Source organism: Eptatretus burgeri, chromosome 12 (genome assembly GCF_056783735.1).
Source record: "Eptatretus burgeri isolate ZD-2024b chromosome 12, Ebu_testis_v1, whole genome shotgun sequence".
NCBI classification, from domain to species: domain Eukaryota; kingdom Metazoa; phylum Chordata; class Myxini; order Myxiniformes; family Myxinidae; genus Eptatretus; species Eptatretus burgeri.
The window spans coordinates 38,517,372-38,578,871 of NC_140972.1; the positions used below are offsets into that span (position 1 = coordinate 38,517,372).

Sequence of the window (61,500 nt, forward strand, 5' to 3'; positions counted from 1 at the left end):
TGATCGTTCGCGGTCAAGTCGGCGAGTCAATGAGACGAACAAAGCTCGAACGTGTGCGTGATGACGTCATCGCGCATCGACTCAGCGCACTGTTGAATGAACTCTTTCTACTGTCTTGGCTGTGAACACTGTACGTTGATAAATACATGATAAATGGATGGTCTCCTCGGATGTACCATTTGAATACCTGGTATTAATAATAATAATAATAATAAAAATGATGATGCATGTATGATCGTTTTGGGGCAACTCGAACGGACATCGGATTGATGTGTACAGCTGGGGAACAAAAATAGAGGAAGAAGACACACGGTGAATGGATCGGGAAGTGACGTATTATTCTGACTTGTAATTGTGTTGTTGTTGTTGTTGTTGTGGTTTATCGGACGAATTTTTTTTTGTCAGACACGAGTGAATTGTCCCCGCGTCAATAAAGGCTTTTCCGCTTCCGGTATGATTCTGGATACGATAATATATGTTGATTTGCGGTTGTTGTTGTTGGTTGTGAAACGTCACTTCCGGCCGAACATAACATGGGTGTAGACTGCCAGATCTCAGGATACTAAACAGGTCGACACCCCATAGAAGCACAGAACGGAGCCCATCTAACTTCTGAGTGGAGCATGGTCGGGACTGGCTTTTATCTTCGAGCGGGGGGGGGCATGCATTGAATGTATGTATTTGTCTCTGTTGATTTGAATGTGTGAGGACATTAACTTGTGTTTGTGTGTGTGACTTTCAATTTATATTTTGTATGTGTGTGCATTAGTACACACGTCTATGTGTGAGATTGTAAATATGTAATTTGTATATGTATGTGAGAGTGTGAGAGTGTGAGAGAGTGTGAGGGTGAGAGGGTGAGAGGGTGAGAGGGTGAGAGGGTGAGAGGGTGAGAGGGTGAGAGGGTGAGAGGGTGAGAGGGTGAGAGGGTGAGAGGGTGAGAGGGTGAGAGGGTGAGAGGGTGAGAGGGTGAGAGGGTGAGCGGGTGAGAGGGTGAGAGGGTGAGAGGGTGAGCGGGCGAGAGGGTGAGAGTGTGTGAGAGTGTGAGTGGGTGAGAGTGGGAGAGTGGGTGGGTGTGAGAGTGTGAGAGAGTGAGAGAGTGAGAGAGTGAGAGAGTGAGAGAGTGAGAGAGTGAGAGGGTGAGAGAGTGAGAGGGTGAGAAAGTGAGAGAGTGAGAGAGTGAGAGAGTGAGAAAGTGAGGAGGCCGGGTGGGGTGAGCTAATCTATTTTTGGTGGGATGAATATATGATCGGCAACATGCAGCAAAGTTTAGATTAATAATTTAAATATGAAAATTAAACAAACACAAATATATTCCCACACACGATAAACAAGGTCAAACAACTGCAGAAATACAAAGATAACTTAACATTGTATTGTACATGTACATGGATAAACAGGGAGGTGAGTTCGAGTCTCGCTCTCGCCTCCCTGAAATTAAAATGAGGCTGAAATAAGCAGCACGTGGACTTGTCTCGTTCATTCCTTATTTGTCCTGGTTCGAAATGTCTGTGACTGTTAAATCACAACCAGCTCTGTGAATTTCTTCTTTATCATCTGGCTCTGAGTTGTCAGAAATCTTCTATTTTGTCATCTTCACATAATTTGTTCATTATCAACATGGAAAAGACCATTCCCATCTCTCATACATGGAGAACATAATGGAATACTCGGTTCAATGCACTCGCGCCATACGGCGGCTCTGCACGTGCACCGCACTGAATGGACTCAAAATGGCGTCAAATCGTTCGTTGTCGCTCCTCTCTCTATAAAGGGACTCTACCCTACCCTACCCCACGCCACCCACCGAGCCAACACCAGGCGACTAGTTCCGTTTTACCTTCGAGCAAGTAAAATTACCTTTGAGTTCGAGAATTCCACGAAGGAATCGTTGTTACAGTTGAAATAAAACAGATTGTTTTTAGTAAGGCCTTTTATGTTGTTAAAACATTCGCACTGTTTCGAAAATATATCACACAACTGATAAATACTCGTTTCCTGAACGGGGAAATAAATCGCTGCAAAAGAAGATTGTGAACAGCCGCCAACAACACCACATGGCCGTTATGAACTGCACAATGGTAAAAAGAAAATCACTGTGAGAAGAGATTGTGAACAGCTGCCAACAACACCGCATGGCCTTTATAAACTGCACAACAGTAAAATTACACTCAAGAGAAAAAAAAAGAGGCCCGCCAACCAGCAGAGAGACGAGAGGGGCGTTGTTGAAGGAGGGTGAGCAAATGGTCAACAGAATTTAAGACAGACTGTTGCTTTGCTCTGCTGAGTAGAATTGCCGACTTTTGAACACATAGTGGACCAGTTTACATCAGTCAAGGAAAGAATTTCAATTTGTTAATTGAAAGATTAATGATTTTTGTACTGATATTGTGGAAAAATATATTTGAAAGATTGATGAAAGTTGTTTGGACCAAAAGCACAATCTCAAATTGCCAAAGGCAAAGTTGCAGCTGTGCAGGACCCAAGTAACGTATTGAGGGACATGTGTTGTGAGGTGATGGTTTGTGGGCTATTTTGGATGTTCAAAGGTGTTCTATGTAAGAGGGAAATTATTTTTATTTTGGGAATGGCTGGCAGCTGGGGGGCATGGGTGCCTGATCTGTGTGCGAATCTAGCAGCCATGAGTACTTGACATTCAGATCCCCAAAGCTCAGTTATTTTATGAAGTCCAGGTGGATGGATATCTCCCTTTGTCCGATGTCTAATGGGGGTTAAGTGTGCGTGTGCTGTGAGTTGTTTTGTGGTTGGTTTCTTGTATTCACCAACAACGACAACATCCTCCCGAGCTTCCGTCCACCATCGGCCTTTCTGACGTGCATGCGTACCGGGCACCTGTGGGGGGAGTTCCATTGATAACCGACGCTACCCTCCGACCTGGGGTTTGCAGCAGCATCGAGTTGCAGGTTCGAGTTCCACCGAGCCAAATCATCAAGGGCCGTATGAGGCATGAAGGTCCAAGGAAGCTTCTCACCTCCAGCTCACCTTCCCTTCTGAGTTGGGGGTATCGATAAAGACCCGACGGGGTCCATTTCTTTTTGGAGTGTGTGTGTGGTATGGGCCAGTCCTTTGGGCAGCACCTGTATGGGTGTTTGTGCGTAAATTTCCATTTATTTTATAATGAAGAAAAAAGAGGGGGTGGAGAAGGTGTGCTGCCTGTTTGGCTGTTGGTTGCATCATTGGTTGAGGCATGGCTGTGCCACTGACGCGGGGCCTCCATTTACGGGCTGAGTCGGCCCTCTGGGGTTGGTTCAGTAGTAGGTGATAAGCCAAGATTAGATTATAATAATGGTAAAGTGTCCGTAAAAAAATATGGGAAAGTACATGAAGATTAATTTTTCTACTGTGCTAACAAGAGTGTGAAAAATTTGGGCGAATTGTACAAGCTCTGGTATTGATGGACAGGAGCAATATGGAGAAATTTTGAATTACAGGCAACTAACATTACGATCGAAAGATGTTTGCCAATGAATCCAGCCTCCCTACTGCCAACCGGTGACGAGGGAGGAAGCACATATGAGTGAACAAGTGCTGGTGGAAGAACCGAAGGCCAGACTGCCTTGCAGGAAGTAATTCCGCAATTTGGGATTCCAACACGATTGTCATCGGACCAAGGAGTGTCCTTCACGGCAAAATTAATGAGTAAAGGAGCCGATGGCTTGGCCATTACAACAATCAATGCCACAAGGGGGCTCTCGCCCCACAAAATAATAACAGGACGCCCTATGCAGTTTCCGGCCTCTGCTCCCCCGGATATGGCAAGATGGGGACTGGTCTTGCAGGAATGATGGAATGATTGTAAGATGCCAACTGTTACCATCAGGATTTTTTTACTCACAGGTGCAAGAAGCGCTACCGATACCAGCTGGAGTTTCTTTGCATGATCTTCAACCCACTGATCGGATTTGGGTGAAAGAGTTCCTGAAGAAAAACGCCCTACAACCAAAGTGGACGGAACCTTACACTGTACTTTTGACAACGCTCTCCGCCGTCAAAGTGGGAGGTAAGAGTGCACGAATACACCACTCGCACTGTAAAAAGGCACCCTACACCGCCACCAAACCAGGAAGGAGTCGGCCCGGCAAAACAAAGAGACGGAGTGGTGAGAGGCCCACGACAGGAGGACTCAGACACCCTGCCGAACGTGGAACCGGGAGGACCAGGGAACAGAGACCTTGGAGCACCGGGGCCGGCGGCAGAACCCTTGACGATCCAACATGCGTCTCCTGGCACTGACACTACTCCTTTGCAGCTGGGGCCTGTCACTAGGCAACGGACGAACACACTCAAGCCGAAGAGACCGTACACACCTCCGCAGTAAAGGAGGGAACGTAAAGGAACGAGGAGCAACACAGCAACGACATAGGAGGGAAGCGGATGAAGAAAGAACGGCAGAAGATAAATACGCAGCCTTTGGAAAAACATATAATCCAGAGCTAGATAACGTAAAGGTATTTTCAGAAGGACAGGGTAAGCCTTTTTCGTTCCTCATTCCCCGAAGGAATACGGGAGACCATGGGATAATCCCATAACTCATCCAACCACAACAACTCATAGAGTTGCCATGCATTCAAGCCAATGGAACTTATGATCTGGTGGAACAGAACGAAGAGATAAGAATAGTTAATTGGTCTTATTGGAAAACCCTCAAGGAGGATACAGCAATAGGGGAAATAGTCAGAGTAGCTTGGCAGGTAAGAGAAACAAGAAAAACAAAACACCGTGGACATGGCAGAAAAGCGGGATTCGCATGGGGTCAACACGCATCTTTAATTACTTGAATCCCACTGGTCCCCGATAATACCCATCTGGATTATACTTGTTCAATCAAGGGACATCATGAAAGCGCCACAATGTTCTTTGTGGTGCGCAGCAAGGAATCTCTGGTAAAATCTCCAAACACCTTTGTGGCTTTAGCTACCGAGAGAGTCAACATCCAAAATCGTAGTGACTGTTGGGTTTGTATGGTTCCGGGAGCTGGTATGGTCATGAATTGCGATAGAATAGATAAACTTTCGTTAGCCTTGGAATATGTAGCCAATGTATCCATGGCTTACAGTACGGAATTATCGGATATGTTAGTATCAATGCGTGCCATGGTAATGCAGAACAGAGAAGCTTTCGATATGCTTTTGGCGGAGCAAGGAGGAGTGTGCGGGATGATTGACGGAGAATGTTGCGTCTGGATTCCGGATCCTACTGACATAACTAACCAGGCGGTGGCCCGACTGCAAAAAGTTGCAAACGCCCTCACTCGCGGACGAACGGATCACGAAGAGGGCTATGAGTGGTGCAGATCCATATTTCAGGGCTGGGGAGGTTGGTTGCTGCACTTGATGGGGTCAGCTCTTCTAATCATTGTGGTGGTGATTTTTGGAGTATTTCTGATTAAGATTCTCATTTCCATTTGTCCAAAGAAATGCTGTGAAGCCTCACCCCTCAACCAGGCCATCATAATAATTAACAGCGAACTCAGGGAGGAAGACCCCCTGGACCTCCGTATGGGGCCACAATCAGACCCGACCCCTACCAGCTGAGGGGCCAACAAGGTGCTCTGGCGGAGGTAAGGGGCGCCCTGGGGAAGATTCTTCCAGGTATGACTGATTACTCAACGAACTTAAGTGAAAAGGTAAGCCAAACATGGACTCACGCATCTCACTGCACACGAAGATACAGGAAGTTGTAACAAGAAAGAAAGGAAATCTTCAAGTAACATGCTGATGGAGGTTTATGACAGATGTGGCAGTTTTTTGACTAGCATATGCATAATCGTGGAAAATGGACAATACCAGATAGTGAAGGCATGTGTGGAAAATACTTGTATGACCCTGATATGTAAATATGCATCTCATGAGCCTCTTTTGTCTTCTAGCGCAAGTTGAGAAAGGAGCTTACACCACGCCTTGAGTGCTCACAGTGCTGCTCACCCATTATTACATTTGCATATTGTCAATCAGTATTGTTGCAATTAGTGTCAAGCATAATTATCGAAATAAGCATTGTGGCAAGTGGTGTTTTAGCAGGGTTACCTCATGAATATTGTTGGAAGTAGTGTCAAGTAGACTTACCGAAATAATATTGTTGCTTTGAGTGTTTTGAAGAATTATCGAAATAATATTGTTACAATTAGTGTTTGTAGAATTACCAAAATCATATTGGGGCAATTAGCATGTTGTGAAATTACCAACACAATCATATGAATGAGGAAAATTTACGACAATTTGATGTGAGGCATGTGGCAGCAAGAAGGACAGATGCTAAACTGGGCCACCAGTCGTCGGGGTCTTCTCATTTGGAGGTTGTCATTGGCTGTTCACGGCATTTGCAAATACCGTTTGGGGGTGGTGGAGCCAAGGGATGGTCAACTCAGCTGTCAAATGGAGGCCCACCTATTCGGTGATCTTGGGGAAATGGCAAATTATGGTCAGATGTGACCAAGGAGGGATTGTGAGGAGTGCGATGTTATGGTCACATCCGATCCATACTTTATACATATATATTAGTTAGATGGCGGAAGTCGAACTCACTTTTAAAATACTCTGTAAAACTCTCTGTCTTTGAGTGGCACGGTGTCCCAGCAAGTCAATCCACCAGATGCCCTCTAAAGACGTAGTCTGTGTTATTTCAGTAAAAGCAACCCGAGGAAAACGTTACCTAGGTTCTCCGAAGCATTCCAATCTTGGGCCTTTGTTTAGGTTAAAATGGTCATCGCCTGAAAATGCTGTCAGGTAGTCCATCATTGGCACAGGCCTGCCCCCTAATGGTCAACCCACATTCCTTTGTCTGAGAAACGAATAGAGCTGGGTTCTTTTACCAAAGCCAGACCTGTTTTCCTCTTTGGATTTATGTGAACTTAAAAGGGATTTCTGTTTGTCCTGCAACCATCCCACAGTGATAACACTTTTGGACGTGGGAGATGGACGACTGTGAGGCCATAAAATAAGAGCTCTTGTCACACCAACTCAGGTGAGAATATAACCAGACAGAGATTGGAATTAGAGATAGATTGTTCTTGTCACACCAACTCGGTTGGAGTATAACCAGACATAGATTGGAATTAGAGATAGATTGTATATAAAGGAGAGTTTGTGACTGTAAAACTCAGTTTGGTTTAGGGAGCTCTCCATTGTCGGTTGGGCTGCCAACACCAACTCCGCTGGCTGGCGTGTGGTCCTTCAATAAAGCTGCATTTTGGTGAATCCTCTTCTGTTGACTCTCTTCATACTGGGCCAGAGAATGGAGTCTTCACATCAGTTATCAATTTTTTTTCAGAGTGGTTTCGAGAAGATGCTCAATTTTTTCGATTAATCCAATATGGCTGTCATAACATGTGACTTATGACATCAGAGTTATCATTTAAACATTCTCAATGGGGAGTCCCTCCGATGTTTCAATTGTTGCATCGATCCGACACGAGCGGTTGCAGAGAAAAACAAGCTCGAATAAGCGAAGATCCTCGTACTCTTAATGATGACGTCATAAAAACGAATATGACGCCATTGTGATGTGTCAGGTTTGCGATAAAAAATTATCTGTGCTCATGCCCGGCTTGATTCCCGCAAACAAAATTCAAACAGCTTGCCTAGTTTCGGAGATAATGGTATAAGCGATTTCCATTAGCGGCGATATTGTGACATTAAATTTTTTCTCGGAAGAATTTCCAAGATCGGAGATGGTCACTGCCTGCGCGTGGACGTTCTGCATATATATGGCAAGTTTCACGAAGATCCGATGAAAACTCTGGGTTGTGAAACAAAAAATGTCAAAAAATAGGAATGACGTCAAAGAAATTTATATGACGTCATAGTGATGTATCATATGTGCGGTATTTCATCTCTGCTAATGCCCTGTTCGATTTCCGCAAATAGGATTCGAAAAGCTAGCCAAGTTTCGGAGATAATTTTTTTGGCGATTTCCATGAGCGGAGATATTTTGACCTCATAACTTTTTTTCTCGGAGGAATTTTTCGAGGAGGAATTGATTTTCAAAATCGGAGATGGTTACTGTCTGCGCCCGGTATATATGTTGAGATCCAGGTGAGGTCCACAATGATTAAGATCAAGATTTGTTCCCACCGATCTTGGTAGAGAAGGTTTTATTACACATCAGACATATGCATATGGAGAAAACAGGCTTTGAACACAATAGTCCACCCAGCCTAATCCTCTGGTGAGCTGTCTTTCGGCACTGCCTTATATTCAGTTTACTGCGACCTCTGAATAACTGTGTGTCAAAGAGGATTTATTACCATTCATTAATTTATAGCATTCTCCTGTCAGTACTGCTGATAAGAGAGCACAGAAAGTGCAGAAACAACACCCTTGATTCCCTTAAAGAATTTTCAAAGGTAGCCTCCTACATGTTGTTGGGCCTTAGCAGTTCTGGGCAGTGGTCCAACAGATTCCATGCAGCCGAGCTGCCCGATCAGCAAGGCCATTTCAAACAGTCAACAAGACCAGCTGTGTTGTAACAATGCCAGCCCTTTGGCTGGAAAAACAAGTTCCTTGACAGTGCACAGATAAACATTGGGAAGATTTATCCTTTCCCCATTTCCAATTAACTCAAGAGTTTTAACCAAACACTAGTAGACATGTTTGGTTGCTGTTAGAGTACATACAATCTCTGACATTTCCCTCCTCTTGTTTCTTTGAAACATTTGCAAAAGAAACTACAAATGAAGAAAAGGAGCATCCGCAGGCTGGCAGGTCAGCAGATAGCAACCCCCAGTGGGTGGGCCATCCTTATGTTTAGCTCCAGATGGTCCAAGACGGTCGGGAGTTCCACCTGCGCCCCCTCGCCCAAAAGGGGGTTCCTACCCACTTTCCAACCAGTCCACTAACACCCCAAGTCCTCAACAAGGGAAATCGGGAAATATCGCAACATGTAAACATAGAATATAAGGAAGCCAAGCACTCCCAAAAGCTGTTCGTACAAGAATTGCTCATGGCTAAACAAGAATGAAGTTATTCAGGAATATACGTTCCATTAAATATTTGATTACATATTGCCGCTTAATGAACTTCATGAACAACAAGTAAGGCAGTGTTAAAGTATTTAAATGTAATGTTCTTTATGAACAAAGCAAAAAGATATTTGATAAACTGCAAGCCAGAGTGTAATGAAGGCACAACTTGCCAGCAATTACCAACAAGGCAAATCAAATGGTATTTCTACCTCGCCCTTCAATTGGTGCAAGCAACGAAAGACATTCGTCCAATATGAGTTGAAGCAATTGTTCATTACTCGGAGGAAGCCTGAGTAATGGATCGGCGACTACTGCAAGGTTACAATATGTTTCATTGTTCGTGGGTTGGGGTGACATGGGTGGGGTACATAGTATTGGAATGGGGGGGGGAGGGGTAGGTGTAAGTGCAGGGAGGTTTGAGGATGGCAGCAGTCCAGCAGTGTTCACCGGAGCCATCACCGTCTGTACTAGCTGGGTACTGGGCTTTGTTGTCCATCCTGAAAAACACTTTCCAATGGCCTTTTGAGCAATTACCTTGAAAACCATCAGTAATATAAAGGCTGCCACGATGATTATCAGGATTGTTATAAAGAATCTTAAAACACTTCCTCCCCAACCCCCAAACAATCCCTTTAACCAGCTACTCATGTTATCATTACTGTAGTCTTTATATTTGCTCGCCTCTTTTCTTATGTGACCCGCGAGGTCATTAATGTTTTCTGAATTATCTGGGATGTACGTACAACACTCTTTGCCAACTACAGCACATATTCCCCCTTTCTCAGCTCGAATCATGTCTAAAGCTATTCTATTTTGCATTACAGTAATCCTTAATGCGACCAGCTCCGCGCTAATTTTTTCAAACCCATCAGCGGTATCGTTCCCCATTATTTCCAATGTTGATGCCATGCTGATAAGTTCTCTTCCTGCCACCCAGGCCCCATATCAGGGGAAAATTATCATTGCTGCATACGCCCCGCCTGATATAGCTCTCTTACGTCGTGTTTGATCTATCCCAGAGAATGGATCAGTGATCAAACGCATGTGTGGTACGACATAAGCAAGATAACATGAACCGCCCCATTTGTTTGGCAGCCATGGGTAGGCTCTATACCCACACACAAAATATGTGCCATTAGATGCAACCTTCGGATATGTTCCATTCTCTCCCTTCCTGTTGGCTGGTAAGTCATTTATCTCTTTTGATATATTACAAGTGGAGTTCCCTGCCTGAAATCTGGCATGAGGCTTTGTCCAAGTAAGGCAAATAAACCCCATATGCTTATATGTGATTCTGAAGTACGGAGGTCTTTTCTTTAAATTAAAAGGAGGGTACCACGCACCTGTAAAGTCTACACATGATGAGTTACCGGTTGTTTTAGTCAAATTAAAATTGTTGTACCAAGCAGCACCACAATAGTCTATTTCCTCAAATGGGATCACAGATAATGGCAAACCCGTTTGTGAGGAGTGCGGGAGATAAGCACACACCCAGCACTTAGTCTTATTACTCAATGTAGCATATTTGTGCGAAAAAAGTAAGAATGTATTTATCCCATGTACTCCCAACTCGTGTAAATGTTCAGTGTGATTCCCAATTGCTCTTTTCCCCCTCTGTTGGATGGGTTGGATTTTCCAGTTATCAATTTTCCCTTCCACTTCCCAGCTTCCCATCCAGAAGGCAATTATAGCAACTAGGATTTGCTGTAATGGGTTCATTCTTGCACAACCTCCTAATCTGTTGGGATGGCAAGTTTGCAGTGTGAACAGTGTATCCAAGCAGGCTTACCTTCACACTTTACGGCAGTTGGGGTGGTCAGCAATACCTGAAACGGTCCTTTCCACCTTGGTTCCAAGGCCGTTTTCCTTGTAAAGTGCTTTATCAGTACGTAGTCTCCTGGCTGGAAGGTGTGATACGGCCTTTCCACTGGCTCAGGTAAGGCCTCCTTCACTCTCGTGTGTATCGTCCTCGCGATCCTGGAGAGCTGTTTACAGAATGTCAGCATGTTTTCATCCATCATTGCAATACTCAATTTGTTTATGTTGGTGGGGGCAGTCACAGGAAGCCGCATCGGCCTTCCCATTAGTATTTCATGAGGGGATAACCCTGTCTTCCGGTTCACTGTGGATCGCATGCTCATTAGTACCAAGGGTAATGCATCTGGCCACTTCAACCCTGTTTCCGTTGTTAGTTTCGCCAGCTTGTTCTTTAGGATACCGTTCTGTCTTTCCACGGCGCCCGCTGACTGTGGGTGATAAACACAGTGAAATGCCTGTTTTATTCCCAGTGCTTTACACGCTGCCTGTGTTAATTCCCCCGTAAAGTGTCCCCCTTGATCATGTGATATTTTGTGAGGGATGCCAAATCGGCAGAAGAAGCTTTTTAACAAGTGCTTCACAACGGTGGCAGCATCTGCCTTTTTACATGGGTATGCCTCGACCCATTTAGTGAACATGTCGACCACTACCAAGACATTTCCATATCTGCATGATGGTGGCATATTTATAAAGTCTATTTGTAGGTGCACAAAAGGACCCCAGGGGACCGGGTGAGCTCCCGGCTGCCCTATCTTATCAATTTTGTGTTGGTTGTGTTGTTGACATACCTGACAAGTTTTACAGACCCCTTCTGCTATCTTCCCAATCCCTGGGGCATACCATGATTCTTGGACTTGTCTCACAGTCCCCCTCTTGCACACATGTCCATTCAAATGGGCCATGCGTGCAAGCCATGGAAGGATTTCAACAGGTGCTATTACCTTCCCCCTGTTTGACCAAAGTCCGTCGTCATCCGCTGCTCCTCCTGCTGCTTGCCACTTATCATGAACCTCCTGTGTTGCAGCAGCTTGAATTGCAATAATGTCTGACAAGCTGTATTGGTGCAGCTTGATTTGCTCTTTCGCCAATCGTGCTGGCATTATCAAAGGCAAAGGCAGACGAGCCGCCTCTTTTGCAGCTTTATCTGCTTTATCATTACCTTTGTCAATGTCAGTTGTCAGTTTCTGGTGTGCACGGCATTTAATAACTGTGACTTCCGCTGGCAGTGCAATGCTTGTCAACAGCTCGGACACCAAACTGCCATTCTTTATTGGTGTTCCTGCAGAGGTGAGAAACCCTCGCATTTTCCATATCGCACCTTTGTCATGTACAACACCAAAAGCAAAGTTAGAGTCAGTATATATGTTCACCGCAGAATCGGCAGACAGCTCGCAGGCCCTAATAAGGGCACACAATTCCGCCTGCTGGGCGGAGAAATGAGAAGGCAGACGGGACGCTTCCATTATTTTGTCAACTGTACACACAGCGTATCCTGCATGCCCCGAGCCATCTGGTCCTCGGTATGCCGAACCATCAACAAACAAGGTGAGGTCCGGTCGCTATAGTGGTTGATCCTTTAGATCCGGGCGTACAGTGGATACTTCCTGGATCGCCTCCGTGCAATCGTGTGGGTCGCCGTCGTCCTCCGTTGGCAGCAAAGAGGCTGGATTAAGAACGTTGCATCTTTCAATCTGTAGATTCGGTTGGTGTAGGAGAGTCGTCTCATACTGCATCAAACGTGTATTGGTTAAATGTTGTGTTTGTTTTTGTGTGAGCAAAGCCGCAACACAGTGGGGAACCCTTAAAACCAGAGGGTGCCCCATTACAATTTCTGCCGTGCATTTAACTGCATAACTGGCTGCAGCCACTGCTTGTAAACAGAGGTAGGCCTCGTTCGACCGGGTCCAGCCTTCTACTGAAATATGCGATTGGACGTTGGCGGTCACCGTGCGATTGTGTTAGCACAGCCTGTGCAAATCCCTTTGTTTCATGAGAGTAAAGGAAGAACGTTTTGTCATAATCTGGTAGCCCCAGAGCGGGAGCCACCGAAAGTGCTGCTTTCAATTTTGTAAAGCATTCCCCCATCTGCTCATTCCACACAATTTGATGTGGCTGGTTTTTCCCGACCACAACATACAGTTCCTTAGTTAGAATTGCATAATCAACAACCCATTGTCTACAGTAAGTTGCCATACCTAGGAATCGCATCATCTCCTTCTTTGTGCGAGGGCGGGGGACTTCCGTGATCGAAGTTATCCTCCCTTTGTCCAACTCCCTCTTTCCGTGGGAGATGTGGTGTCCCAGATACTTAACCCTTTCTTGGACCATTTGCAGTTTGTCCTTGTTTACCTTGTGGCCTTTTCTTGCTAACGCCCGTAGCAGCTGCAGCGTATCATTTGTACACGCTGCTTTATTTGGGGAGCAAATTAGCAAGTCATCCACATACTGTAGCAGCACTGAGTTACCTTTGAAAACAACATCTTCGAGATCCTTGTGTAGAGCCCGCGAAAATAATGTTGGACTATCTGCGAACCCCTGGGGCAACACAGTCCATGTGTACTGACGGCCTTTGTACGTAAAGGCAAATAAAAACTGCGATTCCTTATCAATGGGTGCGCTAAAAACGCAGAACATAAATCGATGACTGAGAAATGAGTGGAGCTAGCGGGAATAGATGTTATCAGTCCCTCTGCACTAGGTACCACCAGGGTGAACACCTTGAATTATCTCATTCACTTCTCGCAAATCTTGGACAAATCTCCATTTATTCTTCTGTGGCTTTTTTACTGGCAATATAGGTGTATTACACGGACTTGTAGTTTCCACAATTATACCCTGTTCCTTCAAGGACTTAATTACTGGTGCAATACCAGCCTCTGCCTCCTTTCGGAGAGGGTATTGGCGCACATTTGGCAAAGGCATTCCCGGTTTGAGTTTAACCACTAGGGGTGTTGCCCCAATGATTCGATCCACATCATTGTCATGTTTGGTCCACAATTGTGGTGGGACCTCTCCCATCAGATTTTCCACCTTTTCTATCGTGTTCATCATCTCCAATGCCTTTTCACGCTTTGGTGGTAAATTAACCTCTTCCACCAGTCCTTGTATCTCCTTTTTCCATAAGATCACAAATCCATCCTTCGTTATTCTCCAGCTTATGCACTTCCCAGTGCACGATTGTTTCTGTGCAGCTCACTGCTGCCTCCTGTAAGCGGTAAACCATAAATCCCAAATCCTTTGGGTGATATCCCTTTGCTGTTGTCATTGTTGCATGTGAGGTTACTCCCGGCGGATACTTTGTCAACTGCTTTTGCTCGTCTGTGAGCTTAACCTCCATTGTGACACCTTCCTTACCAACCATTAGGCGGCCAAGCAACAAATCATTGCGTGTTTCCAAATGCGGAGCAATTTTCTCCGCAAATCCAATGTCATCCCCCCCCCCCCCCGCATCATAATAGATTGTACAATGTGGAGGGTTATAATATGTGTGCATTGTCAAGCCACGTTTGCATTTCCTTATTTTCGTCTGAGATAAGATCAAGGCATGACCAAGCATTTCTAATTGGTTCCTCTGGCAGTCTCCACCAATAAACAATCGGATGCGGTGTCATCAGGATCATCATTGCTAAATGTGTCTTATCCCTGGGAATATCAACATAAACCCCTTTCTTTGTGCATGCTATCGTGCATCCTAGCTGACACAACAAATCTCTACCTAGCAGATTAACTGGCGTAGTGGTTGTGAGAAGGAAAGCATGTTTCTCTTGCAAAGGTCCGCACCGTACTGGTAATTGTGTTGTTGCTTTTAGTGTCTGTACCTTACCCCCTAATCCTACTACTTGTACTTCGGTGTTTGATTTTTCAACTCCTGGCAGTTCCTTCACTGCAATAGTGGAATGAGTGGCTCCCGTGTCGACTAAGAAAGGAAGCTTCTTACCTGAAACATCCAGAGTGAAGGTCGGCTCCTCTGTTGGTGTTTGTGTCAGCATCGCTCCCTGCAACACGGGTCCACCCGCGGTGTGTCAATACGACTTACGACCCTGCAGCCGTCTTGATCCACCGTCTTGTTGAAACCCCGGCCGTACTTGAGGGCAATTCCTTCGCCAATGCCCTTGCTTCCCGCACTGGAAGCATTCCTGCGGCGGCGCTGTCGGTTGTGCTCGGCTTTGGCCTGCTGCAGTTTTTGAGCGTGTCAGTAGAGGCGATCGTGTCCAACCTTGACCTTTCCCTACCTGTTTCTTGGGTTTCCCTCTGCTCGGTGCCGCCGGTGGGGGTCTTTGTTGGATTCTCATTCGGCGATCCCACTGTCTAGCTGTTTCTTCGTCTTCTGAGTCTGTGTCATCTTCCTCTAGCTCCCACTTTCTCCAATCTTTATTCTTCCTTTGCTCTGCCACTTTGTCTAATAATACAATTTGGAACACTTCCTCTTTAATTTTTGTTTTCGCGCTCTCCTTCTCTTCTGACCGGGATGAACATTGGTCGGCAGCTGTACAAATCTCAGTTGCTGGTCTTGCCTGCCAGCCTAGCATTACATACTTTAACCGCTTCTTGATCTGGGGTCTGAGCCCTTCCATTAGGAAGTTAGTCAATGCTCGTTGTGGTATCTCTTGTTCAACTTGAAAACCCCCATATTGCAAGAATGCCTGCACTAATCTATGCATGAATTCGGTCGCCCGCTCCCCTTGGCGTTGCTTTGTTTCATAGATCTTATCCCAATCTAACGTTGCCGGTCGCATTGCGCTCTCAATTGCATCATAGAGGAGCTGACGTGCAGTCTGCCTCTATGCAGCAGTCCATGCCGCTGCTCCCTGTGGCTCTTCTTCTGGCCAATTACCATCCTGTTAGCCCTTTTCCACACAAATGGGGACAGCACTGCATGGCATAATACTCCAATGTCTCTATGCGAGCAGCGGTGTGCCTCAACCCACTGCACTATCAATTCCTTTGTTGCTCCCACATTCCCTCTCAGTTCTAGTACTCGTTCCTTCATCGATCTCAATTCACTTTCTCTAAACGGTCTGTACACCGATTGAGCTGGCCCTCCTGGCCCCGCTGGAATTATTTCTTGGACCGGGTAGGCAGAGGCTGTGGCCAGCAGTCCCATGGCTCCCAGGTCCGGATACAAACTTGGTGTGCTATTCACACACGCAGGTGGAACACCTGCATCGTTTCCCTGGTCTTCCCACCTCTGCACTGCAGTTACAGGGGCGGGAAGATTTCCCTTAACTTGCATCCCCTTATTTTTTTCTCCCATTTTCTCGACTTTTTGTTCCACTAATTTTCTAGCCACCTCATTTACCTGTAGGGCTTCCTCCTCCCACATATCATACGCTCGCATGTCTGGCTCAGGTTTTACTTTATCATTCATTCGATGTTCTAGCCGGCTTGATAGGTTATCTACGATTTCTGATCTTAGAGAACCCCATCTTGGGAATGGGTGTGGATCCCCTTTTGTCCACCTTTCCCACAATGCCAATTGAGTGCATGACTTAGGTCCATATTTTTCATACATTAATCCCGCGGCTGTATTCGGGGGTGGGGCATCTTTATCCACTGTTGATTTTGACGTCTTATTTCCCATATTTCCTTATTTCACTGATCCTTCCTAGAGTTTTCTTGGGCCGGGTTAGTGTTCTCCACCTGGGGTGTTTCTTCACACTCCCAATGCACACTTCCCGCTCCCTCACCCTCCCAACGGAATCCTTTGGGTTGGGTCAGGGGTTTTCACACCTTTCCCTCCCCTCAATCTCCCGTTCGGATCCTGGCCCTGGCGTATTCTTGGGTCTCCCCCACGGTCTCCCAAAGGAGTGTCCTGGGGTTCCCCTCAACCTTCCAATGGGCCCTTACCTTCCCGGGTACCCCTTTCCGATGTGCAAAATAAACCTCCTTCTCCCCTGGTTCGTTTTGTAAGGGCAAGGACAGATCTCAGAGAGCAACGAGTATCCCCAGTGTGAGAAAGGAGGCAGCTTTCTTACCTTTTCCTTAAGCTGGCCGGCTCTTTCCTCCTTTGTCTCACCAGGGCTCTCGAGCTCCTCCTCGATCCGGCTTGCCCCTGCTCGCTGCGCCAATTGTTGAGATCCAGGTGAGGTCCACAATGATTAAGATCAAGCTTTGTTCCCACCGATCTTGGTAGAGAAGGTTTTATTACACATCAGACATATGCATATGGAGAAAACAGGCTTTGAACACAATAGTCCACCCAGCCTAATCCTCTGGTGAGCTGTCTTTCGGCACTGCCTTATATTCAGTTTACTGCGACCTCTGAATAACTGTGTGTCAAAGAGGATTTATTACCATTCATTAATTTATAGCATTCTCCTGTCAGTACTGCTGATAAGAGAGCACAGAAAGTGCAGAAACAACACCCTTGATTCCCTTAAAGAATTTTCAAAGGTAGCCTCCTACATGTTGTTGGGCCTTCGCAGTTCTGGGCAGTGATCCAACAGATTCCAGGTAGCCTAGCTGCCCGATCAGCAAGGCCATTTCAAACAGTCAACAAGACCAGCTGTGTTGTAACAGTGCCAGCCCTTTGGCTGGAAGAACAAGTTCCTTGACAGTGCACAGATAAACATTGGGAAGATTTATCCTTTCCCCATTTCCAATTAACTCAAGAGTTTTAACCAAACACTAGTAGACATGTTTGGTTGCTGTTAGAGTACATACAATCCCCGACATATATATTGTTGTGGTTACCAAATTCGCAAACCACCATTCAGGTCCCTTAGGTGAGGTATCTCGGCAAGTACATGTGTAGTTAGGTCCAACCCCGTTGTCTAGTGGGAATACATGTCATTTATGCGAGCTGCGACTCTTCAGGATAGCCGTTTTTCTTTTACTATCTTTATTTTGGACCAACCGCCATGATTACACCACAACCACAACATCAACCACCAACCACAACGCCGCTTCACCACAACCGCCACGACCTTCACGTCACACCTCGCAACCGTAGCATCGCCACCGTTCTTGCCCCGCTGTGGGTACCGGTGTTGGACTCGTGCAGGGCGCACGTTGAACAGCGTGTACAAAATCACGGATTTTGTGCTTCAAAAACGGATCAAAAACGACACACGCCCACTTTTTGCCGTCCAATCGGTGGGCGAGCGGCGATTTGGCCCCGCCTCCAGAACGATCGATATATGCAAATTTGTGGATCAAAAAGCCTTCACGCCCACTTTTTCTCGGGCCAATGGGGAGCGAGGTGAAAGGTCAAAGGGAGGGGGTCAAAGGCGAAGCTACGGGGGGATAAAAGGACCGTGTTCGTCCGTCAGAGCAGTGTGGAAGTCTGGAGCCCGAAGCCTGCAGTAGCTGGAGAAGCTGAAGAGAGTCGAACGAGGAGAGCCCAAAGAAGAGTCCAAAGAGGAGAGTCCAGGGGCGGAGAGGCGGCAGCGGCGAAGGCAGACGAGGGGGTGCTCGCGTCGGTGCCAGGAGCTGCACGCCCGAGGGAGGCCGGCAGCGCGACCTGGCCGAGGTGGAGACGCACACCAGGGATAATAAAGATCCTCTATACCCCGAGCATCAGCAACCCCTCCTGTTTCCCCCCGCGCTGAGATAGTGCGACCAAGGGGGCCCCTTTCCCACCCCCTGCCAGACACTGTCCGCGAGGCCCGCGGAGTGAGGCGCCATCGCCGCTCCGCGTCTCATCACCAGACGGGTAGGCGCGACCCGGTCTCGGCCTCAGGCCCGCCTCATCCTTGAGGGTATTCTTTCCTTGGTTTTGGGTATGTGTTGTCGGCGCCGTCTGTGAAGTAGAATTGTATAAGTGTTGCCGTGTGCTCGGTAGTCGGTATTAGCTCTGCACTGTGTCTTCGCTTTTATATTTGCTTTTTGTGTAAATGGAATTGTGTTTTCTTTTTTTGTGTGCTTTTGGTGGAATTGTATTTGTGTGCTTCCCGTGTGCCGCGAATAAATGTGCTTTATTGTTGAACTGTTCTCCCGCTTCGCTTCGTCTTTTCCCCCATTGAACCCTCATCTTGCTTCACGTAAAGGGTTGGTAGTGGGCTGAGTACGCCCGATAATTAATCGAACCGTCGAGGTCGACGATAACACCGCTCGGTTATTCTGATAGTACGGAACGGGTCGCTTAAGTGGCCCGTGTCCGAAGTCGACCTGCGGCGAGGTGCGATCGCCCGGTCTACCCTCCGCGTGGGTACTTAGGTAGGTCGAATTTGGCGAGCAACCCTATCCCACGCGGGGGCTGATTGGCTCGATCGCGGTGAGACCGAAAGGTCCACCCGTGACTGGTTCCCGGCGTTAGTCCGAGAGGGTCACGACTGGATTGTCCGTCCGGTGGGCGACGTGCCGCGATTCGAGTTACGTGGCCGTTCGCACGCCGGCGGGCGCGAAATCCGCAACACTGGTGTCAGGTCGTGCGATACAAATTCATCGCCCTCCTCGCGGCACTGGTATCGGAGAACAGGAAAACGGGCTCTCCTGTCTCCGGCTAAATTCACGGGAATCGGTCCAGGGGTGAGAGAAGCGACCCCCGATTCCCTCCAAATTACGAGCGAGCAAATTAACCCTTCACGAGAAGCAAGATGGCGTCTCAAGGCGAGCGGGAGCCGGGGGTATTAGAAATGGATGTAGAATGTGTAGGATCCATGGTCCAGGATGGAATCCCCGAGCAGGAAATGTTGATTGTGCAGGAACACGGACTCGCCCAACTGAACCCAGAACCTGAAATGGGTGCGGCAGCGGCCGCAGTGTATGACACCTCCCCCCCCCCTCTCCACCAAAACCCTTCCCCAACCCTTGCCGAAACGGCTCAGCTGAGTGCATCCAACATGGCCCAGCTATGCGCCATGCTGGCGGCAATGAACAAACAAATGATCGAAAAAAATGGATGCGAATATGAAAAAAATGGATACAAATACAAATGAAGTGAAAACGACGATGGATGCGAATACACAGCAAATGAAGGAGGAAATGAAAAAGTTCCGGGGTGAGAGGCAGAACATGGGCCAATGCCTGCAGGCGGGCATGAAGGCCGTGACAAAGGAAATAATAGTTGAGACAAGGGAGGTAAAGGGTGAAGAGTTGGCAGAGACACGGGAGATAGAAAAAATAGAGGAAAGACTACACGAGGAAGACGGGGTAAGTGACGCACACACACACACACAGAGGTAGTGGAGGATAATGGGGGTGAGCTGGCGGACTGGGTAGAGACCCAGTGCGAGCACCTGGATGACCTCCTCCAGGAACGAGGGGAGGGAGTCTGCCCCCTTGAGGCGAGTCACGACCAGGTGAGTTCGGTCGTGTTTTGCGAGGTTGAGGGGACGAGTGCTGTGGACGGGTGCACGGAGAGCTTGGGGGGTGTAGAGGCCCCGGAGACCCTTGTGGGGACACAAATCCCCAGTGTGGTTGTCCCTGTGTGTGTGGTGCAAGGTGTGAGTGCGTCCCCGTGTGTGGAAGCGACCCCGTGTGTGAGTGGTGTGGTGGCGATGGTGCCGGAGTGCGTGCTTCCCAGCACGCCGTGTGTGGATGAGGGACCGTGTGTGAGTGTCGCCGTGTGTGTGAGTGAGGCCATGTGTGTGAGTGAAACGGCCAGTGTGAGTGAGGTACCGCGGGTGAGTGCCCCCGCGTGTGTGGATGAGGCACGGAGTGCGAGTGAGGCACCGCGGGTGAGTGCCCCCGCACGCGTGAGTGAACGGCCGTGTGCAAGGTCGCTGTGTGCAAGGGAGACCGTGTGTGTGAGAGAGCGGTATGTCAGGGAGATGTCGGTTGGCATGCGGGAGCACGCAGCCGCGTCTCCCCGTGTGAATGTGATGGTGTGGACTGTGTGCGTCGTTACACGCAGGTATGCGTGGGTTGAATGGAGACGGAGACGGCGACAGAGGAGAGAAAGCCGGGTAGCGGCTGTAGTTGTTTCGGGGACCGTGCCGGGTTCACCCAGCCGCGAGCACGAGGTTCGTGCTGTGCAACGCACGAGACCACCACGTGCTCGCTTGCGAGAGTGACGTCCCGGTCCGGAAACGCCAGCGGTGGATTTGCCGATCCCGCGGACGGACAAAGTTTAGGCAGGTAAATGGATTTGGACCGGACGGGTTCTCCACGCGATCGTGTGTGTTCAGCTCCAACGGGCAAAGCACATGTGTTCGCGTGGGGAACCCCCCGAGACGTGGGGCTTGTTTTTTTTTTATGCGCACGGTGACGTCATGGCTGCACGTGGGGTTGGAATCCGGCAGGAGGGGTATCTCTGCCGGATGGTCCCGTCCAAGGAGGGACGAGGAACACGTGCAGCTGCATGACGTCACGGGCAGGTGCAAAGTGCGCGAGCTCTGAGTTGCCGCGCAGGTGCTGCGCATGGAAAAAAAATAAATAAAAGCAAGCCTCACTTTCGGGTGTACAGGATTCCTGGGCAAGGGGTGAAAGACCCCCTTACCGGGGCACAGGATGGAAACTAGTTAGGGGGAAGGGTTAGCTTAGTTAGACCGACTTCATGGGGCAGGGGTAAGTCCTCATGGAGTCCGTGGAATGGATTAGATAGAGGGATTGTAGCGAGATTTAGGTTGGGAAATAAAATGGGATTATTTTGGAGACAGTGACAGACTTGTGAATGTGTAGTGGGGACGTAGCTTAGCTACGTAGGTTAAATGGAACGTGCTACTAGTTTAAGGGACGACGTGGGAGCACGAGTTAGTTAGGGGATGTAGTTAGAAGGATGGCAGAGTTCAGCGGTGTGTGTGTTGAAGAGTTGTTGGTGAGTGGATTGGAAGCATGTGCTTGGTGAGTGAGTGAGGCCAGCGGGTCTGTGTGTATGGAGTGAATGGGGAATGCATGGTGCGATGAGTGATTGGGGGGAGGAGTGACTCCCGCCCAAGGGACCCCGGGGTCAGTATAAAGTGAGTTAGCTGGGTTAGTCAAATTGAAAAATGGAGGTCGTTTTGTTGTTGGTGGGAAAGTAGGCTCGAGACCCATTTGGAGGGGTGCAGGAGCCCTGTTGACGGGCTTGGGAGCGTGGCTGCGAAAGGTGAGTATCGCTGAGTGGGTACCCCGGGCACCAGGCTAGTCGGCCGCGGTAGGCCATGGGCCCATGGGGGGCCGGGATAGAGTAGTGGGCACGGGTGCGCCTGCTTGGTGCGGGGGCCCGGGCGCCATTAGCCGCGTGGGCAGTGTTGTGGGCACGGGTGACCCTCGGAAAGGGGCCCGGGAGGCCGGCCTGCCACGTGTGCGTTTCAGGGGAGGTGCCATGGGGGCACTCCCCAGCGTTAGGGAGCTGGTAGGCTCGGTGGCAGTGTAGTGCCCGGGGGTGCCATAGCGGGAGAATCGGCAGAGGGTCGTGCCTGCCAAAGGGAGCCACGTGTCCCAGCCAGGAGACCGTGTGAGGGCACGGAGAGAGAATTGGGGGGCGAGGCCCGAAATTGTAAGGACACCAACACAGGCGACGGGAATCTGGGTTGTTAGAACCAATAGTTTAAGCGAGAGGCGCTTGTTGAAAGCCCCGGGGTAGTTTAACAGTTAAATGGTTAGGGTAGATTAGGAGATGTACCCCTCCGCACCATCCATCCCCTCGCTGTCGTTGTGGGCCGCTGGACCCACTTGGTGTTAAGATCGCCGAACTCTGGGGAGGCCATTCTGAGGCTTCGTTGGGCCTCGACACAGGACGTTAGCTCTCCCTTGTTCCCCTCTGGGAAGGGAACGTAGGGGTTGGGAGTAGGCTAGGTGACAGAATAGGTTAGCCGAACAAGGACGATAAAGGGGGTTAGGGGACGATTTATAGTGGGGAAGTAAAAATAAAAACAATAAAAAATAAGTTGGGGCTAAATTGGGGTTTGACAAATTAAGGGAGTGGGTATGTACAGTGACAGGCAAAGGCGATAGGTTGGGAGGGAGACAGGTAGGTAGGTCCGAGCCCGCCCTCCAAGTGGCCAGCACCACCGCACTCCCTCCACCAACCTCCACTGAACGGCAAGAGCTGGCCAACTTCATCGGCTGGCCGTGTTTTGCTTCAAGGCGGAGGCCGGCCAACTTCATCGGCAGCTGTTGTTTTGCTGCAAGGCCTGTGCCATCGGCTGGCCGTGTTTGCTTCAAGGCCTGTGCCGGCCAGTTCATCTGCCCGCTATGTTTGCCTGCAGCGGCCTTCTTCTGCGGGCTGTGTTTGCCTGCTCACCTTTGCCATGCCATGCCCACTGCCCATGTTCACCAGCCCCGTTCAATTTTTGCTTTGCCCCCCCTGTTCATTTCCATGTGCGCCAGGATCAAGGCAACAGTTTGCAAGCTGCGAGAACTGCCCTGTTGGCAGCTACAACACGGGCCTGCAGTGGCGGCCCGTGCACCGTGTTTGTGTCCATGCATCCATTCGTTGTGCTCATTGCGTGTGCCACTTGAGCTGGCACGGAGACTGCGTTTGTGCAGCCCATGCACCGTTGTGGTTCACTGCGTTCAGTAAAAAGCGAAGGCCTTGGACTGCGTGTGAGCAGCCAGCCACGTTCCCTGTCACCTGCATTGTTTTGAGCCAGAGACTGCATGCGAGCAGCCTGGCTCCCTGCTAACTGCTTTTCTTTTGCAGAGTTCAGTGATCCTGGGCCATGGTTTAGTGTAAAATTTGTAAGTTAAGGTTAAGATGTACTGTAAATATGAGTGCGCCCCCGGCATGTTTGTCTTAGCGCCGGCAATTTTATTTAAGTCGTCCGTGTGAGTGAGTTTGTTTAGGTAGTTACGCAGCCCTCAGGTTATTTATTTTGGGGACACGAATACCATGAATGTCGCACTCAGGGATCCGAAGGTAAAATGTACTCGGGGAAAACTACACATGATGGCACACGAAAATTTGACGACTCGGGACGAGTCTGTAAAAAGGGAAGGGGGTAGTGTTGTGGTTACCAAATTCGCAAACCACCATTCAGGTCCCTTAGGTGAGGTATCTCGGCAAGTACATGTGTAGTTAGGTCCAAACCCGTTGTCTAGTGGGAATACATGTCATTTATGCGAGCTGCGACTCTTCAGGATAGCCGTTTTTCTTTTACTATCTTTATTTTGGACCAACCGCCATGATTACCACCACAACCACAACATCAACCACCAACCACAACGCCGCTTCACCACAACCGCCACGACCTTCACGTCACACCTCGCAACCGTAGCATCGCCACCGTTCTTGCCCCGCTGTGGGTACCGGTGTTGGACTCGTGCAGGGCGCACGTTGAACAGCGTGTACAAAATCACGGATTTTGTGCTTCAAAAACGGATCAAAAACGACACACGCCCACTTTTTGCCGTCCAATCGGTGGGCGAGGGGCGATTTGGCCCCGCCTCCAGAACGATCGATATATGCAAATTTGTGGATCAAAAAGCCTTCACGCCCACTTTTTCTCGGGCCAATGGGGAGCGAGGTGAAAGGTCAAAGGGAGGGGGTCAAAGGCGAAGCTACGGGGGGATAAAAGGACCGTGTTCGTCAGTCAGAGCAGTGTGGAAGTCTGGAGCCCGAAGCCTGCAGTAGCTGGAGAAGCTGAAGAGAGTCGAACGAGGAGAGCCCAAAGAAGAGTCCAAAGAGGAGAGTCCAGGGGCGGAGAGGCGGCAGCGGCGAAGGCAGACGAGGGGGTGCTCGCGTCGGTGCCAGGAGCTGCACGCCCGAGGAAGGCCGGCAGCGCGACCTGGCCGAGGTGGAGACGCACACCAGGGATAATAAAGATCCTCTATACCCCGAGCATCAGCAACCCCCTCCTGTTTCCCCCCCGCGCTGAGATAGTGCGACCAAGGGGGCCCCTTTCCCACCCCCTGCCAGACACTGTCCGCGAGGCCCGCGGAGTGAGGGGCCATCGCCGCTCCGCGTCTCATCACCAGACGGGTAGGCGCGACCCGGTCTCGGCCTCAGGCCCGCCTCATCCTTGAGGGTATTCTTTCCTTGGTTTTGGGTATGTGTTGTCGGCGCCGTCTGTGAAGTAGAATTGTATAAGTGTTGCCGTGTGCTCGGTAGTCGGTATTAGCTCTGCACTGTGTCTTCGCTTTTATATTTGCTTTTTGTGTAAATGGAATTGTGTTTTCTTTTTTTTTGTGTGCTTTTGGTGGAATTGTATTTGTGTGCTTCCCGTGTGCCGCGAATAAATGTGCTTTATTGTTGAACTGTTCTCCCGCTTCGCTTCGTCTTTTCCCCCATTGAACCCTCATCTTGCTTCACGTAAAGGGTTGGTAGTGGGCTGAGTACGCCCGATAATTAATCGAACCGTCGAGGTTGACGATAACACCGCTCGGTTATTCTGATAGTACGGAACGGGTCGCTTAAGTGGCCCGTGTCCGAAGTCGACCTGCGGCGAGGTGCGATCGCCCGGTCTACCCTCCGCGTGGGTACTTAGGTAGGTCGAATTTGGCGAGCAACCCTATCCCACGCGGGGGCTGATTGGCTCGATCGCGGTGAGACCGAAAGGTCCACCCGTGACTGGTTCCCGGCGTTAGTCCGAGAGGGTCACGACTGGATTGTCCGTCCGGTGGGCGACGTGCCGCGATTCGAGTTACGTGGCCGTTCGCACGCCGGCGGGCGCGAAAACCGCAACAATATATATATATATATATATATATATATATATATATATATATATATATATATATATATATATATATATATATATATATATATATATATATATATATATATATATATATATATATATATATATATATATATATAGAAACCAAGTTTCAGGAAGTTTCGATGAAAACTGCAGGCTGTGAAACAAATGAAACAAAAAATGTCAAAAAATAGGAATGACGTCATAAAAATTGATATGACTTCATAGTGATGCATCATATGTGCGGTAATTCATCTCTGCAAATGCCCTGTTCGATTCCCGCAAACAGAATTCAAAAAGCTTGCCGAGTTACGGAGATAATTTTTTTGGCGATTTCCATGAGCGGAGATATTTTGACGTCACAACTTTTTTTCTCGGAGGAATTTTCAAAATTGAGATGGTAACTGTCTGCGTGGGGTATTTTTACATATATACGCCAAGTTTCAGGAAGTTTCGATGAAAACTGTAGGCTGTGAAACAAAAAAGTCCACAAGAACAACAACGTGAGGAAGACTTCGAGATCCTCCACGAGGATATCAAAAATTTAAGCGAAAATATAGAATACAGAAATGCACGCACGCACACAGAGACCAAGGAAGGCTCCGTTCCACCTTCTGAAACCTGCATATGGAGATACCAACCAACAACAAACACACACACGTCGCAATAATCTCGCAACCTCTTCGTGGTGAAACTAAAAATGCTGTCGATGATATGATACGGTTATGAATCTGGAAGCCATTTGCACACAAACAGACAGCAGTCCCTAAGTTCAGTTATTTCAATAAGTATGTGTATAGTTAGAATGACTGACTGAATCAGTCATTCATCCCCTGTGTTCATCCCCTGTGTCTAAAGGAAATTTAATGTGTGCGCTGTGGGTTTATTTTTTTCGTTAGGTTTTTATCAACGACGACAACAACAACAGCGGACCGTCGCCTCGCTCCACCATCACCATTATGCATGTGGCCTGAGGTGAGTTGGTAGGTGGAGCTACAATCGCCTCAGCTCCGACTCCACCCCAGAAAGGTGGGAGTTGCCCAGCCTACCGTGGGCCTGTCCAATGAGGGACGGCCAGCGAATCACGCAATGCCACCGTCCAATCAGGAGGCGAGGGCGAGAAAAGAAATCCCTCGGACTTCAAGAGAGGCGGAGTGATCGGCGCGTTCTCTCTGGCTGTGCGCGTCTGCCTCGCCTGGTGTGGCCTGATCAAGGAACCTGTTTCGGGCTCGATCGCTGGTCGGCTCGTCATCTCTCACTCGTCCGCCTTCGTGCTGGCTGGCGTCCGGCGCTCTTTCCCTCGTCCCTGGTGCTTGGTGCTGCGTTGTGGCGGTGGGTTCGAGTCCCGCCACCGGACAAGCTCGACCAGACTGCACGAGGCGGACAGGTGCAAGCGTAGGCCCCGGTCCCCCAGCTGAACTATCCTCCTCAGCGGCCGGACTAAATAAAGACCATTGAGATCCATTTCTTTTGGGGTGCGTGTGTGTGTCTGAGTGGGCCCTGTCCTTAAGTAGAATTGCTTAAGCGTTTTCTTTTTGTCGTACATTATTTGCATTTCTTTTATTCGGATAACGCTGCTCTGTGTCTCCCTCCCTTATAAATAAACCCCCAATTGTTAAATGTTCCAGTTCGTTGCCTGTCGTTTCTACAATTGACCCAGCACGGTGTGGGCTTGAGAAATAGTGAGGCCGTTGGGACCGTAAGTTGTCATTGGGTCTGATGGACTCTGGCAATTCCGCTCAGTGACACTGGACTGAGGTCGCGAGAGCGCCCCTGTTCGACAGAGTCCGTTGGTGTCCAGAGAATTGGCGATCACGGTCTTTAAGTGACCTGTGACCTTTCGGAGTTGTCCGAGAGTCACGAGCTAAATTCCGGGTGTTCGGTGGGAGACAGCTCTACTGCTCCACGTCGTGGTCGTTTATCACCACTGGACCCCGGCCCACAAAAATACTCCAGCAAGAAGCTACTGAACGCTGAATTGTCATTGGTCAATACATTGCGCCGCGTCGGCGATTATCAGAGGCTTCCGCACACGACACGGTGATGTTCGATTGCTGCCAATAACTCGTCGTAAATATTGAACATGGTCAATTTTTTGGCTTGTAGCCGATGCACCTGAAAAACAAGTTGACGACGATCATCAATTGCCGAACATTACACGTTCTCAAAAGCTGTCATTGACAATCTTGTTGCATTGCGTTGGCTGGTGTGTGGCAGCCCTTAAAATGAACGTTAGAAATTTCACCTCCCCCAGGGATTGAGGCGAATTGTCCACTGGGGCAAAGAGAATGGAGAGCAGTGCGGCAAGAGTGCTTGAAGAGTGGTCAGAGAGAACAGCCCGGCAAGGGAGACAGCATGAAGAGCGGCAAGAGAGCTGGAAGGGCGAAGACACAAGAAAGTGAATAGCACGTGCAAAAGCTCTAATTCCCGGCTCTGACTCCAACAGGCTGTCAGCTCCACTCCCTCCTGATCCTCCTGAGCTACCCCTTTTATCACCTCTGCCATGGCTTTGCCTACAATGCCTGAGTATCCCTCCTCCCAGACAGGCTGTGCCACTCATGCGGTACATAGTTACCACCGCATTGCTATCACAGAGGCTGACTGGTGTCATAGCACTTCTTGATCCATCTCAGGCTATGGGGAAGTCTTAAAAGGTGCACACGGGATGCAAACACGTCAATAATCCCCTCTTGTACCACCCCATCCTTACCCTGCCTGGCTGCCTTGCCTGGTTCACAGGAAGAACAAAAACAAAAGATGGTATTCATAGACGACTTTCCCCACACAGTCTTGAAAAGGACTTGGTGTGAGCCAACTTTTCTGGTGGCAAATTTGTAATTTTAAATTCGAATCAAATGGATGACCAAATAAAATATGTACTGCATTAGAGTCATCAGAAGGAACCTGAACAAGGAAAAAGCAAAGATGAGGTCATCAGGAGGAACCTGGATAGGACTCGGGTTTCAACTGCTACTCCTCCACCTTCAAACCCATCCAAACGCAGCCAAGTGAGCCTTATTCCAAAAAATAAAAAAGAATGCAGATTACAAAAAAAATTAAGAATTCTGGCTGCCAGACCATGCGTCTGATCAGGTTGAAATTTATAACATACGTGTATTCTCCACCATTACGAGATCATAATTTCGAAGTTTCACAATGATCGATACAGCGGTTCACGAGAGAAAATTTAAAAATATATTTTCCTTCAATCCAATGTGGCGACCAAACCATGTGACCTATCAATTATTCATGAACACCCTGGTATCCCCAAGGCTGTGGGAATGTGCGTGTGAAGTTTCCCCTCGATCTGTCAAGCCGTTCTGCAGAAGACGGTTTTTAAAGGTTTTCGGGTAAGTCCAATGTCGCTTGCAAACCATGTGACCAATGACATCATAAATGGGAACTTTTTGTTCCTCATGAATAGGTGGTTGTACCTCGAAAGTTTCTCCTCAATCTGTTCAGCCATTTCAGAGATTTTTGAAGTTTTTTAAAAAAAACAATGGCTGCCAGAACCACATGACCGATGTTGTTTTACATTTTTTTCTGTTGACCAAATTATTCCTGGATGACCCTCAAAAAATTTTCATGTTGAACGGATATAGTGTTCTACGTATACAATTATGACGTCATCACAAAGGCACCGATGACATCATTAAAAAAAAATCACTTATTCAGCACAAGGAGCGCTTGACATGTGCAGAGTTTCAATTTTTTCAATGGAGCGGTTTCGGAGAAAGAGGTCCAACGTTCCTCCTTTTATCCCAACGTGGCAGCCACACCATGTGACCAATGACCGAATAATTATCATTTCAACATTTTACATGAGTATTTGCACCTATGGTGAAAATTCGTGTCAATCCGACAATCGGTTCCAGAGAAAATGGAATCACAAAATGCACATACGTACGCATGTACGGGACCGATCACTTTACCCCGCTTTTCGCTTCACGATGATGGGCGAGCTCGCCTTAATGACTGGATGGCACCAATATAAACACTTCAAAGAGGCAGTCCTTCATTGGTCATCATCACCATAATAATTCATAATGTGTTTATCCATATGTTATGGAATATATTCTGTTGGAAGGTGGATTCTACCGAAACCATTTTGCAATCTTGGAAGGGGTGGACTCCATGGCCCGCCCTGGGAGTAATTGGTCTGCAGTCCGGAAGCCAAAGCACAGGGTCTTCACCTTTCCCAGCAAAGACAAGTTGGTGGACTTGTCGGCCTCTGCAACTTTAATCTCTTCTGCAATAAACTTTAAATCCCCAGCCCTCTCCTATCCCATGTTCTGCCAGTGACTTATTTTTGTTACCCTCTCAAAGTCGAGGCTTTCTACTCACTACCACTCCCTTGACCCCATTTTCTCTCATCTCTGGAATTGCCTCGCTCACTCAGTCTCGTCCTATTTTCCACTTTCGTTGTCTTTGAGTTGATGGTGCATTAAAGGGAAACTGTCCTGTTCCCAGTGCTTGCATACATTGGCATTGTGCAAGCACTGTGTTGACACATCCTTCATTTATTACTGCATGCTCGGAGTGAGGCCGAGCCATGATGCACTGGCACAAATATGTTTTTTTTGTTTTGCTACTCTGGGTTCTTTAACATCCATGACCTAAATGCAAATAGGTCAGCTGGATTTATGTTCTCCCAGCATAATCCTTGCCAATAAACTGTTTTGGCAGCACAAACGCTCTGTCAAGGGTAGAGTACATCTCAGATCATGAAAGATGGAGTGTTCTGAGATGCAGCTCCTCCTGTTGGTACTATTAAAGAATAACAGTTTTCTTTGGTTTCGATTGCCGTTTTGATTACACAGTGGAACTGGACGGGCACTTGATACAGCGCATACCACCACGTCATACCTGACCCACGAGAACATATCGGACCCAATACATTTTTCAAATATCATGCTATACAGTACTATATCGATTTTTGGCCCGATCTCTCAATAGCGAAGAATCACTTAAAACATTCCAGTAGTCAGATCCGGATTTGGATCTTCACCAAAATTGAAGCAATTTGTCGTGGTCACACACCTAACCTGTCCACCAAGTTTCGTCCGAATTCGTCCACAACTTTTTGCGATGTCGTGCTCGATATCGGTTTGGCCCGATCTCTTAATGGTGAAGAATCACTTAAAAAATTATCAGATCCGGATCCAGATCTTCACCAATATTGAATCAGTTCTTCCCTGTGACACACCCAACGTGTCGACCAAGTTTCATCCGAATCCGTCCAAACTTTTTGAGGTTTCGTACTATATAACGTGTTTGGCCCGATCTCTCAATGGTGAAGAATCACTGAAAAAAATAATTGCAGTCGGATCCGGATCTGGATCTTCCCAAAATCTAATCAGTTCGTCTTCGTCACACACCCAATAGTAGAGTTCCCACAATCGGGTCTCGTGACCGCTTTTCCGGGACCAAGGTTTGAAGGTTGATTGAAGTCAATTTGAAGGTGCCGATTAAAATGAGCTGGGGTGAACCTCGTGAAAATGTGGGCTGACTTGTCCAGACTCGAAAATTCAAAATGGCCGCCACACGGCTTCCAGAATATTAAAAAAAAATCTTTGGTTCTCCATGTCCGATTTTTATGATTTTTGGGTCTAAACATATGTTTTAAGGTCAAATATTTCATTTATCAGCATAATATCTTTAAAAGTAAGAATTAGAATTAAAAAAAAGCTTTTTAAATCATTTTTGCAGAAAAATCCTCGACGGCCGCAAGCTGACTGCAACGAAGAACACCAGGAAGACACCCTGAATAGTTATGATGCATAGGTTTTAAGTAAACTGCAATGTTACTATGTTTTAACACACTTTCATTTTATTACAGAGATCCTTGAATGAGTCGTAGCCATGTCGTCCAAGGGAAAAGGTAAAAAAAAAGGAGACATGAGGAGAGTGAAGAAAGCCACAAGTGCATCCTCTGTGGTGAGCATTGCGATGAAAACAAATCCAATACTACCCCTGAATCATGGGACAATCTGAAGACTTTAGCACAGCAATGGCATCATCCAGATAGGTTTGGAACAGAATACGACACCATGAATTGGGATGCTGGACCACAAAACATGTTCTTTCATAAAATTTGCAAGATTACATTTTCTGGTAAACGTCATATACAGCTGGCAATGAAGAGACGAGACAAAAGTTTGGCAGCTGAGGAGATACTCCAAGAACAAAGTAGCCGTTCTGCTCACTGTTCTGTGGAGCGACCCCAGAGACCATCTCGAGCAGCAAGTGGGGTGATACATGACAAAAACTGTTGCGTATGGTGCATGAAGCCGGAAGATGAAAAACACCCCACCAGGGACAGATGGCATATTATGCAAACGATGGATGCCTGGTATGCATTCAAGGCACATACAGTGTACTTCCAAGACATCAGGATGCGTGATCGCATCTTACCGATTATATATAGATGCAATACCAGATCCCTTTGCAGCAGAAATCCGCTATCACCGGTCCTGCTGGAAGAAGTACGTGTCACCATCAAAAAGCAGTGAAGATGGTCAGCTCCATGTACAAGATATTCGTCTTTCTGAAGTACGAGAGATGTTCTTCAAACATGTACGCTTGTTTGTGTTCGAAGAGCATGAGTTGCGAACTCAACAGAGTCTGCTGTCTGATTATAAGGCTTACTGAGAAACTTTGGTTTTGACCCCAGTGGCAAGAAGTCAAGCAACATCAAGGAAATGCTTCAGAAAGGATTTGGTGAAAACATTGGCTTTCATGACTGCCATCGAAAAAATGAAAGTACACTAGCATATGATACATCAGCTGGTGACAGCTACACTGAAGTAGCCATTTATTCATTGGGTGTCAGTGATGATCAGCTGCTCAACAATGTTGCCAGACGCATGAAAGATGCTCTTGCTAGTATTCCTGAAATGGCATGGCCACAAAGTGTCGAGGAATTGGAGACACCACAGGACCCAAATGACATGCTTTTGAAGTTTCTGACATGGTTGAAAACCCCACAGAAGCAGAACTTTGAAGAAAGCAGCAGAGATCCTGTGGTTCATGCATTTGCCTCGCTGCTTTTGTCATACATCACAGGAAAAAGCTCTGCATTTCAAACACAGCTGTCAGTGACACTGCATGGACTGACCCAAAGTCGAGAGATTCTGGACATCCTCAAAAAAGTTCTCCCTCGGAATCAGCTATAAATCTGTTCTTCAACTCTATGATTCATGGGCAAAGCATGACCTTGAAAAAAAATGATGTATGTCCAGTAGAGCTTGCAGAGAATATTCCTGGAATTGGCATTCTTGACAATGACGACTTCTGTGAAGACACACTGACAGGCGCTGATACGTCACACCGCACCAATGTTATGTTTGTGCAACCTCAGAACCTGGAAGTAACTCTACCAGATGCAGAAAGAGACATGCGACCACTGCCCACAAGTTCACAAGACCTGAAACGTTTGTGCCTGGAGCAACATGTTGTTCAGCCCTATAAAACAGTGAAACGTGGACAACCAGCTCCTCGTCCAGAGATTGATATTAGTTGTCAGAACACAGATGTACAGAGACAGAGGGGTGTCATCCATGCTTTGGTGCGTCGTGCAGATGACCAAGCAAACATGCCTGCTGATGAACAAATAACTGGTGCATTTGGTGGGTTTCAGGTTACTGTGTAGCAACATGTGAAAAAGAGCAAACCATACTATTTCTTAACATTTCCTCAGCCTCCACACAAATCTGTAGTCCACGAAGTGATGTGCAGGATGGTTGCTGCAGCTGAGAAAAAAAGAATGCCCTTTCTTTTGCGAGTTGGTGATCAACCAGTTTATGGACTTATGGTGCAACTGAGTAATGAAAATCCTGAAGCCTTCAAAGACATTGTGCCATTTCTTGGGCCTTTCCACACACAGTGCTCATTCACGTCTGCCATTTTTAAACGGTTTGATGGTTCTGGCTTGTCTGACATACTGGTTGCTGCACAGGCCATTGCTGAAGGTTCAGTAGAGAAGGCACTACGTGGGAAACACTACAAACGTAACATCAGATGTCTTCGGTTGATGTATGAAGCTCTGAGTCGACGGATGATCAGAGAAGGCATGCAGGATGGGGTGTCCCTGTCTGAAAATACAAAGGAGAAGATTGCCATACTTCAGGAATCCTCCACAACTCCAGAGCAAAAGCAGGAAGTCTACTCAGAGTTGGAATCTCACCCAGATATTGTGTCCTCCATGGAACAAGTGTTCCAGAGCGCCGAGTCATCTAACAGTTCCATGGTTAAGTGTTGGTTGAGTTTCATGTCCATGGTAGAAGTTCTGATGCTGAATATCCATGCAGTGAAAACAAGGAACTGGGATGAATTCAAGGCTTCATTGCGAATGATGATGCCATGGCTCCATATCTACGACAATGACCGGTATATGCTCGCTGGCTTGTGGAATTCTGGCTTGAAGTAAGTAGTCTTCCTGAGGAAAAGGCCAGATACCGACGAGATGGATTGTTTGCACAATCAATGACTGGCAGGCCATATTCGTGTTTGCCTCGAGACCTCTGGATTGAAATGACAATGAACAAAGGTTCCAAGATGAAGGCTGGATGGCTGAAAATTCTGCGGAATGAGAAGATGCTGTGAACGACTACGAGGAACATGAACTCAGTCAACAGAGTAAGGGCAGCTCTTCACACATTGGCACAGATGAAGACCTCTGCTCTGAAGCATATTGAGAATACCCGCAGTCGTCTGAAGATTGACGAACAGGTTGTCCAAGACTGAGACAGTTGCATCACTGAGTTTGACTGTGACCCATTTGACTTGAATAAACCACAACTGAGAGCTCTGGTATCCGGTGTTGTCGCCTCAGGTGACCTGGTACGTGATTTTGAAAGTGCTTACGAAGATGATGAAACAAGAGTGACTCAATTCTTCAGAGAACGAATGTTTTCACAGAAGACACCATTTGATGCTACAATACACAGATGTTCAAGATACACTTTCAGCAAACCTTCTGTAACTAGGGATTCAGTCTCAGGCAAAGTGACAAAGACAGATGCTATGGAAAACAGAGCAATGGCATCGTTAATTTGGCTGGCAGAATCTGGTGAAGAGAAGTCCACTCTCGCACACATGATGGAATTTCGCGTGACAGATGAGTGTTAACCCAAATTTAACATCAACGGTACCATGAAGAAAGTGCAAAAATCAGTTAGTTGAGAAATTAAACATGCAGCCTGTCGAACCTTTTCCAGATCAGTACATTGCCCGAGTCGATATGGGTTTCCTGTAGAGATTCGTGACCCCAACTGCAGAAGATCGTGAGAAAGCTGATGGGTCTGCCCTCACGTGGGGAGATTATGCTGAAAAGCTTTTTTCCGTTATTTGCAGAAGGCATCCAAATGCAAGCCAGATTGTTTTTGTAAATGATGCCGATGGTGTGGAAAACTCCATCAAAGACAGTGAGCATGAGCGTCGTAAATCCACGACAGCACATTGAGATGGGTCCAGAAATGTGTACATGAAAACATCAGATCGGTTTCCTGCCACAAAGAACTTCCAGGTGCTGTTCAGCAATCAGGGAAACAAACAAAGGCTGCAAAAGTTTCTAAAGGATGAGTTCATCAAGCTTGTAAAGAATCATAGAGAAATTGACTTTGTGTACTCCATCAGGCAAAATTGTTGGAACATCTCCTCCGGAGAAAGGATGGAAGAATTTAAATGTAGTCACATTGAGGCGGACACAATGTTGATCTTCATCTACTCGCAAATCCGAAAAGAAGGAAAAATGGAGACAGTTGTGATTGATGCCGAGGACACAGATGTAGTGATTCTTTCTGCATATGTTGCACATCAACTGGAGGGCACCCTTGCTATCAAACAGAAAGACAAAATCATCAGCTGCAGAGACCTTTGCTCTGATGATGTAGCTGAAATATTAATCCCATTACACATCCATAGTGGATCTGTTACAACATCTGGCTTCCATGGACATGGGAAAAAAACAGTTTATGAAAAAGGAACAGGAACTCAGGAGGCACGTAATCTTTTGAAAGATGTTGGCAAAACACTTCCAGTGACACAAGAGGTGCTTCAGCAAATGGCCATCTTCACTATTAGACTCATCTATAATGACACAATCAGCAAAACGTGAAGTGAATCCAGAGCACGGAAGTGGGGTCAGATGGAAAACAAGTCCACGTCCGCATCCCACCAGATCCAGATTCTCACAATCTGCATGTGACGCGAGTTAACTACCAAGTTTACATTCAACTAAACAATGACAAGCCGGATGCACCCCCAAATCCCACCAACCATGGATGGACAATGAAAGACGGTAGATGTGTGTCAGTGAGGTCCCCATGATGCACTCCCAAGAAGTATACATGACTTGGTTGAACAAGAACAGACATTGTTGCACGATGATGAGGCTGAAAGTAATGATGAAGTTTGTGACTCTGGAGCCAGCGACTCAGATAGTGACTGAAGGATTACATGTATGTGTTTCAATGGAGATCTCATTTAATTTCATTCACAACTGTAAAAACATTGCCACAGTCAAAATATAAGAGATGTCAATATTATTTTATTATGACTGTCTTCGATAAAAGACAGTTTGGACAGAACATCAAACTTTGGTCAATGCAAATTTCAAGAATACTTACCGGGAAAGTGTCAATTGCCGGGAATTCAGATAATTCATGTTTTATTTCATTTTTCCATTGAAACACTGTTGCTCTCCAGACAAAATGAAGGAATGTTGATATTCTTTCATCATATTACTGTTCAAGATAAAGTACAGGAGGGATATACAAAAGAATGGTATAACCTTCCTGAACAGTGTAAAAGTTGATAAATTGATATTATGTACACATCATGTTCTGAAAATAAAGAAAATGATTGTGTCCTTCTCTTCTTGTCTCAATTTGTTGTGCAATCCCACATATAAACAAACATTTACTTGCATGAAAAGATTCACTGCCAATAATATTATAAGAAGAAAATTGATTTTTTACTATTTTCCAGATGTGACTCGACAACAATCTTGGATTTGGCCCCCGAAAAGTTATATGTCATATTTTTTGACTTAACCCTGAAATATAACAATCTGTAATGGTAATATATGACATCCTTGACCTTCAAAACATATTTTGACCCAAAAATCAGAAAAATCGGACATGCAGAACCAAAGATATGCAATTTTTGATATACTGGAAGTAGCATGGTGGCCATTTTGAATTTTCACATCTGGCCGAGTTTGCCCACATTTTCATGAGGTTCACACCAGCTCATTTTAATCAGCACCCTAAAATTGACTAAAATCAACCTTCAAACCTTGGTCCTGGAAAAACGGTCACGGGACCCTATTGTGGGACCTCTACGACAACCTGTCTACAAAATTTCATCTAGATTCATCCACAACCTTTGGCGATATCCTGCACACAAACAAGCAAACAGACAAATAAGATGTTGTGCAGAGCACTAAGCTTGCAAGATCCATAAAACAAATTTGATTTAAAAAGTAATTGGTGGTTGAATTCAATAACCAAATCTGCAACTCCTATTCAAATTTCAAGTCAATTGGATGAAAATTGACATTTTGAGAAATCTGGCCTATGTTGACGTTTTGGCCGATGTGGAACTCATGGTCCATGTTGACCTCAAAAATAAATGGCTGGTTAAATTCCATGACCTGAACAAAATCCTCTTCAAATTTCAAGTCAATCGGATGAAAATTGAGGATTTTAGAAATACTGCCTTAGTTGTTCACATTGGGTTGATGTTGACCTTTTGGTCTTTGTTGACCTCAAATATAATTCACTGGTTGAATACAGTGACCGGCAATATAACTCCTTTTCAAATTAAATCGGATGAAAATTGAGGATTTTAGAAATCACACCGAAGTTGTTGACCTTTGGTTTATGCTGACCTTGTGACCTCAGAAAAAATAGTCTTCTTCCTCATGACAAACTCGACCAGATGGTGAAATTTCGTCAATATCGGTTTGAAATTGTGACCTGCAGGCGATCAACAGACAAACAAACAGACAGACAGGCAGACAGGCAGACAGGCAGACAGACAGACGGACAGACGGACAGACGGAATATCAAAATCGACTGACAAATATACTTGAAAAATCTTCGATATTGCAAGTAACAAGAAGAAGACGTCATGCAAAGCACAATACTTGCAAAATCCATCAAACAAATTTGACCTCAAATATAATTGGTGCTTGAATTCAATGACCAAATATGCAACTCCTCTTCAAATTTCAAGTCTATCGGATGAAAATAGACAATTTTAAAAATGGGCCTTTATCTTGACCCTTTGGCCACAAACAGAATCACACAAAATACTGAAAAAATGTTCGATTTTGCAAGTTAAAAACAAACAGACAGAAAGGAGTGAAAACATAACCTCCTTCACTTTCGGTGGCAGCCAATGACATCGGCCATTATAAAGCTTTCATTGTTCGTGTGAGAAAACTCCACAGATATTTGAAGACTCGATAGCTCAGCGCACTGTCACTGTGCAAGTGATGACGTCCTTGGGTTTGAGTCCTGGGTTTAGACAGAATTGTTTCATACTCACCCCATGCAGGAATTTATTCCTGTATATTAAAATTTTTAAAGCTGTGCAGTGACCATGTTGTCACTGAACTACGCCCTCAAACTTTAGTGAAATCGGACCAAACTTCTGGGCTGCACCAAGCTCTCCCGTGTGTATGTCCTTAGGGTATTAAAAAAAAAAGTTTTTGAAATGAATAAGTTTGTTTTTAAAACTGAAACCTTAAGCTTCAATTGCTTTCAAAAATGTAATATCATGAATATTACAAATACATTTGAATAAAAGAAATGTTTGTATTGTGGCGGTTTTGAGAAACCGCTCTTGAAAATGTGCACTTACGACATGTAGATCCTTCAGCGTAGTTATTTCCGTAATAAATGTTGAGAATTGTCGCTTATCTTTGGATGGGTCAGTAGGATCCAAACTGCGTTAGAACAGATAGATTATGATTCACCCCCGATTTTTCTTTTGCACATTGAAGGTTGTCGGCAAGGCATTGGCAGACATTTGATGCGGGCGTGTGCCGAACCACCTTCCTTCCATTCAGGTCAGGTCAGGTCAGGTCAGGTATGGGAGCATGCACCGGACAGAGCGTCGCAGCGTCCACTTTCTGCCGGTACACCAGGAGCCTCTGTCGGGCCATCCCCCAGGCAAATGCCTGGCCCACCCCATCTCCTTGAGATCATAATCAACGTGCTGCAACCATGAGGCACATGGCCAGCCCATTGGCCTCCTCCACTCATGATGCTCCCTCGCTGAGAGAATCTGGTGAGCAGGATCAGAATCAGGAAAATGAGCCACATGTCCATGCAGCCGCAGCTGATACTCACCCACGATGCAGGTAACAAATCTCATTTGAGTCTCTCTCAGCAACCGCTTATTGGGCACAAAGTCCGACTCGCGATAGCCAAAGATTCTCCGAAGAGAGTGGTAACAAAGGAATTAAGTCGCCGTCTCAGATCCCTGGTCAGAGTCCAAGTCTCACATCCATAGAGCAAGACTGCATAGCAAGCACCAAGGACCTCGATGCGGGCTTTCGTCCTCCTGCATAGGCACCGGCAGCGCAACACCCCATGATCCAATGAATCCATGACTCCCCACGCCTGACCCAAATGTCAACTGACCTCTGGCTCACAGCCAGCAAAGACATGAATATTACTGCCAAGGTAAGTGAATCTCTCTGTGACCTCAACATCCTTGCCACAAACAGGTACAGACAGGATACTCGCATTCAAGGATGTCAATGAAAGCCTGGATGTTACTTTTGACCCAGGAAACCCGTATTCTCAGTGGCTCCGACTCCTCCTTCAGCACCCCGCGGGCCCCCAAAAGGATGTCTATGGTACCTGCAAAGATGACTGCATCATGTGGGAAATCAAGGTCAGAGATCTTGACATTCCCAAATGATGCACCGCAGTTTGATCTCTCAGACGTCCTCTGCAGAAGCCAGTCCATACAGGTGCTGAAAAGTTTGAGGGACAAAATACACCCCTGATGAATTCCAGTAACAACAAGAAATAAGTCAGAGATGGAATCACCACATCTCACAGCACCCTCAGTTCCAGAGTATAGTTCAGACATCAAATTGATCCCTTTTGGTGGCACCCCACGAAGACCAAGAATCACACAGAGGGCATCCTGATTCACTGAATCAAACACATTACAGAGATCAAAAATTACCCCCGTGTGGGGGTGACGGTCATCTCTATAATACCACAAGTTCTCAATGTTCAGTTCAGGTAATCGCAAAACAGTCCAAAATGACCGTTTAGAGTGAAATAGTTCACAGAGATACACAAGGATAATACTACTCATGACATTAAATTAATAAATATGTATTGTTCATTTTGTACCCGGATTAACACATCAGAATCACCAGTCAGTGCAACACGTGGTTTTCCGGTCCGTCCACTCTCTGGGGACATTTCACTTCCGGTTGGAGAAAAAAAAAACGAAAAATAGGCTTTGTTCTCGGAGATTATGGTAATCCTGTCGATAATTATTCTTCACTGATTATAATGCAACTTTCAGAATGAAAATTGGTCAAGTATCTACACAGATATTGAGGTTTGAAAAATCGTTAGAGCGAGCAAATTCATAAATTATTAATTCCACAGAAGTTTCGTGACACTGCACAAAGTAACATGTCAGGTATGAAAAAACATTTTGTATGCCAGATTCATTAATTATTATTAATTCATTATGGAATGTACTCATTGATATATTAATCAGAAAGCCCAAAGCATGTAGCATAATTTATCAATTCCACAAAAGAAGGTGGATCACATCATCCAGAATCCGTGGCTTCGCCCCACAGCCTGCAGCCCTATGTCTGCCGGTGATTATGTTGGATATCGGCACGATCGAGAGGAGCCTGCGAATTATCCCTGCTGATGCACTGAATTGATGCAATCGTTCAGCCAGAATATTCGTTGTCAAGACGTTGCGTGATTAAATCACCAATACAGTCACTCGAATTTATACCGCCGACATACTTTGTAACAATCACCTTCACCCCAGAAACCACAGTCAATCTGAACCACGCTGGCCACTGTTCAGATGCCATGACCTGACCGGACTGTTGCGCAGTTCTACTACTCAGTTTGGTGAAAGATGAGTCGGCATTTTGGCGCATGCGCACGAAATTATATTTTGAAAATAAATGCCAACATTTACATTTCGGGTTTTGAAACTTTTGCACCTTCAGCGGAAAATGGATAAATATAAAAGGCTAAAAATATGTTTTATATTTATATTTCATTTCTCCTTCTTTGCGAATCGCAACGGCGTTTTTGGCCATCTTCCAGATCACACGACGATCAAACGGGAAAGAAATTCAAAAATCTGTCCGGTTAAATACAAGATATTATTTTTTACAATCATAATCAATAAACAGTTGCCGAATATCTTGTAGAATGGCAGACTGGACAGGTTTTGAAAATGGCGATTTTTATAACTTCGTGACCTCGTCCCTGACCTTGAACCCGGACAAAAGTTATATCGTTGTGCAAAACTCATCGACCTCTACCCACATACTAAGTTTCATCAAGATCGGAAAGAAAAAGTTGACGGACGTATGTACGGACATTTGGTCTGGCTTTATTAGGTCATCGCGGTCAAGATGACCTAAAAATGGCTGCAAGCAGCCCCTGCCAAAACTCTCGTCTGTGTTCATTGAGGACCCGAAGAACAAGGATAGTGTCAACCGTTGACCTCTTTGGTGAAAAGCCTGACTGCTATGGACGCTGGTGCTCAAGCAGATGGTGATGAACCCGATCAAGAATTATCCGAGCAAAGACCTTGCCCGGCACTGAGAGCAGCGTCATCCCCCGGGAGTTGTTGCAGTCCTGGCGATCACCCTTCCCTTTCCAACGAGGGACAACAAGGCTGCTCTTCCAGTCAGTTGGGATGATGCCTGTGTTCCAGGCAGAACACAGAACTGCAAGCAACGAATCTGGAGCAGCATTTCCACCAGCCTTGAGAAGTTCAGCATGGATGCCACAGATCCCAGGAGCTTTACCCCATTTCAACTGGTTCACCACAGCCTGTACTTCCACAAAAGAAGGTGGATCACATTTGATTGGATGGTCAGCAATAGCGATGGTAACACCCTGACATCCAACTCAATAGCTGGTGAATCAGTCTGGTACAGCCGCTCAAAGTAACCGTCCCAGTGTGCCTTCACTTTGGACTCCTCTGCTCTAATTGCAGCACACCAAGGGACGGGCTTGAAGGAACGCAATGTGCGAATTCCCCTGTAAGCAGGACGAGAATCACTTGACCACAGGTGTACTCTACCCCCTCACATCGGCCTCCCCTCAGCGTACGTACAGTTTTACGCTTCAGTTTCCCTGAATACCTCTGCTCTGCTATTCAGCCTGGCCCTGCAACTCTGGTTAATGGTGGACAGTATCCCTTGAGAGACAAAATTCTTCTTCACCTGACGATGAGATCCAAGACATCCACCAGCAGCATCAAGGACGGTGATCTTGAAGGCACTTCACAACTCTTCAGGATTCCCCAAAGCACCTCGACCCTCCAAATCCACACTCAGCCTGTTCGGAAACGCCTCAGCTACCCTCTCATCCTTGAGCCTGCCAAAATCCAGCCAAGGCTGAGCTTATACCATTCTCCTGGATTTAAGCTGAAACTTCAGAGTTGTGACAACAAGCCTGTGGTCAGCATTGAGAAACTGAGCACTCTGGTAGTCCCTGCAGTTCTGGACCATCCTTCAGTGACGATCAACGAGCATATGGTCAATCTCGTTTGCCACACCAGCAGCGTTGGAATTCCAAATCCAGCGATGAGCCTGTGGGGGCTGAAACCATGAATCAGCCACTTGAAGTCCATGACCTCTTGCAAAGTCAAGGAATTTTGTGCTATTCTGGTTAACAGTTCCAGACCCATGAGGACTAACAAAAAATGTCTCATAACCATCGCTTTCAGTTGCAGTTGATGCATTGAAATCCCCAAGACTCGAAGAGTATCTCGCCTCGGGCACTGATCAACCACAGACTCGAGCGTGGCATAGAATGCATCCTTCATGGTGAGATCACTCGCCCCAGTCGGAGCAAAGACAGAGACCATGGAAATGACACTCAAGGAGTGACGAATCGTTAGTCTCATAATATGCTCATTAACCGGTGTTACCTCAATTTTCATTGGATTTAACTTAATGGACACAAATTCAGCAACTCCTTGGGCTTGGAAACCATCAGAGTGACCAGACTAATAGTTGGTGCAACCACCCACCATGATGTCGCCGCAATCCGGTCTTTGAACCTCAGAGTGTGCTGTAATACCGATGTTCAAACGCTTGACCTCAGATGATAACAGACAGGTGATCATCCTCTCTTCAGGATTGGACATTCCAGGCACCCACCGCAAGGGACCGTCTCAGGTTAACACAAGGAGATCGCCGTCTAGTGGACGACACCTCAGCACCACCCCGACACACACCACCACAATCTGACCCGGTAATGTTACCCCATGGTTTCCCTCCTCTCATCAAAGATTGGGAATCCCGAAGGCTTTGCCCCAATCCAGTCATCCGGTGAGTTTCCCTGATGGAGGACAGCGACACAGGAGGTAATCCCACGGAGTGGATCGTCACATTTCTTGTCTTCTCTCTCAGATTGGACAAGATTTCTTCTCTTCAGATTGGATTCCTTACATTCCCTTCATCGTTCGTTTCCTCTCTCTCTCCTCACACCACAAGTAAGTACACACACTTTTATTTAATACACACTGTGGTTTGACTCGATCTCTTCCTTCACACGTCAAGCAATCAAGACATGAAGTTCACTTACAGAACCTCAAACTTGCTCCCTCTCAAGGAGATCCCTCATCCCACAACCCTCAACCATTCACCCCATCAGAAACCTTCATGATGGCGATCACGTGACCGGACGATGTTTAGTCAGCATTGACCTGAGAGGAATCGGTTCTGTTCGTTTCCCCAAGATCGTTCTTGTTCACCTCAAACCCGCCCAATGCTCGCTCACCTTGAGCGGTGACAAGTGGGGTCCGACTCGAACGACAACCAGAGGTCGTGACTGAGAGGACAAACTTGAGAAACTCGAATGGGCGGGGCGAGGGAGGCGGAACGTTCATCTGTGCGCAGGCCCCGCCCAATGACGGAGGGGGAACATCAATCTGCGCGCAGGCCCCGCCCAATGACGGAGGGGGAACATCAATCTGTGCGCAGGCCCCGCCCAAATTTTCTCGAAGATTTTGAATTTACGTGAACAATGTTGAGGAAATCTCAATATGAACAAAAACAAAATTAATCCTTCTTCAACATCACGTGATTTGTCATAACATACAATAACATCCGGTTCAATCAAAGGTCATCACGTTCATTTCAGATGTTAATGTCACGATGATGTTTTCAAGGATTCAACAACAGCCAAATATTAACTGTTTATTACAGATGATGAAAACAAATACGTCATAACGTGGGAAGAAGGATGTGCCGACAACTCACGACTCGACCCACGTCCGCCATTCTGACCCAGCCCACCAGATTCCTCCCACATCTGACGTCACATCCTGTGACGTATTTATGTATTGTATATTTACATTGTACATTGTATATTTACATAATAACAGTCAAAATTACCGATAACAACACAGGAAGTGAATCCATGTCGTTCACACATTATTTATTAAAATACACAGTTTGGTGTTAAAATCAATTCTTCATCGAGATTTCGTGAGTGTGACGTGTGAGTGTTAATTATGGTTTTGTTTTCCAAGATAAAATGTGTTTATTTCATTTATCACTCGTTTTGGGATTCAAATGATATTATGTGTGTGATGTTAAAACCGAATGTGACAGTTGATCTGTCGATGACGTCACAGCCATTTGTCAACATCCGGGATCTCAATATTTGGCATGACGTCACTGATCATATTCCGTCCATATAACTTTTTGGGATATCGTGCCATATATCGTTTTTACCCCATCCCTGAATTGTGAAGAATCGGTGAAAAATTAAAATAAATTCTCCTCTCTGTATCTGGAACCGATCAATTCGTCGTCGTCAAACACCGAACCTCAACGTCACAGAGGTTGTGTGACGTCTCAATGATCATTCCAACGTTCGGGAACAGACAAGGTGGAGAGGTGATGGATGTGAAGCGTCAGTTGGAGGATCGAGCATCGACGAACAGGACAGAGATGTGGATTGTTACGGTGATCTTGGTGTTGTTCGTCCTTGGTGGGACATGGCGACCTCCGCTGCAGGTAAGTGGGGATTGTAAGGGATGGTGGAGTCGGGAAGGGACACAACACGGAAGGAGTGAGTTTATCAGGAGTTTGTGTGGTTTGATGTTAGAGAGAACAGGGGGTGTATTGTGAGTTTGTAACATCAGCAAGTTGTTCGTGTCCGCACGGGATTCCCCACACAGTACGGATGGAGGAGGGAAAAATACAAATGGCGTCTTGTATCATAGAGTCGGGAAGTTGTAACAATTCACATTTATTATGGGCCGGGGGACAGTAGGACCTCCCTTGCACCCCCTCCCCCCCACCCCGACCCCTCCTCCCACACCCCCCCCGCCCCACACCCCACACCCTCCCCACCCTGATACCAGTGTTCATAGTTGTCCCAAGTCTCAGAAAAATAACTCATTTTCACTCTGCTTTATCTGTTTCCATGGCAACCAATCAAAAATAGACGAATCTCACAAAGATCGGCAAAATGTCAACATCTCTGTCAAATATAAACATAAAATCACAAAGTTGGTGTCAAATTAAAGTTTATACATTTACGTATTAAAATATATTTTGTTTATGCAAATTAGCGTATTTGCATGTAAATTCAATTTGACGAAAACACAAGAATTCCCACAAAAATGCAAGAATTTCCATTTTCTTTACTTGTAATTACCACATGTCAGTTTTTTGTCAAAAAATCGTAACTTAAGTGTTACCAGATACAAGACAGGTTGGCAAAAATTATATTAAAATATTTTTGAATTTTTTTAAGTTGGCTAATTCGCATAAAATACAAAGCACAATGAATCATTCGAAAATCATGCAAAATCAGATTAATCAATAGAATGAATTACCTGGGCCTGATGTACATAACTGTGACTTATGATGTCTGTTGGTGTTTGAGGGAAACACAACTATTTTCTGTTTGAGTAAAAGTAGTGGAAATGATTTTAAATGCATTGATGTGCTCATTCGGATCCGCCATTATGGAAATTCTCATTTTCGTAAATATCTCAACTTCTGGTTCATGGACATTTGTAAATAAGGAATCTACACATGTTTGGAGGGTCAAGGAATAACGTGAACATATTTCCTTTGTTGTCAGAGATGGAGAATAATGTTTGGATAGCTTAATTACATGCAAAAATGGAAACAGCTTTATAAAGCAGAGTGAAGATGAGTTATTTTACTGGGAACATCTTTTTTCTGATACGTGGGAAATATACGTTGGTACTTTTCAAGTGGGATAAATAGGATACATTTGTAATTTTACAGGGAAACTGTAAAGGACATTTTCTGTTTTCTTCTGTGAGTTTGATTCCAATGTTATCGGATCCGAAGATTAAAAACTGTCGTCCTTGTGCACCACAACCAGGATATTTAGAGACCAAATTAAGTTGGCTGCCTTGTTCAGTGGCACTTTTTTGTGTAAGTCTATGATTCCTGGAGTAGCCTTCAAAAAGAGTAGTCCATTGTGTGTTGGTGCCCAGATTAAATCCCATATTTAATCTTCCTTGTCTGCCCTTTAAACGGTTGTGATACCTCATTGCCATGAGGATGTGATGAGGAATATAAAGAGAGTTTGTATTTGGTTGGAAACTGCAGGTTTCGGGATAAGTTTCCCCATTAGGTAAAGTTGGAATTTGTCGCTTCAAGGCAAAAGTTCCTTCATGGTCGTGTAGATGGAGGAATCTTCATGGTCGTGTTGATGGAGGAATCTTCATGGTCGTGTTGATGGAGGAACTTTCATGGTCGTGTAGATGGAGGAATCTTCACGGTCGTGTAGATGGAGGAATCTTCACGGTCATGTCGATGGAGGAATCTTCACGGTCGTGTCGATGGAGGAATCTTCACGGTCGTGTCGATGGAGGAATCTTCACGGTCGTGTAGATGGAGGAATCTTCACGGTCGTGTAGATGGAGGAATCTTCACGGTCGTGTAGATGGAGGAATCTTCACGGTCGTGTAGATGGAGGAATCTTCACGGTCGTGTAGATGGAGGAATTTTCATGGTGGTGTATATGGAGGAATCTTCATGGTCGTGTCGATGGAGGAATCTTCATGGTCGTGTCGATGGAGGAATCTTCATGGTCGTGTCGATGGAGGAATCTTCATGGTCGTGTCGATGGAGGAATCTTCATGGTCGTGTCGATGGAGGAATCTTCATGGTCGTGTCGATGGAGGAATCTTCATGGTCGTGTCGATGGAGGAATCTTCATGGTCGTGTCGATGGAGGAATCTTCATGGTCGTGTCGATGGAGGAATCTTCATGGTCGTGTAGATGGAGGAATCTTCATGGTCGTGTAGATGGAGGAATCTTCATGGTCGTGTAGATGGAGGAATCTTCATGGTCGTGTAGATGGAGGAATCTTCATGGTCGTGTAGATGGAGGAATCTTCATGGTCGTGTAGATGGAGGAATCTTCATGGTCATGAAGCTGGAGGAATCTTCATGGTCGTGTTGATGGAGGAATCTTCATGGTCCTGGAGTTGGAGGAATCTTCATCGTCGTGTAGATGGAGGAATCTTCATGGTCATGAAGCTGGAGGAATCTTCATGGTCATGAAGCTGGAGGAATCTTCATGGTCATGAAGCTGGAGGAATCTTCATGGTCGTGGAGATGGAGGAATCTTCATGGTCGTGTAGATGGAGGAATCTTCATGGTCGTGTAGATGGAGGAATCTTCATGGTCATGAAGCTGGAGGAATCTTCATGGTCGTGTTGATGGAGGAATCTTCATGGTCCTGGAGTTGGAGGAATCTTCATGGTCGTGTAGATGGAGGAATCTTCATGGTCATGAAGCTGGAGGAATCTTCATGGTCATGAAGCTGGAGGAATCTTCATGGTCATGAAGCTGGAGGAATCTTCATGGTCATGAAGCTGGAGGAATCTTCATGGTCATGAAGCTGGAGGAATCTTCATGGTCGTGGAGATGGAGGAATCTTCATGGTCGTGTAGATGGAGGAATCTTCATGGTCGTGTAAATGGAGGAATCTTCATGGTCGTGTAAATGGAGGAATCTTCATGGTCGTGTTGATGGAGGAATCTTCATGGAATGCTCTTCTCGTTGGTGGACATGAAAGATCCCAAGGTGTTTCTTGCAAAGACTCGACGAGTTATCGCCAGCATTCTGAACAAATCACAAATTGCTTCCCAAACTCTCTTGTTAAACTGTGCTTGACAAGCATGGTCATGAAACCAATATACCCAGTGTGAGTTCAACACCTTCATCCTGCAGAGGATTGAAAACAGGCTGATGATGATAATGATGATGATGATTATGATGATGATGATGATGATTATAACAGCTGGAAAATATAACCTCCTTTCACCTTCAGTGAAAGCTGTTCACGATTTTGGGTGATCTTGACCTTTGCCGTTTGATCAAAAAAAAAACATTTAATTCTGCTTCTACCTTTTAATTGGTGAACCAATTCAGTAACCCAATATGCTAATTCTTAAAATTTCAGATCAATTGCATGAAAATTAGTGATTTTATGTGATGCTGAACTTTGACCTTTTGACCAAAACATTAATTTATTTTCTCCATATTCTCATGAGAAAGTTATGCTGAAAATTTAATGACAAAGCTCAAATGGTAAATTGGAATTTCAGGTGAATTGCATTAAATTGATGATTTTCGGTGAATTTGACCTTTTCACAAAATTTTTTTTTTCTTCTCCATATTCTAATATTCTAATAATAAAGCTTTCTTGAAAATTTGATTTAAAAATTTCAAATTGTAACAAAGTTACGGACCGGACGCACGCACGCACACACACGTGATTGCAAAACCCCACCTTCCACTGCGTGAGGGACGGGTTAATAGACTTTTCTCCTCTCCCTGCCCTTTTTTCCTTGTCCATAGATTTTCGAGAAAAACGCTGTGGAGGAATCAGTGGTCTCCAAACTTCGTGACGTCGTGTTCGTCACAATTGGCATCTTTTTATTTGTCATCGTAACATCATTTAAACCATCTTCCTGGTTCAATCGACAGAGGAAGCACAAAAAAAAGCTCCACATTCACTGGTAAGGAAGACAAGTGACGTTTTCATCAATGTGATCCTTGCTTCATCCATAAGGGCAGTAAATGTAGAAATGGTCTGTGGAGTCGAAAGGATCGTGGTCGGGGGGGGGGGGGTTGGAGGGGGGTCCTTAGGGTTTTGGTTGTCTTCGGAGTCTGAAAGTTTTTTGGGTGGGTGGTGGGTCTTCAAGGTCATGAGGAGTCTCAAGCACCTGAAGGATTTCAACATATCTTTGAGTTCTCAAGGTCCTTGGGGATCTTAGGGGTCTTTGAGAGTACAAAGGGGTCTTCAGGTGTCAAGGGGTTTAAAGGTAGCGAGGGGTCTGGAACATGCATGCATGGCTCCTATTATGCAGTGGCCTGCAAAGGTATTCAACCCTCCCAGGTTTCACATGTTGATGCCACCTGAGCTTATTTCTTGATGCTTTCAAATCAAACTTAATATGTCATCTTAACAAACTATTCCGAAGTGATAAAACTAAAAAATGCAGATAAAATGTGAACAAGTCAGATTAACAGAGAAAACTATAAAGGCATTCGGTGGAGCTCATACCTCCACAAGGCTGATTAGTTTATGTTTTGTATCCCATTGATAGGCCAGATCTGGATTCGGACCTCAACTAAAATTTAATTGGCTTCTTCTTATCACATTACCAACTCATCCACCAAATTTTGGCCGAATCCGTGCAAATTTTTGAAATATCACTCTTGTACATCGGTTTTGCCTGATGATTCAACAGTGAAGAATCACTTAAAAATACTCTGATCTGGATCCGGATTAAATCTTCACCAAAATCGAAATGAATACTTCCTCGTTACATACCAAACCTCTCCACCAAGTTTCGTCCAAATTCATCCACAACTTTTTGAGATAACCTTCTATCCGTCGTTTTTGGCCAATCACTCAATGGCGCAGAATCACTTGGAAAACTATTGCATCCAGATCCGGATAGGGATCATCACCAAAATCTAATCATATTGTCCGGATCACATACCCAAGCTCTCCAACAAATTTCGTCCAAATCCGTCAACAACTTTTTGAGATATTTTGTTCATAAACAAACAAACAGATGGGGGTGAAAACATAACCTCCATCCACCTTTGTTGGCATGGGTAATCAGATGATTCTCAGTTGCATAAGCATTCAACCCCTTTGCCCAAGTAACCCTAAATCACTTCAGGAGAAAATTATTGGTTTGAAAGGTTTCAAAATAAGTGCACAGTAATAGGTTTCATGTGCATGTCATCAGTGATTTAACTAAAAAATTAATCTCCTTCACTTATCTCAGGAGTTTTGACGTGCAACTCACTTGGTCAACCAACAAGGCAAACATGAGGATTTATATATGGGGTACTGAGGGGTCTCAGGAGTCTAAAGGGTCCAAAGGTTTCAAAAGTACCTTCCAATAGTACTTGTAATAGACGCAGTCACGGTCCAACTTACATTTAAACATGACATGTTGAAAGTATTTAATCACGTGGGTTAGTCGGTGGACATGCACTTGCTCCATTCTACTGGGTGGACAATAAATAACTGACACATTTATATTTCATGTTGAAATAGAAATTTAATAGAAAATGAGGATATTCATATATATATATATTTAAACAAAACAGCCCTTCCAGGGGAATACTTCAGCTTATTATTACTCCTTGATCCTCAAAATAACACCCTTAAAGTGACCACCATTTTCCTATATGTCTTGACGCACACGAACAGCAATGTTTTGCATCATTTTCCTGAAGGTTTCAAGTGGAATAAAGGTTCGTTCCTCTTCAATTTGCTTCCATAAGTCTTGAATAGTCCTTGCTCTTGTCTGGTAGGCAGTTGATTTAAGGTACCTCCACAAGAAGAAATCAAGCGCTGTTAAATCCAGACTTCTGGCTGGCCATGGAACATCTCCAGATCATGAAATGAGATGATCGAGGAAAAGGTCCTTCAGGAATGACATTGATGCACAAGCAGAATGAGCAGTTGCCCCACCTTGTTGGAACCAGGTTTAACCATCAAATCCCAAGTTCCTTAGTTTTGGAGCAAGAAAGTATCTTATCATTTCTTTGTCGCTCAAGTATCACCGCAACAGTTGCTCCATTGGCAGCTGAAAAATAATATGGCCCAATGACTCCAGCATAAGAAATGCCGCACCACACTGTGACACGTTTGCCATGTAAAGGTTGTTGGTGGAACTGCTCAGGATTTTCTTCCACCCCGAATCGAGTGTTCTGCTTGTTAACAAAACCTGGAAGCTCAAAATTAGCTTCATCTGACATGATTATTTATTTCAATAAACCTGCCATCTTCCTCGAACATCTGAAGAAATGTGCCACACAATTACATCCTTCTTTGTCAATCATCTTAACTAAGTTCTTGAACCATTTGAACCTGGTCGGGAAACCTCTGCCAGACCTCAATGCCAGACATGAGATCAGAGCCATCTCTTAGACATATCGTGTGCTTTTGATACGGTCTGGCACCCTGCCCTGCTCAACAAACTCTCTTCCTCTGGTATCCACGGCAATCTCCACTCATGGCTCGCAGACTTCCTCTCCTGAAGCAGTCAACGTATGGCCCTCAATTTAATTCTCTCATCCGCTTTTCCTGTCCAGGCTGGAGTTCTTCAAGGCAGTCTTCTGGGCCCAGTGCATTTTCTGGTTTTCATCAATGATCTCTCCAACTCTGAAAAATCCTATTTATCTCTTTGCTGATGACTCCACCATCTGCTGTACCATGTCATCAATCAGACCGGCAAGCAGGAGCCTCTTCACTCTGTAAATCTGGATAAAATCACACGCTGGTCCAACACGTGGAACATGCCTTTCAATACTTACAAATTTTACACTCAACATCACTCCAAAAGGACCATCTGGAACCACCCACCCTCCCTCCCCATCTACTTTCTCAACAATCCTCTTGAAGAAGTCCTTTATTTAAAGTTTTTGGTCTCACTATCTGCCATGATCTCTCCTGGGAAAGCAACATCTCCAAGCTGGCCTCCAAAGCCAGTCGCCGATTGGGCATCCTCCATCGTGCAAAGTCCGTCATTGGCATACCTGACCTCCTGACCATGTACAAAGCTTTCATCCTCCACAGTCTGATGGAGTACTTCTCTTCCCTCTGGGCTGGTGCTCCCACCTCTCACCTTTCTCAGCTGTTTCACACTGTGGAAACCAAGGCATTTCGGATCATTGGTATCTCCCATGATGAGGCTGAGTCTTTGGGTCTCTCATTCTCACACCAGAGGCAGGTCTTCTCCAGTCTCCTCTCCGACCTCCCCCCCGGATCTGTCTGCTTTCTGCACCGCCCATATTACTGCAGGGAGCTCATGGTCCACCAGCAACCCCCTTCTGGGAAAACTACCAAAATCACGAATCACTGCTCACCTTCTTTCTTTTATTCCTCTTTTTTTCCAGCTTTAGAGCAAACTCCCACACACTCATGAATCCCACTCTTCCCTTCAGGTTTTAAAAACAGCTGTTCACCACCATCTCTTATCTTGCCCTATCCAAAACCACGATCTTGTCCATGATCTTTTCATGATCCCCGTTAATCCACCCAAGCCTCCCTCCTTCAAATTCCCTGCCTTCCTTCCTGAAAGTCCCTGTAGTCATGTAAGATGTTCAGTAATGAAGTCATGTATGATGTACAGTAATGAAGTCATGTTCAGTAATTGTATTTTTTCATCAAGCGATTTTCAACAATCATCAATGATACATGACTTCATGACTGTGCATCATACATCTTGTTTACCCCGTGTACCCCGCTCCATCCCTCTCCCTTCCACAGATCTCCTCATATCTCTGTTTCCCACTGTTTTGTGCTTCCTCTCCCGTCCCTCTTGTCTCCTGGTCACTTTGTTATGTGTTCTGTGTGTGAGCTCTTCTCTGAGCCTTTACATTGCATAATAAATAAATAAATAAATAACAAGCTTCAAACACAAATGTAATGTTGTTCGGTGATCGAACCCTTATGGGTCGACAAGTGTGCGTACGTCAAAGCCACACTGTCAGCCCAGGTCGTATCTTCATACACTGTAAAACAAACTGCGATTCCATGTTGTATTTATACATTTAAAAGGTATCTCGTTTGGTGTTATGCTTTTCTTCTGGTTCAATGTTGAGCTTTTCCTGCATGCAGAGCTTTTAAAACACAGTGTGGGAAGCGGCCGCCGGATATGGGAGACAGCCGAACGTCTAACCATACAAACACACAAACAGACACCACACTTCACATTATGTAATAGATACTGTGCTTCATTTTAGCTCGAACTGACAAGTATTGTGTTTGTTTCTTGCAGTTTTGGATGTGGCCGGAGACATTTAAAGAACATGGGGAAGAAAGAGCAGCCGTTGCTCGAGGAAGTTCCAAAAAACAAAGCCTTGGAGATGCAGAATGTGAAGGAACAGGAGGATGAAAGAACAAAGTTGTGGCTGAGAGAGCATGAAAAACTACAGGAAAGGGGTGAAAAGTTGCACCAAAAAGAGGAAGAACTGAAGGAAAGAGAACTCCTCATTCAGCTTGGAGAGCAAACAGTTCAGGGAAAAGTTGTGCAACAAAAATATGAGGAAGAGGAATGGAAAAAAGAGAAGGAAATGCAGAAAGAAATAGAGGAAGAACAGCAGAGGAAAAGCAAGGAAGAGGAACTGAGGAAAAAAGATGAGGAGGAGCAAATGGAAAAACATGATGAAGAGAAAAAGAAAAAAAACTCTTCAGAGTGGAGACGAATAGAAGAGGAAGTTCGGAGAGAACTCGAAGAATTTGAAAAATGGAGGGAATCGGTGTATCAGGAGCATGCACGTAGACACCTTGAGATCGAACAAAAAGAGCAAGAGGTGTTAAAGAGTGAGCATGTGGTGGAGAAATTACAGAAAGGGATTTCTGAACTCGAGGAAATGGAGTGGGAAAAACGGGCACGATTCGAAAAAGGAAGGTGTTAAAAGAAGGGGAAATAAAACATCGAGAGATTGAGACATGCCAACAAGAGAAGGAGATGAGAGAACGAGAAAAGGATGTTGAGGAAATGGCGAGAGTGATGTACCAACGAGAAGAGGAGGAGCGGAGGGAACAAGAGAGATTTTTGGAGAGAAAAAAAATAAAAGAGGAAGATTTTTTCCTTCGAGAGAAAGAGGCACATCAGCTGGAGCAGGGGATTAATAAGAGGGAAAACGATGTGCGCACACGGGAATACGAGGTGTGGAAAAGTGAGGAAAGGGAGGAAACACGACGAGAGCAGGAAGTACAGAGACGAGTCGAATGTGAAAAGCAGAAACAACTCGAACAAGAAAAGAATCGAGGAGTTGAACGGGAAAAAGAGTCGGCAATGGATCAAGAACTCGAGAAACCCTTTCAGAAATCCGACGAGACCAAAAAGGAGGGGAAAGCGAGTCTTGATGTGGAGGACACAGAACATGTGGAAAAACTTGCTGATGGGAAAGTGCATCAACAGCAAAAACAGAATGAGACTTCCCAAGAGTGGTCTCAGAAATGGAATGACAAGCAACGGCTGAAGCAGCAACAGAAACAGTTGTTCAAAAAGCAAATGAAGAAACAAAGCAAGGCAGCAGAGAAAAGTGTTTGGGTTGAAAGGAAACCCCACGGTGTTCACGGGACGCAGCAACAACAGAATCCTCGCCATGATCACGGCCTCCAACAACAGCAACAACATACACACCACATTGTTGAAGAGTTGCAGCAACAACAGAAGCCTCCCCGTGATAATGAAGCAAAACAGCAGCAACAACAGCCACAGCATGTTGTTCAAGGGTTCCAGCAGGAACAAAAACCTTGCGATAATCAAGGGCTGAAACATCAGCAGAAGCAGCAAGGTGTTGATGGGCCACACCATATTCAGGACCTTCAACAGGTAAACATCCATCAGTACTTTGTCGATGAAGGGATGAACATTCTGGGTACAAACACAGCTATCCTCAAGATGAAGACCTGAAGTTGAAATAGATTTTAGCATTTAGTCTTTTATAAACATTGCTGGAAATACTTCCTTTGATGAAGAAGAATATCATTGATTGTGAAGATAATTGTAATTATAATTTTAGTGGGAAAGGTAACTTATTGCTGCGGTCATCCCCATGCAGGATAGATCGCAATAATTTTAACTCCCTTGATTGGATGAGATCAAATAATTCACCTTTTCATTGGCTACCTGTTCTATCAGTGCATTTCCTTCTGTGCCACATCCTGAACAAGTTATCAAACTGATGAACACAAAAATATATTTAATCTTTCATATTTTTATTGTTTTTCCAAAGACCCCTCAGAAGAGGGGCCCGTTCCCTCCACCACCACCCAAGTACAAGAAACCATCTTACCGGCTGGAACGTAAGTTACCAAGATCTTGCCTTACATTACAAAATATTCCAAACTTTATCTAAATTACATGTTCTTCACCTCCATCGTGTCCCATTTGGTCTGTGCTTCAGTAGTGTTGAGAACAAATGAATATATTGTTTCACTGGAAGCCAGACAAGCACCAAACAATTATTCCAATCAGTGGAAGTCTGGAATGAGTGTTAACATATCCATAAAGAAGTCGTTGTGAACACCAAGATGTTCATTAAAATTAATTGTTTGAAAAATCAAATCTTTGCAATCCCACCTTCAATCATCGACGGGTGACTCGAGCTGCCTCCCACGAAGCAGTCCATCCTGGTTCGCTTCGACGTCATCAGATGAGGTTTTGTTATTTCAGTTTGTGCAGTAAGTGGGGATTTGTGAGCTCTGTATGAAGCACAGAAATGATGGACCAAATTGCCTCAATTCCCTTGTTCGGTGACACAGTGGGATTTGGTGATGAAGAAAATCAAGATGTGAAAGTGGAGGGGAAGGTGAAATAAAACATGAACTGAAATGCACAAAATGAGGGAGAGGGAGAAGCACAGAGAGATCGAGAGAGAGATATTCATTCCAGGATTGTGTTGGAAGGCAGAATAATGATGGAGATTATGATGACAATGCTCTTGAGTGATTTTGACTTCCTTTTGTTGATGTTTGTGTGCAGAGGAAGAAGTCCTCGTGATGCCCGCTGGAGAGGAGGATGCCATGTTTGGGAGTGACTCTCTCATCACTCCATCATATAAGCTCTCCAGAAATGCAAAAGATACACCAGGCTCATGCAGATGGCCGATTCAAAATTTTTCAACTGAACGGTGTCCAGAACTAAGGTACGATAAACACTCTGGACTTATTTCATCAACTGAATCCTTTTTTGTCCATGTTTGTCAATCTGTCACTTCCTTGTTAAGACGATCATGATGAGAACTTAATAACTATGACTGTGGAAAATTTAATAATTCAAATGAATACATAAAGAAGGTGAGGTCCCTCCCTGATTCACACAATCAATGCCAATCATGAAGGGAACTACAGATATGTACACTTGGTGTTCATTCCTGGACATCATGCGTGACCTTGTTACTGAACATCATACATGACTTCATTACTGTCCATCATACATGACTTCATTACTGTCCATCATACATGACTTCATTACTGTACATCATACATGACTTCATAACTGCACATCATACATGACTTCATCACTGTACATCATACATGACTTCATCACTGTACATCATACATGACTTCATTACTGTACATCATACATGACTTCATTACTGTACATCATCGTGTATATATATATATATATTGCTGTAAATACTTCCTTTAATGGAGAAGAATATCCTTAATTGTGAACATAATTGTTACGATAATTTTGGTGGGAAAGTTACCTTCTTGGCACAGTCATCCCCATGTCGGATAGATCACAAGAATTTTAACTCATCTTGATTTAACTCTCCCCCCATCTCTCTGCCCCCTCTCTCATCCAGCAGCGTCGTCTGATATTTCAGATAATTTGTTCAAATTTGCATAAAAGCACCGAAATGGGTACACATGTAGAATAACTAGTACGTGCCCGTAAAAAATAATAATAATAAGAAAAAAATTATAATAAATAATTATTCAAACCGCGAGCAACAAACAACAACCACACAGGCCGTTTCTTCGCTCTCGCGTGCCTGTAAGGGCGTGGCCCGGATTTTCACATATTATTCGCAATTTAGTTTTAATACCCAATTATTCAATTAGCGCCAACGTATTTTACCTTTTTACAATGTCGTGGCAAGGAAAAACAAAAAGAGAAGAGAAGAGAGAGAAAAAAATTTACTTCCTGGTTCGGAGCATACCAGCACTCTGATGTTACCGAAATTTATACACCGTCTAACATGAAAACGATCATAACTTGGGGCATTGTGTTTATCTATAAATGCGCAAAAGAAATTGAGAAATTATTAGAATACATGAAGTCATCATTATCCGGAAGCCCGTATGTTGTAACCTGTAATGGGGAACGCGGCTGAGCTTCCCTTCCCCATCGGCCACGCCCACACAACAACGTGTCTCTTCATTGGTTTGGTAAATAAATAGCCGTAACTTGGGAAGCACTTGTCCGATTAATATCAAACCTTGAAAAGGCACATCCTCAGGTCGAAAGCAGTATATCTGGCAAGTTTCAATTCGATCGGACCAGGGGTTCTCAAGAAACAGCGGTCACACCCCCACTCACACACACACACACACACACACACACACACACACACACACACACACACACACACACACACACACACACACACACACACACACACACACACACACACAGCTGTAATTATAGATGGATGTATGCTGACCAAGGCACAATCTCGGGTGGCTCCATATCTCGAATTGCTCGGAATACATTATTCTACATGTGTACCAATTTTCGTACTTTTATGTAAATTTGAACAATCGGTTTGCTATGCTGCAGTCCGACTCTTTGTATTCCCTCTCTTTATTTTCATGTGGTATCCAAGGACATCTCCACTCATGGCTCGCATACTTCCTCTCCTGTCGCAGCCAACGTGTGGTCCTTAATAGAGTTCTCTCATCCCCTCATCCTGTCCAGGCTGAAGTTCCTCAAGGCAGCATTCTGGGCCCTGGTGTTTTTCTGGTTTTCATCAATGTTCTCTCCAACTCTGGAAAATCCTCCTCATCTCTTTGCTGATGACTCCACCCTCTGCCGTACCATCTGTCATCCCTCATTTCAGCAAGCAGCAGCCTCTTCGCTCTCTGCAGATCTGGATATAATCACAAGCTGGTCAAACATGTGGAGCACGTCCTTCAATTCTGACAAATCTCACACTCTCACTATGTCTCTCCGAAAGGACCGTTTAGAGGCCCCCCCCCCCCCATCGACTTTCTCAACAAACCTCTGGAAGGACTTTGTCAATCAGAAATCTGCTTCGTTTTTCCAACATCCTTCACTCCTTCCAGCTTACCAAACCCACTTGCAGATTCCCTGAGAAGAACTTCAATCAATATCGAATTCAAATCCTGTTCTTAAACCATTGACTGTAAAAATTATTTTAAATTTCTCTTCTCATTGCTCGACCTGAAGGAAGGTTCCTTTCCAAAAGCATCTTTCCTTGTTTCTCCAACCTTGGTTTTTCATTTCACTCCAACATCCAATCCTCCACTCTTCAATTATTTCAGTACGAGAAGCAAGCATCGCAACAATGACTGCATTCTGCCCCCCCCCCGTACCTGCGATCTCACAGTCATTGTGTTGTACTTCAGTCAGTTGTCCGTCTTATTTGGTTCAGAAGGACACAGGTCAAGCCGATGAAACCTTTGCCGCCCCTGTGTGAAGCGGGGCCATCGCCGTAAAATACAAAACACACAGGAAATGGCGCTTTGTGTTGAGGCGCGGCGGTGATGGTCATGTTTAACCCTTGACCAGTTAAAGATCCCCGGGGGTTAAAGACAGCACGGTAAGCCTTGATCTCATTTGCTGTTTCTCACCTGTCTCTCTCTTTCTCTTTCCTCCAGCCCGCTCCTCTCCCCCCCCGCACACCTTCCCTCTCTCCCCAATCTCCCCCTCCGTCCCTCTACCTACCCCTATCTCTCTGCCCCCTCTCTTAGTATTTTCCTGTGGTATCCAAGGACATCTCCACTCATGGCTCGCAGACTTCCTCTCCTGTCGCAGCCAACGTGTGGTCCTTCATGGAGTTCTCTCATCTCCTCATCCTGTCCAGGCTGGAGTTCCTCAAGGCAGCGTTCTGGGCCCTGTTATTTTTCTGGTTTTCATTAATGATCTCTCTGGAAAATCCTCTTTATCTCTTCGCTGAGGACTCCACTGTTTGCCGTACCATCTGTCATCCATCATATCAGCAAGCAGCAGCCTCTTCGCTTTCTGCAGATTTGGATAAAATCACAAGCTGGTCCAACACGTGGAGCATGTCCTTCAACTCTGACAAATCTCACACTCTCACTATGTCTCTCCAAAAGCACCGTTAGGAACCCCCCCTCCCCCATCTACTTTCTCAACAATCCTCTGGAAGAAGTCCTTTTCTTTCAAGCTTCTCGGTCCCACTATCTGCCATGATCTTTCCAAGGAAAGCCATATTTCCAACCTGGCCTCCAAAGCCAGTCACCGACTGGGAATCCTCCATCGTGCAAAGTCCTTCCTCAGCCCACCTGAGCTCCTGACTACATACAAAGCTTTTATCTGCAGCCTGATGGAGTACTGCTCTCCCCTCTGGGCTGGTGCTCCAGCCTCTCACCTTTCTCGGCTTCACCCTGTGGAAACCAAGGCATTTCGGATCATTGGTATCTCCCACGATGAGGCTGTCTTTGGCCTCTCACTCTCTCACTGCAGGCAAGTCGGTGGTCTTTCTGTCCTCTCTGGTCTCGCCCCCTCCCCGATCTGTCTGCAATTTGTCCCCATCATATTTCCGCAGGGCGCTCAAGGTCTGCCAACAACCCCCTTCTGGAAAAATACCAAAATCACGAATCACTGCTCACCTTCACTCTTTTATTCCTCTTTTTTCCCGCCTTTGGAATAAACTCCAAAACTCTGTTTAATCCCATTCTTCCCTCCAAACCTCCAAAACAACTGTTCACCACCACCTCTTATCTTTCCCCATCCAAATCCTCAATCTTTTCTTACCCCGTTAATCCACCTCAAACCCACCTTATTCAAATTCCCTGCTTTTCTTCCTGAAAGTCCCTGTGGTGTCCATCTTGTATACCCCATGTTCCCTTCCACAGATCTCTGAATGTCGCTGTTCCCCACTGTTTTGTCCTTCCCTCTCCCATTACCAGACCCCTTGGCTTGGCGTTGAGCAGGCCAAAAAACACAGCGCCTTCAGGCCTAGCTACATAACCTAGGTACGCCTTCAGACCCCAGAGAGTGAGGTGGCCGAGGATAGCCTGATGAAGGATATAATTAAATAAGGCTGTTCATTACGTATGTTAAAAAGGGGTGTTTTCCATCCACTGGGGCTATACTCTGTGCAGAGTGTTGGTGCTGCCTACGCAGACCCCTTGGCTATTGGACACAATCCTGGATGGGTCACCACTCCGTCACAGTATACCAGCAAGCTGGCACTCTTTTTGATGACCTAGGAAGGATGACAGGCTGAGTCTACCCTACCTGGTATTAATTCAACAGCCGATTTGAGTTGTCTCATGCCCCCCTTGCTGTGTGTTGCGTGTTAGCTCTCATACGAGCCTCAACAAGGTCCACAAAAAAAATCATTGTGGCCTGTTAAGTCAAGGCACAGTTGAGCAGGCCAAAAAACACAGCGCCTTCAGGCCTAGCTACATAACCTAGGGTACGCCTTCAGACCCCAGAGAGTGAGGTGGCCGAGGATAGCCTGATGAAGGATATAATTAAATAAGGCTGTTCATTACGTATGTTAAAAAGGGGTGTTTTCCATCCACTGGGGCTATACTCTGTGCAGAGTGTTGGTGCTGCCTACGCAGACCCCTTGGCTATTGGACACAATCCTGGATGGGTCACCACTCCGTCACAGTATACCAGCAAGCTGGCACTCTTTTTGATGACCTAGGAAGGATGACAGGCTGAGTCTACCCTACCTGGTATTAATTCAACAGCCGATTTGGGTTTGAACTCAAGATCATGGGATCCCAAGCCCACAACCCTCACCATTAAGTCAACACCAGGCATAATAATACACAGTAGGTTCAATTTTCCAACAATTCTAGAATGTTATTGTCAACGGGCCTGTCAATACTGACCCCTTACGCCATAGCTACAGCTTCATGAATAGCCAAAATCAAAAGGAGCCATGATCAAGCGGTTAGCGCAATTCTTCCTTCACCCGGTCCTCTGGTCAGAATTGCTCATCCAGCCGGTCGCTTGAGGTACCGCACACGATCCGACACAATGCCGACGTGACAAAAGAGGATCTTCATCTCGTCTCGGTCTGTCAGAGACTGTTACACAATACACGAGTGTTGACGACACTGTTTTCCTGAAACAAAATGGTATTGAAGAAGAAATGGAGGTAGAGGATGAGAACGGTGAAAGCTATGAGCAATGCTGCTTTGGCAATTTAGTGCCAATACCTCGCTGACCACGTACTGGGAGAAAGAAATGGCTGTGGGTCATCTTCTGGCTGGACAGAAGGCCACTCAGAGAGCATTCAACAACTTGCTCGTGGAACTTGCTGTCAAAGATAAACCCTATTTATATTTACGAGTAAATTAAGGTACCCGTTCACCCTGGGAATGTACCGTTGGAATAAACTCAAATATCAGCTTCTTCTCCATTTTTATCATTAAATGAACATAAATTTTACTCCAAGTAAATCAATTATCGACTTTCCAACCAAGTTAATCAATTATCGGCTTTCAAACGCACCATCTTTATCATTCGATGACAGCAGAAACAAGGTATTCGGGCAACACTCTTTAATGAGGTGGTGGAGCGTCAGTCCATGGAAAGCAAAACGCGACATTCAGGGGTGCCATCTCAGCTGCAGAGCAAGTCACAAAACTTTGCGGGTTTTTTTTGGCTACAGGCAATAAATTGCAATTTAAACAGACTTTGACTCAAACGCAAG

General features: G+C 45.7%; 2 protein-coding genes and 1 long non-coding RNA gene across 3 annotated transcripts in view; all 3 read left to right on the top strand.

The window, feature by feature from the left end:
• The window catches only part of LOC147015442 (uncharacterized), a 7,675-nt gene extending 458 nt beyond the window's left edge, over positions 1–7,217 (top strand). The window contains exons 1-2 of the long non-coding RNA XR_015050335.1: positions 1–673; positions 3,859–7,217. The exon at positions 1–673 is cut by the window's left edge and continues 458 nt beyond it. This is a non-coding gene — a long non-coding RNA (uncharacterized LOC147015442). The remainder of the gene's footprint in view (positions 674–3,858) is intronic.
• Positions 7,218–44,003: 36,786 nt separating this feature from the next.
• LOC147015443 (uncharacterized) lies at positions 44,004–53,514 on the top strand. Its single transcript, XM_085849107.1, has 3 exons — positions 44,004–44,584; positions 48,424–48,584; positions 52,875–53,514. Exons 1-3 carry the CDS (start codon positions 44,426–44,428, stop codon positions 53,512–53,514), a joined length of 960 nt encoding a protein of 319 aa, XP_085705233.1. The 5' UTR covers positions 44,004–44,425.
• Positions 53,514–59,795, top strand: LOC147015444 (uncharacterized). Its single transcript, XM_085849108.1, has 4 exons — positions 53,514–54,440; positions 54,844–54,913; positions 55,593–55,755; positions 59,735–59,795. Exons 1-4 carry the CDS (start codon positions 53,568–53,570, stop codon positions 59,793–59,795), a joined length of 1,167 nt encoding a protein of 388 aa, XP_085705234.1. The 5' UTR covers positions 53,514–53,567.
• Positions 59,796–61,500: the final 1,705 nt, after the last annotated feature.

What these genes read in the sequence shown, in the direction of transcription:
- LOC147015443 (XM_085849107.1), top strand. Translation starts at nt 44,426, where the DNA reads ATGATCATTCCAACGTTCGGGAACAGACAAGGTGGAGAGGTGATGGAT. An exon ending in CATGGCGACCTCCGCTGCAG is followed by an intron (nt 44,585 to 48,423) that starts GTAAGTGGGGAT and finishes CCTTGTCCATAG; the next exon opens with ATTTTCGAGAAAAACGCTGT. An exon ending in AAAAAGCTCCACATTCACTG is followed by an intron (nt 48,585 to 52,874) that starts GTAAGGAAGACA and finishes TGTTTCTTGCAG; the next exon opens with TTTTGGATGTGGCCGGAGAC.
- LOC147015444 (XM_085849108.1), top strand. Translation starts at nt 53,568, where the DNA reads ATGAGAGAACGAGAAAAGGATGTTGAGGAAATGGCGAGAGTGATGTAC. An exon ending in ACCATCTTACCGGCTGGAAC is followed by an intron (nt 54,914 to 55,592) that starts GTAAGTTACCAA and finishes GTTTGTGTGCAG; the next exon opens with AGGAAGAAGTCCTCGTGATG. An exon ending in GAACGGTGTCCAGAACTAAG is followed by an intron (nt 55,756 to 59,734) that starts GTACGATAAACA and finishes TCCCATTACCAG; the next exon opens with ACCCCTTGGCTTGGCGTTGA.